The 72,089-nt window shown below is 43.0% G+C and overlaps 2 protein-coding genes across 2 annotated transcripts; one reads left to right on the top strand and one right to left on the bottom strand.

The window, feature by feature from the left end:
• The first annotated feature begins 752 nt into the window (after positions 1–752).
• On the top strand, positions 753–39,126 carry LOC135546544 (Friend leukemia integration 1 transcription factor-like). Its single transcript, XM_064975056.1, is given in 11 exon segments — positions 753–882; positions 3,406–3,494; positions 11,442–11,653; positions 12,012–12,039; positions 12,042–12,168; positions 12,926–13,129; positions 19,552–19,620; positions 32,513–32,572; positions 34,404–34,463; positions 34,611–34,658; positions 36,483–39,126. Coding segments are annotated over 10 exon segments (1,383 nt in total). The 5' UTR covers positions 753–882; positions 3,406–3,449; the 3' UTR covers positions 37,013–39,126.
• A 23,774-nt stretch (positions 39,127–62,900) lies between these two features.
• LOC135545298 (ATP-sensitive inward rectifier potassium channel 1-like) lies at positions 62,901–64,268 on the bottom strand. The gene has a single exon (XM_064972920.1). The coding sequence runs from the start codon at positions 64,260–64,262 to the stop codon at positions 63,162–63,164; it is 1,101 nt and encodes a 366-aa protein (XP_064828992.1). The 5' UTR covers positions 64,263–64,268; the 3' UTR covers positions 62,901–63,161.
• Positions 64,269–72,089: the final 7,821 nt, after the last annotated feature.

Consider the following 72,089-nt stretch of genomic DNA (forward strand, 5'->3'; position numbering starts at 1 on the left):
GGGTCAACTGAACAGGAAAAACAAACTCACAGGAGACACGTGTCTCTGTCAGGAGGCCACGAAGCGCGGATCCTGCTATGACTGCAATTATTCATGCGGGAATTGTCACAAGAATATCTCCATTGTTGGAGGCATTTCAAAGTAAAATAAGAGAAATTTAGATTTTTTTCAAAGGTTTTACATTTAATTCAATTGGTCTGTACTGTTGTAAACACGTAAAAGGAAATATAACTTATTCAATCAGACATTGTTATCACTTTCTGTGTTTGAAAATAACACATTATGTTTAACAAACAGAAACGGTTTCATATGATTGATATTATTAAGATCTCATTTGTGGTTTCAAGGTTGGCATGATATATCCTTTGATAAAGCATTTTGTTTAAGTTTTGTACAAAAGTTCACTCGATGTCCTGTTGTATTCATAACGTAAACATAGCCTACATGGACAGGTGTGTAGAAATGCCTTTTTATTTTGTCATAAAAACACTTGGTGGCCTTCAATATCCCACGAAAGGGCGGCGGAAGGACATTCGGCCCTATTATTTTTCCAATTTAAAAGTACCTCTCACTATTTGCCTTGTTTATGGCGCTGTTCCTATTTCCTATAAGATTTTCCTTATTTCATGGTTCATTTGACTTGCAACTCCGGCTCCCTCTCACACTACACCCAAGGGGAGTTTTTTCACTCACTTCCCATTGGTTGCCGACTGGCGGCTCTCTCATCACAGTAACATTCCCATTCATACACCCCGCGCTCCATACACCTTCTCAAAATAACTTACTGTCATCCATGGTAACGACTTTGAATAGACGGGACAAATTATTTAAATTGGGGAATAATTAAACTGAAATAATAGACGACTGACAACATAACGACAGGTGAGTGAGGAAATTACATTTGTAAGATTGCGAGCCGTAGGCTATTCTAACCAGCCACAAACCTCTGTGTATGCTGTGTGTTTGGTGACCATAAATCAATTCCACTGTTTTTTTACTAATTCTGGATTAATGTAGCCTGCCTTTTCATAAAACTATCTAATTTATCAAGATTCAATGCCAGTCTGGTTTCCATTTAGATTAAACAAATGTTTTGCAGGCTATCATCTGATAAAAATTACATTTAGTTTATTTTTCGTTTACAAGTCATGTGTTTTAGTTTGTCCTAATATAACTTGCTTTCGTGGTTGTTTGATGAGTGAAAACTGGGGTTAGAAAGAAGGGCAAAGATTAGGGGAAATCAGTTCGTTCTCATGTATGATGCAAGCTCTCGTACAAGGTAATATGCTTAAAATGTAACACTAGAGGCTTCCAGTCCACGGGCTGTCTCAGAGGAAAGTCACTGCAGTTATTCAACAGTCCTCCTGAGCCGCGAGTCGGCTAATTGGCTACATATGCGGAATTCTATGCTCTTTTACCATTTAGAAATTGGATGCATTTGGGAAACTTTATGAGGCGAGCCTAAAGTTTGCCTACAGGAGCTGAAAATACGAAACATGTTGGTCCCCTACAATTATAAATCGTGCCACGATCATCAGCCTCTTGGATAATGTATCAGTGGCCGGTGCTGAGGCAGATATTCAATAACCAAAACATTTCAGCCAAACGTGAAAGGATTCTATAAAATATGTGACTGTGGACCTATAAAATATCTGATCAGACACTAGTCAGTCCGTGTGTTTTACATGTATTTATTTGTTTAGAGATTGCTATAACATGCATTCTGGATGTATAGTGGTCCATTTGTTTTCATCGTATTTCGAACATGTGATTATTTTTAGCATAATGACGCTGTGGATTTGGGGGCCCTGCACAATGCATTTTAGGCCTATAGTGACAAGTTATACTTTACCTTTCGGTATTCCCCGTTTTCACAATGACAGTGAATGTCTCCTGTCAGTGGATGTGAGCCGAAATTAATGAGTCTTTGGCCGCAATCTTTGCACTGACAATAAAAAGTTCGTTTTCATTATCCACTCGTTCTGGAGACCAGTGTTTGTCTCAGTGTAATTTGCTTGATGTTAGGAATGTTAAATGCTGCATGTGCCAGCCTTCTTGATAATTGCACACCGAGGGAACCGCTAAAGACACCGTCCTCGAGCTGCCCTTTCACCCTAGACTTTGTAAACTGCACTTATTAAAGCGAAAAGTGTTTCAATATGTGGTAAGCTTTAGGGAGAAACGTGATGGGGGTTGGGGTTGGGGCTCTGCTGCCCTGCTTTCTCCACATGGGTTGTCTATCGAGAAAGTTAAAGTCAGTCAACCATAGTAGTGGTTCTGGTCATCATGAACAGTGGTATCATGCATGATAATATGTGATTGGTTGTTAGATTATCATTGCGCCACCAAATATGTGACGAAGGAAACAACACCGCAAGGAAGGTCACATGTCTGAATGAATCAAGTCTGTGTCCAATAACTTACAGTGGGCCTACGAACCAAATCTGACCTATTCCTTATTTCAGTGGAAGTGGTTGCACGGAATGGAACGCAATTCACAAACCGCAAGGTGCTCGTGCGCGGTCCTGGGATCGCTCTCTAGCTGTGGTGGTTATTGATAATTGTTTCCATAATTTACCCTGATATCACAACAGCATGAACAATAGCAAAAGGCTTCCGAATGCAAAAAGGTTTTCAAATTGTTTATTTAATTGAAACCACAATATGTGGTCTGAGGCTTGGAGACTTGGCTAAAGTCTATATAAATAAAGAATTTTACTTGCGGGCGAATTGAAAAAAGATCTAAACAAAACTCTTTTGAAAACAACCAGAGTGCAGAAAACTGGACTGTTAGCCTGAAGGGAATATTTTCAGGAGATCACAGCCATTGAAAATGCACAAAAGTTTGCATATTTAATTTAACATAAAAAATGAACTAACAAAAGAGTCGAAGAAGAATGAGTTAATTGATGAATGAAGCTTGAATGCTGGCTGTGTGGATGCTAGTCCATTATGATGAGAGGTTGTTGATGGTCGATTGCATTACTGAACGAGTGGTCAGTGGTCAGGAAAGTTTGTTATCCCAGTGTTACGTCAAGCCTACTGTAGCTATTTTACCAATAGGAAGCGGAGTCATTCTTCCACCAATCAGACATAGCTATCACAGCTATTTAGACGTGACATATTGGCATGACATAACATGTATTATTCTCCACACTATAGGCCTTATTTGTCATTACATTGTTATTACATAATGAATTATTCTCATATGCATTGAACCACAATTGATGATCAATATGCACATTATTATAAGTATTGTTATGCAGAATATTAGCATATTATGAATATGTTTTACCAATCTATTTATTTGTGTTATAATTATTTTAATGCATTGTTATTTTAGAATATATTTCACTCTTTCAGTTTTTCCCTTTTTTTGTGTTAATATTCCTCTACTCTCCCCAGGGCCCGTTGAACACTGCTGAACACCTCTCGGCCCTCTCGGTTCTATGAACATGTTTCAGACCGTGCCTGACACTTCGTCTTATGTCAAGGTAAGACAACATCGTCTCTTCGAGCAGGTAATTTTGGTGGACGTTCTGGGTCCTCCCTCATTTTATATTCATGAGGATACTTTGCGAATAATTTGCATCTGGTTGTCATTTTTAAAATCTCTATCGGTATGCCTACCCTACGCATAATATGAGAGGTATATTGAATAGGTATCCTATCAATTAAATATTGGCACAATTGCCTCTCTCTATTCCATTGTTGTTGTCATGTTATAACCGTTCTGCAGAATAGTCCTGTATTCAAACATTGTATGGTAGTCTACTGTAAAATGTGATTCTGTTAATCTGTCTGGACATCAAGATTGATTTAATCTCTTTGCGGGACCGGTATAGCACATTATTATATTTGACATCATGCAGTTTTTGTTCTCTCTCCGCCACAATCTCAAAGAATGTAAACAAAGCAAATAGTGGACATCTGGTTTTCAGGTTTAAAACTCTGTGCATTGAATCACATGGTACAGCTTGTAATTCTTGCAAGCGGACAATGTGTAGGCCTTGGGACGATTTGTTTGAAACGAAATATGCATTCCCATTGTTAATCTTAAATCCTACATTAAACTGCCCAATCCCGGACATGCCATAATCTGACTGTAGAAAACTATCAGGGTACGTGCAGACGTCATGTTTTCTGGGAATGTGTTGTGTGAGTGTATATGCCTTGTCATTGTTCTGCCTGTTGAGTGCTCATCATAACACATAAACATTTCGGCAGGCTATTATGTGAGCCAGGCTGTTATAAAATAATATTGGAGATGTGATGCCATATCTTTCATAGATCATTGGTTGAAGACCAATTGCATATAGGCGGAGCATGTCTGCTTAAGAAAATGAACAATTGTGCTTAGTCAAGCCATTCATAATATCTTTATAATCAAAATATTCCAAGAGTGACTTGTTATGTTTTGGCGACTTATTTCCCTTTGCATATAAGGGCTCTTTTCATACAGTCATAACGTTTGTAGCGCTCTGCAGAAAGACTTAATTTCACTGGCCACATTGCTTGAGTCCTCTGAACAATTCACGATTTGTTTTGGGAGACTTGAACAGCAAGGAATGTTTGAGGAGAAAATGTGTTTTGAAATTATCCTTTTTGCTCCCTAAATAAGACAAAGGGGCAATGACTGGGAAACCAATCCAAGAACCTGTGCGAAGTACTCTTTGGTTAACCACTGAATGCTTAAGATTCCTTAAGCAACCCACATTTCAGACAAAGTAGGTCAGGTCAATGAATATCGCATTGCCGTCGTTTTAATCGAAACGTTCATTTAATTATTTTGCATTTTCGGGCAAGATATTGGTTAGAATGTGAACCAGGCACGCCTCAAGGCAAATTTTAAATAAATATGCTGCTTCATTCAAGCGAATCCATGGTCTAGCATTTGTTTTGTTAGGTTAAGGCCAGGCGAGGCTCGAGCTCTCCAATAAAAATAAATCTCAAATTAATTATGGCCCCGAGCAAGGGACCAGACAGTTAGGTCTTGTATGCTGCAGTCTCTGCTTTTTGCCCTGAGTATTTTACTTGTTTTTCTTTTTGCCGAGAGAGGGAAGGGGCTTACCAGAACTCTGAAGTCTAATGAACAATCTTAAATGGCCGATCCATATCTATGGCTATGTAAGCCTAGTGGTTAAAATAATAGGCCAAAAAGGTTTGTCACATAAATTAATTTATAGAAGTGGAATTTAGTAGGCCTAACGTTTGTTTGGTCTTTTATTGATGAATATTTGTTCACGAATAATATAAACAAAAGCCTCTTTCGGTAGGCTAATCTTGACTAATAATTATGATGAATATTTGTAATAATACTGGCATAATCATCGCCGTTATGATTTACTCTTAGATCATTTGGTTACATTATGGAGATGTTTAGGCCTATATAGGCTATTCTTGCGCACTTGTAAGCAAGTGAAGTGGTGAAGTGCTGTAAATTCACGATGAGCAAAAGGGCAACTATTTAAAAACTGAAACTAGTAGTATCCACCCACTTCTAGTATTGTCCAATGGAGGAGCTATGGCTTCCCACAGCTCGTAGTAAGAAATGTCTGGCTGTCAAGTTTCATCGTCAAGCCAGATGTTATGTGGTTCGCTGTATAAACCAACTTGCATCTGCTTATTGGCCTCCGAAAATGTTTGTTACCACAGTATTCATTATGGCCTTGGCGGAACCCGGGATAGCTTTTCTCTTTGCATAAACCTGCATGTTTCGTGCGTAAAGGCGTGAGTAATTTGATTAGCGATAGCCTAGCTCTTACTTAGTCTTTTGTTTTTTTTGTGTGATTTGCCTCGCTTACTGTGCCTCTATGACCAACTCAATCAATATTGGCAGGTGATTTCAGAGTTTGGTCACATTATTCCTCAAGTAACCTCAGGTGTCAACAAATCACACAAGATTGTGTTAGCGTTCTACGGGTTTTTAGGCATATTGGAAATAGGCCTACTTATATGGCCCAGAAAATGACAGACATTCACTATTAGGCATACTAGTCAATAGGCTATTTAAAATAATAAACATCTATTCTTTTCTAAAAGTTAAGCCATGCTATTGCCCTCTGCTATTGCAAACTGGTTTAAAATGGATGGAATCTATAATGAATATTATACCATGACATCATTCGCCCTACTTTTATTTTGAACTAAAATGAACGAAATCCAATACAAAACCAAAACAATGGAATGTTGAATTAGAAAAAGTTACGGCCACTAAATAGTTAAACAAGGTGTCTCCCTTAATTACACGAAGCTGAACTGGCCTCAGGCAGGAGAAGCCTTGACCCCAAGCAGGATCCAGATGTGGTGGTCTCGAGGGGGCCTCTCCCGCAACAGACCCCCAAGTCGAGGGCAGACAGACCGGCCCGTCTGTCAGTCGCAGCAGCGCAGGCTCGGTTTGGCCGCTCTGTGGCCTTGCCGCTCCCTCAGGCAGAGCCCTATTGGTCTGGTCACGTTCAGAGCTGGCTCCATGTCTAGCATCTGAGCTGAAATTGTGTCTGAATTGATGAGGGCAATTTCCAAAGGTAGAGGAAAAATGGTTGGGGGTGGGGACAGGAGATGTTTGTCCATGGCTCCAGGAACCTAAGTTCAACTACAGCCTAGACCTAAGAATAACATAATAATAATAATAGAAGCCTATAATAATGTAATAACATGTAATAGCAATGTAATAACATATCATGGGAGTAGGTATACTTCATCATTACATGAATGAAAACCACACACATTTATTCATGAACTAAACTCCAAACATATTAAGAGAGGGGGTTCCCCTTTGCAATATTTGGAAATATAAGCCTACAATCCATCATAATTCCCTACTGTGTTGGATAGCAGACGCACACGTGTAGAGCGGACCTTGATCTGGGGCGCTGCGTGCTTGGATGTTATTAATGGTGTTTCAGGAAAACGTCACTGAGGCTTGGAAAGCTATAACAAAGAGCATCAACCCTTGCCACAGGTAGTTCAAGTTCTTGTTCCTCTTGGTTTGATTTACAGTCAATTTCATCAGCACTCTCGAGGAAAACATCTGTCTGCTTTGAAAGTGAAACTCTATTTTATATCTCCATCTCGCAGTGGAAACGCGAATATAAGATGTTAAAAGAGCAGGGGATGAATTAGGCTAAAGTCAAATCAAGGGGGGGGAATGGACGCATTGTATTAAAAGCAATGAGGAGATTATACAACATTATGGAATAACATACCAGTCTATACCAGTTTAAATTATTACTTTTCCATCGGCAAATGAATTTAACGTAATACATGTATATTGATGGAATTGTTGAAACAAACTCATTCGCCAGTGTCTGTGACGTTTGTATAAAAAATGACACAAATATAGCCTACAACAACATGTGCACAACGCTGGCAACCATTCTGTAAATATTTCAGAGTAAAAACATTAACAGCGGGGGAAACACGCAATTGTTTTCCCTGCTTATCTCTTTGGGACAAGTATCCTGCTTTTTGGAGCTGCAATGAAGGCAGGGCTTGCAGTGACACACATAGCTTCCTTCTCAAAAGCGGTGACTTCACTTCCCAAATGTAGAGAAAAAAACCATCCGGTAACTGTCTCTTTCTCTCTGCGACATATCGGGGGCTGGAATTAATTCAGGAGCGTGTCATGTTTGGAATATTGTTGGGGTTCGCTGAAAATTGCGCAAAATGGACGGAACTATTAAGGTAAGGGTGGAAGACTGGGTGTACGAATTTGTGAGAGCTTTGCTTTTCGGAGTTGCGCCTCCTTTTAGCATGAGTTGCTATGTCTGTGAGCAGTAGTCTACAATGTTGGGCAATGAACGTTTTTTTTGCTCCGAAAGCGGTAACCAGATGTCCTTCTTTTTTCCTATTTATCCCGAAGTTTCCTTTTCCGTTAGGAAACTTTGAAAGGGAAAATAAGCTTTGGTTGGATAAGAAACGTTTAGACTCGATATATGCGTTCAATGTTGGAACGAGCGCGTAGATGCACATCTGCAACTAAACAAAGTGCTAATTTTATTCAGTGGAAAGTATGTATTATATAACAAAATGGAGAACAATTATTTGTCTCCAGTTGAAATAGTGTTGGCTAGGGATTACGCAATATGTAGGCGAGATATTGCCGTGCGGTTAAATGAAAGTGCGTTTCTTTGTAAGGTATGGTGTGTCAAAGATGTGGCTGCGCAATTGTGGTGGCACGGTGCCCGGGGATCCTCTCACAGTTCATGGTTCAAAACGTTACTGATGGTGTACAAGGAAGTAGAATCCATGCGTAAAACCATAGCTTTCTAACGCATATTTTCGGTTGTAAAACGAGTGTTGAACACTTGCCATCTTTAATAGCCATATCAATAGCCAGAATGTCATTTGGAAATATCACGGAGTGATTTAGAAGCGAAAACTGCACATCTCCTTCTTGTAATTCATGAATAATAAAAGGCTCATAGTCTTACCTGGGTAGTTATACTTAAATTGAACACAAAAGGGCATTCATAATAGGGAGCGCTCATATTTTAGTCTTGAGGGACGGGTATTCAAGCACGGTCCTCCATGTATTGAAATTCCAGATGCATGGCTATGCAGATGTTTGATGGTTAGGTCACTGCATTTCGCACCACGGAATTGTGTCTTGACTTTGAGTAGACATAGCCGATTGTCAAATATAGTTATTCTGCTCTTATTTCTAACTAACTGGGCTATTATAATACCCATGGAAACGTATTGTTCTGCCAATGTGTTTTCTTTGGATGTTGAAAGAAGCGGGGTTGTGTGGTTGAAGTGGCGGCTGGGTGTGGTGTAAATTTTGGAACGGTATAAGCTTTGACTGCACAGAAAAATTGAATTCATATTAAATAATTTTCACCCGACTGGTTTGTGATTGTTTAATACACAAACATGCACAAATATAAACATTTAGGCCTTGTGTAACGATTGTTAATATTCTGATAAATTGTGATGATGTATAACAATGATGACTATATAACAATAATATAACAGCAATAATGAATATATTATTATGAATGTATCAGGACTGTGCATGTATCCGTGTGTGTATTTGATTGGCTACAAACTGTATTCAGACTTTACTCATCAAAAGGGGGGGGTTATCGAGCCATGAGAGCTTCCTGTTCTCCACAATCTGGTTTCCTGACAGGTTTCCCTTTCCTCCTCAAACAAAGGGCAGGAATGCCTCCTGAATCGCATGCTGATGGGTGTGTGTGGAGGACACAATAGACGTGTGCAGTCTGGATGGAAGTGGTGTACTGGGTACTGGCACTTGGTACTGGCACGCATCGTGAGGCATTTGTGATCCAGGCCGTTTGGCTGTAAGGCATCTGTGGTGGCCCAGGCACGTGGCAGCTTCCACTGTCACAGTTTCCCAAGAAGAGTTTAGGAAGACCTGTTAGTTTATGAATGAGGGTTGTGAACAACATTAACCTATGTTGAGTTCATAATGGCATCATATGGTACCACATAATCATTGAAAAGTACTTTAAATCATTTAGAGAATGCAAGGCTTGGAGTGCCTTTCTGTTTGTTCGCAGTGAATATTATGTTGTGGGCTACTTGAATAGCCTACGTGGGAAGGGATGTTATCACAAGATGTTCAGGAGAGAAGAGTGTAGATCAATGAGTGTAGATAAATGAACTTTATCTCTGTCGCACCCTTATCATTGGCAGTGTGTGTGTTCCACATTGATAAAGAACACACATTTCAAATAGACTCAGACTGGTGTGTTAGATTGTCTGTTTGGAAGTGCATACACTCACATTATTTAAAAAAAACACCTGTCATCTTGATAGGCACATGCTGATATGTCAGTGTAAATGTAACGTGCAACAGCCAAAACAGCAGAGCTGCCCTTATCAGGAGACAGTGAGACATTCCCTCACTACTCTCAACATATCATCCACAGACCAGGCTAGCTTCTGTATAGACTTCTCTGATAGGGCATATGGCTACCAGACTGCTAGTGTGCAGCTATGATGGTTTGACTGATGAAATCACTGGCATGTCTGTCCAACTCTGAGGGCATTATCAGATGCTGTCACAGAGTATCATCCATCCAGCCCTCCCAATGAATGGCCTTAAAAGCTGTCGCCTTGGTCAGTTTAGAACCGGTGGCACATTACAGGCACATACAGTCAGTGTTAGTGAATGTACATTGAAGCATTAGTTTGCTGGAAAGCACTGTACTGTATGTGAATATGCCGTATTATTCTGATTAGCGGTGGAGATAGAAATCCCCATCCCAAGATTAGACTTCTCAGGAGATGAGTACACAGGCTGTAAACAGCAGACTGGCTACTGCATGTATCACTGCAACTCCAGTCCACAGGGCAAACTCTGCTTCCCTTTTTCACTTGTTAGGACTCATTGGCTCCGGTTAAGGGCTTGTAGTAAGCATTTCACCTGTTGAATTCGGCGCATATAACAAATACAATTTGATTAGATTTCTGAAATCTAGCCCTTGTAGCCTTTTTGATCCATGGTTGCTATTTCGTGAACAGTCAGACGTGTTTTGATGCGTACATACAGTACTTTGTTCTTCGACGGGGTAAGAACTGTGCTAATGGCACATCTTTGTCTTGATCTAGGATGTTATCTTTTAAAATATCTATAATCCCTCAAGATTACAGACATCTGTGTAATCTGTGACATCAGATGCTACCAGATCAGATGTGTGTCAGACATGAGCCTAATCCTTGAAACAGCTTAATTGTAATTACTCTAGATCAGTTTGTCTCTGTTGCTGCTGCTTTGTTTCACTAAAATGTGTCATTGACAGAGCTGAGGCAAGGCAGAACTCACCAGCTCCTTCATTCATAGTAAACAGAGGTTTTAAAATGGATTTAGCTAAAAGGCTGCCACAGTCTATACAGGCAGAGCCGTTTACCCGCATGTCTCATAAATACTGTACATCTCTTTGGCTCTGTGTATAGGTTGTTGCATGTCAGATCATTGGAATAGCAAGTATTGTATTCCCATTAGCCCATATACATATCTGGCAATGATAGATCTGATATGTATTCCATGCATCAGTTACCAGACATGAGACAGAACACGTGGACACAGACAGAGGAGATTTCCAGTGGATCCACTGTACTGGGGTCAATGTAGAACTGACCCCCCTGCTGTTCCTGTTGATTCTTCATCTGCTGTTCCTTCTCTGTGGAAGGAAAACGCAGACGAGATCTTGTTGTGCATAGTAGTCATCAGGATTTTAGTCATGTTTGAAGTCATGGTAACATCAACAGGAAGCCGTAGTTGCTACATAGGCCCAATCACTGTATACACAAACCCCTTTGGATGCCAGATTGCGATATGACACATAACTGCACATAATTACTGTAAACAAAATGGATCTACAACAAGTGAGAGATTGAAGTTGTGAGATCACAGGTTCTCTCTGTTGTTCTAGAGGTGCCCCGCTATAACCTGTTCCTCCTCTGGCCTGCAGGAGGCACTGTCAGTGGTGAGTGAAGACCAGTCCTTGTTTGAGCCTCCTTACGCTGCTGCTGCCCCTCTACCCAAGACAGACATGACTGCATCTGGCACACAGGACTACGTCCAGCCCCACAAAATCAACCCATTACCCCCTCAGCAAGAGTGGATTAACCAGCCAGTCCGAGTGAACGTCAAGAGAGAGTATGACCACATCAATGGATCCAGGTATGTTCAGCAGTATGCACAGTCCATCTCACTAGACTCCAGCTCTTATGTCTTGTCGTAGTATGTCTTCGTCTCTGCTGATTTGAGTTGATGTTCCCTAGATTAGTCTAGATTCAAAATGATAGTTGATCATAACAATTGCTTGTGCACAGTTAAATATGATTTTTGTCCACCTTCTGCAGAAAGTGACCTGTTCATCTACCACTAACTCACCTGACACTTACATTTCATTGGGCTAGCTCGAGCTCTGCTCCATTGGCCCTGTGGTTGGTCTATATTGCAAACCATTTTCATCTGCTTAGAGCCAATATAAGGATCTCTTGTCTCTCTCTGACACGGACACTGTGTGTCTGTGCAGCAGGGAGTCCCCAGTGGACTGCAGTGTGGGGGTAAATGCAACAAGCTGGTGGGGGGCAATGACACATCTCAGATGAGTTACGGAAGCTACATGGACGAGAAGAATGCTCCGCCCCCCAACATGACCACCAATGAGAGGAGAGTCATCGTCCCCGCAGGTAACAATGACTTCTATAATATAAACCACATGGTATTTCTTTATAATGAATGAAAATAACAAATTGTTTTTTCTTTATTTCCGATGTTATTAATTGCTCAATACCTAGACCTATAAGTACTATAACTACATTCCAGGCTGTGAGAAACGTTTATTTCTTAGTCATTTTTCTTCCTAGTCAAATGGAGGGCCTATAAACATGCTCTTAATTGGCATACATTTTCTGATGTTGTAGAAATGTTTTTATTAGCCCCGGATGTATTTAGCTATGTCACGGGTGAAGGCTCTTTGATGCTTTTGTTAGTCATGTTTTAGTTTACTCATGGGAGTACGGATAAACACGTACAGGCAACAGAGGTCTGTTCAGTCAAAGAGCTCTTTACATTGGCAAATTGATTCACATATTACAGAGTATTATTTATGAGGGATAAATGCTTTGGGAAACACTCTCTGTCAGTCTTGGAAGCGATTGATGGTACATCAGATATACTGTAGAATAGATGCAGGTGTATGATTTCACTCCATCAAAGTATTTCATAGGCGACACAATCTGGGAAAGGATGGGTCGGATACATTCACTGAAAGATGGATGAATGAATAGCTAGTTAAATAAACAAGTGAAAATAACGAATGGATACATTAGCCATCATTTGGAAATAATTATGAGACCAAATCTTGAAATGCATTCTCAATCACTGTGAAAAGACTAGATTGTCCCGTGCTGTATACACTACCTCTGTCTTCTTGTATTTCTCCAGATCCGTCGCTGTGGTCTCAGGATCATGTCCGCCAGTGGCTAGAGTGGGCCATCAAGGAGTACGGCCTGCTGGAGATGGACACGGCCATGTTCCAGAACACAGACGGCAAGGAACTGTGTAAGATGAGCAAGGACGACTTCCTCCGACTGACCACCATGTACAACGCTGAAGTCCTACTCTCTCATCTCAATTACCTCAGGGAAAGTAAGTTCTGGCAGCCATTTGAATTGATCTATACTGAACAGTAATATAAACACATGTGAAGTGTTGGTCCCATGTTTCAGAAGCTGAAATAAAAGATCAGAGAAATGTTCCATAAGCACAAAAAACGTATTTCTCTCAAATTTTACCTGTTAGCGAGCATTTTTCCTTTTCCAAGATAATCCATCCACTTGACAGGTGTGGCATATCAAGAAGCTGATTAAACAGCATGGTCATCACACAGGTCCACCTTTTGCTGGGGACAATAACAGGTTACTCTAAAATGTGCAGTATTGTCACACAACACGATGCGAGAGCTGTCGCAAGTTTTGAGGGAACGTGCAATTGGCATGCTTTTTGCAAAAATGTCCATCAGAGCTGTTGCCAGATAATTGAATGTTAATTTCTCTACCATAAGCTGTCTTGTTTTAGAGAATTTGGCAGTATGTCCAATCGGCCTCACATTCGCAGACGTTGTGTGGGCGAGCGTTTTGCTGATGTCGTTATGAACAACGTCTACTCCTGAGTGGCTCAGCGGTCTAAGGCACTGCATCTCAGTGCTAGAGGCATCACTACAGACCCTGGTTCAATCCCGGGCTGTTTCACAACCGGCCGTGATCGGGCGGGTTTGGCCGGGGTAGGCCGTCATTGTAAATAAGAATTTGTTCTTAATTTGCCAGTTAAATAAAGTTTATGTATATATATATATATATATGAACAGAGTGCCCCATGGTTGCGGTGAGTGTATGGGTAGGCATAATCTACGGACAATGAACACAATTATTTTTTATCCATGGCAATTTGAACGCACAGAGATATCGTGACGAGATCCTGACGAGGCCCATTGTCATGCCATTCATCTGCTGCCATCGCCTCGTTTTACCATGATAATGCACGGCCTCCTGTATATAATTCCTGAAAGCTTAAAATGTCCCAGTTCTTCCATGGCCTGCATACACACCAGACATGTCATCCATTGAGCATGTTTTGGATGCTCTGGATTGACGTGTATGACAGCATGTTCCATTTCCCACCCATATCCAGCAACTTCGCACAGCCATTGAAGAGGAGTGGGACAACATTCCACAGGCCACAACAACCTGATCAAATCTATGCAATGTGTCGCACTGCACGTGATACTGACTGGTTTTCTGATCCACACCCCTTATTTTTTTAAAGGTATTTACAGTATTTACAGATGCATATCTGTATTCCCATTCATGTGAAATCCATAGGTTCCATTGACTGATTTCCTTATATGAACTGTAACTTCGTAAAATCTTTGAAATTGTTGCATGTTGCGTTCATATATTTTTTCAGTATATGTCAGTGATGGATAGTAGGACGCTAGTTTCTCAATGATCTTTATTCTCAGTGTGGTAACAAACAATGACAGAACAGAAGTTCTCTGTCTCTGCCATTAGCCAGTGTGTACTGCATTCTGGCATTGACATACGTCCAATCTCGTTCACCCGGCCATGTGAGAATGCCAGAAAACGTGGTTTACCCACTTTGAATGTTTTACATTGGTCTTTTGCCTGGATTGGTTTTTCATAAAGTGTAGAGGAGGCTTAAATAGCACGGACATTTCAGTCTCTGTTTATCAGCGCATTGCCCCTGCTTTTGGATGTGAACAGAGTATGCCGAACCAAGGGAAATTAAATGACTCACTGTGTTTTGTCACCGTAGTCATCATGTTACAGTCGCCAGACAATGATACAGCCTTACTGGAAAACTGGACCCCATTTCTCCAAAATGGCCGCCCTGCGGGCCTTGGCACGTACAGCTATTCCAGCCATGAGGACTTAAGAGTTTTTTCCCTGTAGATAACCATCATCTCTGGACTGTAACCCGTTCTCCCTCCACTCAGGATTGCCTTATTCCACATAGACCACAGTAAGATGAAGCCCAGGTGCATTGCCTCAGGAATCACGCGAGTGAGTGAGGTCTGTGTGTTCAGCAGAGCACAGGAAGTGTATCTGTAATATACAATGGAGGCAGCTTTGCTGATTAATTGGAAGGCCTTTTGTACATTACGACCTCACACGTTTTGGCAGCGAGACACGACTATAAAGAAACAAGGTTATGCTGCACCAATATGCAAATGAAATCTATAAGAAAGATACCAGGAGGACAGGCAGCATCTGGCATCTCGTGGAGATGATCTGGAACTGTGTACCGTTCTGTGCTGTAGAGTTCAGGTTTTATAGACATCCACTGCACTTAATGGAGTTGGTGGATGGCCATCACAAAACATACTAAGCCATAATGTTGGAGGCCATCCATAACATCAGTTATTTCAGTAAACCAGTTAATATTTCCCATGGATATCCCACCCTCTATGTATGACAGTTATCCTCTGCTGTTTGCACTGTACTGTATAGCAAGAATAGCAGCTGCAAAACGTCATGACATGGAGCAGGGTGGAGCCCTAATGGCTGACTCATTTTAAAGTTTCTCCTAAAAATTGTGATGGGTCTTGCTGTGATGTAATGGGAACTTTATTCTGTGGGTGTCAACAGTTTTCTCTGTGCTGTGCGTGGCGTCTGGGCCCAGGGAATAGGGATGGCTGCTGTGAGTATAACAGCCCCATTGTGTTACAATGCAGCATGGACTGGAGGCTCTATGTGTTTGAATGACTGCCGCTGGGCCCTCTTACTCTCAGCAGAGCAGTTTTCATTAGGAATGGTTGCCGCGGGACTTAACCTGGCTTAGGCGTCCTGTACTGCAGCTCTACCCCCGCCACCATTCTTTTGATTTAGTTGTTGTGTGTTTTGGAAACAGAAGAGATGCTTCGGAATCCTCGGCTCGGGTATTGAAATTGCTTTGGACTCCTTCCCAAGCCAGGAGACAAATGCTCTCTCTTCGTCCCGTGCCAGGCTGACCAGTGGCAGGCCTTTTGAGAAATGAGCAGCATTAGGGCGTATATTGACGCGGGGCGGTGAGCTCGCGTTGAGGTGGGAGGAACTGTGTTAGTAAAGGCACGACGTCGGAAGAGTGTGGGGACTTTCCAGGGTTTACCCTGACCTCAGGGCCGCAGATTTGAAACTGAAGCCAATCTCTTCCCCCTGCAGCACAAACAAACACAATCACAGACACGGAGCTAGCCCATCCAGAACGCAGACCTCTGGCTTCACTCACGAGGAGAGGTGGAGCGGGGCTAAGCTCTCGGTTCCGACTCAGACACACAGGAGAGGGAGAAGTAGGCCCTGGAAGTTTTTAGTGATTACAGGCCGCCTGATGCCTCACCCTCTCCCATCCTCCGCCTCTCCACTCTCCTCCCAACCCGACGACAGTCTGTCCTCGACGAGCTGGAATAATTTCATACACATCTGTGTACATCATGTGTGTTACTTTGGGGTCTGTTTATTGAAACTCTGATTAACATTCTTCAGTGTCATTAAGCTTATTCACAGTAGGCCCGAGCAGGGCAGGGACATTTCCCCTCCCTGCGGCTATACGCTAAAAGTAACAACACACGCCTGTCTCTTTTGTCTTAGTCATACACAGGGAGGAATATCATATAAAAGCTCATGCCAGCAAGGCATTCTGCACATATCTGAATCTCTGTCTCCAGCTGCGAACAGTAATAAGGGTGGTTGCCTGTGCATTATTTTGGCCACATTGTTGGTCACTTATCCAGATTTTCTACGCGATGGCCTCCCATTCTCCAATGTGCTTTCAATTTGGGGCGCAATTTGAGAATTTGTTCAAATTAGTCTGTCAGGGAGGGACTGCGGACTGTTTGCTTTATTGCACCCATGTAGGTCGGTTTGATACCACATGTGCTGGAACGAACCAAGCACAGCACAGTGAAACCTCCAACAAGGAGAGACTGTATCCTCAGACACAGAGACAGGAGAAAGGGGGAGAGAGAGAAAAAGAGAGAATGAAAGAGTGGGAGTTTTTATTGAAGTGCATTGAAATAGCCTGAAGTGGCTCTGATTGAGTGCCATAGGAGAATAGCTGCATTGCTTTCTTTCCCAGGTGTCCCTGCTATGGTCTGGTCTGCTCTGTGTGGCTGACTGTGGCTGGAAGGATTTACAGAGTGATAAGTCTGGGCTCCCAGCCTCCCGGGCTGCCTCTGCTCCTGATCCTACTGCTGCTGCAGCCCACTCGAGTGTGGGGACATTCTCAAGACCTCAATAGTTTATGCAGACCATAAACATCTGGGCTGAAGGCTGCAGAGGAAAAGGAGATCTGGAGTTCTCTCCTTCGCAGCAAGTTACTCCCAATCTCTCTCTCTCTCTCTCTCTCTCTCTCTCTCTCTCTCTCTCTCTCCTTCTCTTTTTAGGTTTTTATGGAGCTCCTCCTGCATTAGTTATTTCTATTGGCAGATTAGCACTGCAGTGGAGGGGCTCAGAGGCCTGGCTGCCTCTTGTTAGCTGTTAGGTACCATTACACAGCACCTCTGGTTGGTTTGGCATTGGTCAGGGAACTGGGCTAATGTAGTCTAATTACTAGGGTCTCCTAGGCCTCCTTTAAGGGGCAGTGGCCTCACTGCCCAGGTGGGTGCCCTTCAGATTGTTGATGGAGAGAAGGGTATGTACATGTTTGAGGGGTTGTGGGACTTGAGAGGGGTTTGTTGATAGAGAAAAGGGTATACATGTGTGAGGGGATAGTATAGATTTTAGCTTGGTAGGATCAACATCAGGCCAGGGCTCAGCAAAGGTCAATGACGTCTAACCATCTCAGAAGGATGTCTGTCAATATTATGGTGCGTCAAGATGGAGGATGAAGGGGCAGGAAGCGTTTTAGACTCATCATTTAGAGAAAAGAAAGAAAACAAAACACTGCTATTGGAGGTATTATGTAATAGAAGTACAGACTTTTGGCAGATGTGGCTCGGTTGGAGGAGGCTGAACATCAGCCAGTCATTCCACTGCGCAGTCAGATTACTGGGATGTGTTTTCGAGGGGGAAGAGCACGTCCAAATAAATAGGCGGTTTAGCCAAGCCTCCCTCGCCCAAAGTGTCAGTGTTGGCGCTCCCCATTTTCTCTTTCTCCCTCTTTCCCTTGCTCCCTCTCTCTCTCCCGTCCTTATAATAGCGGTCCCAGTGTTCTCTTTTGAATCTGTTTTCTTAGCAGCCCTGCCTGTCTGGGGCGGCCCCCATGTGGAACCCAGTAGGGCAGTAGTTAACCCTAACCCCGTCTCTCTCTCTCTAATACGTTTTACTATTCTCTCTCTCACCCTGGAGATGGGTTGGTGGCATGCCTGCCCCGTGCGCTTACACTGAGAGTGTGGAATCATTTTTGTATGGGGAGCTGCGTTTGATTGCTGTGCAGGGACCCTGCCTCACACAATGCTTCCCCTGTTCACCAGCCCCAGGTCCAAAACAGGGCCAGAGCCTTGGGGGTGGCGTGGGCTGTGGTGTGGTGTTGCGGGGTGGGGTGGGGGTTAGAATATGTGTGTAGAGCCTCCGCCTCCTGCCTCCCTCCGCCAACCCGCCAAGAAACAGACCCCAGGTCTGCATTGCTGTGGGCCCCCCCATTCCCCCCACCCTCCAAAATGAGCAAAGGCATCCTGCATTCCCAAGCTGTAGCCTATACTGTTATTCATCTCTCCGTCTCCTGCCCATTCAGAAAAGCTCATAGAGTTCCTTCCTAACCAGCAACTCCCAATAGTAGTAGTCTTTGTCTTAAATTTTACACTCCCCATAGTAGTACTAGTACTGGTATTTTCCCAGCACATTTTTGGTCTGTTTTTCCACTCTGATTTATGCGTCGGGGCAGCGAAAGTTAAGAGAGCATTTTGGTGCCGCCCAGGGTGCCTGTGTAAGCAGAGGAATGCAGAGCACAGTTCTGCTCCATAAGGTAAAATGAAAAGCTAGCCATTATGCTATTATAAATAGTCTTGGTTTCTGGACTTTAATAGTCAGGAGGTTTGTGGTGGAATTGTTGACTCAGCACAGCATTCTGAGTTTAAAGGATTACATATAAAAAATATTGCTAGGTCGATTCTTTATTGGATAGAATGGATTGTTTGTATACAATGTACCATGGGTAGTTTTAAGTATACTTTTAAGAGGCATCTCAAATTAAAGGAAATTGAGATCTACTTACACTAATCAAGGATCTTCTTACTGCCACCTACTGGGTATTGGCCAGAGTTTCTACTCACAGCTAATATCATTGTACACTGCATACCAAACATTAGAAACATCTTCCTAATATTGAGTTGACTCCAATGCTTCCCCTAGTTGTGTAAAGTTGGCTGGATATGCTTTGCGTGGTGGACCATTCTTGATATACCTTTATTGGAAATTATTGAGCGTGAAAAACCCTGCAGTGTTGCAGTTCTTGATGCATTTCTATACCATATAACCTATTAGCCAGTATATTTTATGAATATTGTCCTATGCACAGATAACTGTAAACTTTGAGATCATACAGCTCTGACGTTGTGCCCATCTGGCGTGTTGCAGGTAGCTCATCATTATCCTACAACACTCCATCTCACACGGACCAGTCTCCACGCCTGGCTGCCAAAGAAGGTAGGACAGCATTATTTTCCAAAACCTTACTGCTAATGTTAAATATGGGCAACAGTTTTCGATTTCAGAGGTGTTTTTATAGGGGTCTATGCTTCCTTTTTTGAAGATAGCCAGGTATATGCTGAAAGAGTGAGAGAGAGAGAGAGAGAGAGAGAGAGAGCGAAAGAGAGAGAATGTGAGAGAGGACAAGAAAGAGTGTTCTCATTTAGCATGATCATTTAGCCAAAACAATAGAGCCGCAGCACGCTCCACTCTGTCTGCCAGCCCCTCAGCGCACGGCGGTCTCAGTGTGAGTGCCAGCTCCCTCTCTGCTGCCACAGAGGAGAACAGGCCCAGGTCCTGGCAGCACCAAGCAGAGACACAGCTATTGACAGGTGAATGTTTTGTACAGGGGAATAATACCAGGCAGCACTACCCCAGTCTGTGCTATTCATGGCCTACCTGCACATGGAGGAAAGCGAGGGCCACCTTACAATGGAAGGGAATTAGCAAAACAAAAGGCATGCCGTGGCTAACCTCACCATCCACCTGGGGAGATATAGGAGGATAGGGTGGGGGGGCTCAGTGAGATAGCATGTCTAAATAAGGTCATTTTTGTGGAGCGGTGTACTTAAAGGACAGGTGGTTCAGCCACAATGTAAACAGAGACGGAAAGGAGACAGAAAGGGAGATGAGTTGTTTTTGTTGTCACAACTTTGACTCATTCTAAGAGGGAACACGTGGTGGTAGGGAGGAAAGGTTTTTTGGCGGTTGATGTGTGTATTTGTGCAGGTTTTGGAGGGCAACTGTTACACCGAGCATTGTAGGGCACTGTTCATTGTTTTAACATGTAGATTAGCGTTCTGTGTTGTTTGATGTTGATGAGACATGTTCATTCTCTCCGATCAGATACACTGATCAGTCTGGAAGCCATGTTTTTTTGCAGACAGCTAAAATGTGACTTTATGGTCCATAAATAACTCTGAATGTTTTTTATTTAACTAGGCAAGTCAGTTAAGATCAAATTCTTATTTACAATGACGACCTACCCCAGCCAAATCCTAACCCAGACGACGCTGGGCCAATTGTGCACCACCCTATGCGACTCCCCATCACGTCCGGTTGTGATACAGTTTGGAATCGAACCAGGGTCTGTAGTGACGCCTCTAGCACTGAGATGCAGTGCCTTAGACTGCTGTGCCACTCTGAGGAGACACTTTGTCAAATGCGCATTTGCACTGACATTTATCAAATCACATTTTATTTGTCACATGCTTCGTAAAGGACAGGTTTACCAATGCATTCCCAACAATGCAGAGGGAAAGGAAATGGAGAAATAATAGAAAAGAAAAACACAGAATAATAATAAAAGTAATAATAGACACACAATGAGTAATCATAACTTGGCTATATACAAGGGGTACCATTACCGAGTCAATGTGCAGGGTTATGACGTAAGTGAGGTAGATATGTACATGTACAGTGCATTTGGAAAGTATTCAGACCCCTTTACTTTTTCAACATTTTATTACGTTACAGCCTTATTATAAAATGGATTAAATAAAAACATAATGACAAAGCAAAAACAGGTTTTTAGAAACTTTTGCAAATTTATTGCAAATAAAAACAGAAATACCTTATTTACACAAGTTTTCAGACCCTTTGCTATGAGACTTGAAATTGAGCACAGGTGCATCCAGTTTCAATTGATAATCCTTGAGATGTTTCTACAACTTGGAGTCCACCTGTGGTAAATTGATTGGGCATGATTTGGAAAGGCACACACCTGTCTATATAAGATCCCACAGTTGACAGTGCATGTCAGAGCAACAACCAAGCTGTGAGGTCTTAAATGAAAGAAGTTTGGAATCACCAATACTCTTCCTAGAGCTGTCCGTCTGGCCAAACTAAGCAATCAGGTGAGAAGGGCCTTGGTCAGGGAGGTGACCAAGAACTCAATGGTCCCTCTGTCAGAGCTCCAGAGTTCCTCTGTGGAGATGGGAGAACCTTCCAGAAGGACAACCATCTCTGCAGCTCTACACCAATCAGGCCTTTATGGTAGAATGGCCAGATGGAAGCCACTCCTCAGTAAAAGGCACACGACAGCTTGGAGTTTGCCAAAAGGCACCTAAAGAACTCTCAAACCATGAGAATCAAGATGCACTGGTCTGCTGAAACCAAGATTGAACTCTTTGTGGTGGTGGCAGCATCATGCTGTGGGGATGTTTTTCAGCGGCAGGGACTGGGATAAAAGTCAGGATCGAGGGAAAGATGAAAGGAGCAAAGTACAGAGAGATCCTTGATGAAAACCTACTCCAGAGTGCTCAGGCCCTCAGACTGGGGCAAAGGTTCACCTTTCAACAGGACAACGGCCCTAAGCACACAGCCAAGACAGCCAAGACAACTTGGTGGCTTCTATAAAAGTCTCAGAATGTTCTTGAGTGGCCCAGCCAGAGCCCAGACTTGTGCCTGATCAAACATCTCTGGAGAGGCCTGAAAATAGCTGTGCAGCAACGCTCCCCATCCAACCTGACAGAGCTTGAGAGAATCTGCAGAGAAGAATGGGAGAAACTCCCCAAATACAGTTGTGCCAAGCTTGTAGCATCATACCCAAAAAGACTTGAAGCTGTAATTGCTGCCAATGGTGCTTCAACAAAGTACTGAGTAAAAGGTTGAATACTTATGTAAATGTTATATTTCAGTTTTTTAATTTTAATACATTTGCAAAAATGTAAAAAAAACTGTTTTTGCTTTGTCATTTTGGGGGTAGATTGATGAAGAGAAAAAAAACGATTTAATCAGTTTTAGAATAAGGCTGTAACATAACAAAATGTGGAAGAAGTCAAGGGGTCTGAATAGTTTCCTAATGCACTGCAATAAGGAATAAAGTGACAGATAGTGAACAGTAGCAGCAGCGTATGTTATGAGTCAAAAAAGTAATTGCAAAAAGGACCACTGCAGAGGTTGCTATTTGGTTAACTATTTAACTACATTTTTTTGCAGTCTTATGGCTTGGGGTAGAAGCTGTTCAGGATCTTATTGGTTCCAGACTTGGTGTGTCAGACCCGCCTAAGCATGTGTTAGTGTCTCTGAAATGAAGTACATATCCTTTACATGTGGACTGTGAAGTCACCACCATATACAGTACAGTACATGAGAACAGGTTGCAATAACACTGATAGCCTGGCTCACAGGAAAAGGGCATATCTAGATGGGAAGAGAGGAAGAGACTAGGCTGAGTTACACTGTTCTCACCCTGGTTCATATCATGGGCGTGCAAAATGAGATACTTTATGTTTCTGTACGATTTTATTCCGTTTTTTTTTTTAGACAATAGACATAGACAAAATACATGAGCGCTAAGATTCTGCAGTGTCACCTCTGACCCCTTCTTCCTGGTTCTCAGTGGCAGGTATTTGGACTGGCAGATCCAGCAGGTCAACTCCCCTCAACACCATTTCCCCAACACAGAGAAGTGGCTACCATAATAGTGCTCCTTCTTCTCCTAATACAAACTCAGTCACAGCCCAAATTCCATAAAAGCCTTTTTCTTCAAGAAATGCCAGTATTGAGACTTTTATCAACTTTCTATCGCCAGATGTTCACAGTCATATTGTCTGTAGAAAAGGGTCACATACCATCTCAGCTCTGTCAGGGTATAGTAAGCACCGTTATTCAGCAGGAGACCTCCAAATCTTTTCCAGACTGTCTGATGTAAAAAGCAATGTTATGAATAAAAGTGAGCATATAAAACATGGAATGCAGCAGCCATGAAAAGTGTGTGTGCATGTGTTCATGTGCTTGCTTGCCTGTGTGTTGAGCTAAAGGGTACAGGGAGATAGTTTGGAGATTCAGTGATTTACCACATGGCTCCTCAGTGGTCACAGAGAGGGAAGCTTTAGCGATTGATGGGCTATTCTTTGTCTTTTATCTTTCCCTCTATGGCCTCCCAAGTGGAGAACTGCTGATTTACATTGGTTGTATAGCCAAGCATACATACAGTACTCTATCCATTGTATGTACATTGTGTCTGCTAAAGCTTGGCAGCTGCCTCTGCCAAGCTCATATAGTCAGCTCTTTTCCTTTCTCACACAGATGGCTTTTAATGCACCTGCATACAGTATAAAAAGCCCTGCTCTGTCTGAGTCTGTCTTTGGCTTAGACTGTGGGTTAAAAGCGGTCCATGACTATGCTTCTCTCTCGTTGGTGCTCAGCCCTTGTTTTGAATAGCTGGTCTGCAGTCAGGTCTCCCAGGAGGTGCAAGCATTGCACCACACCCCAGCCCAGAGTGGAAACTGGCTCTACTCAGAGGGCCTGGAAAAACAGGGAGAGAGAGGCTCCATACTTCTGGGGTGTCTGTTGAGTTTGCATGGCTGACTGTATTCCTGACCTGGTGTGCTCATCTGGACTCTGGTCGTCCTTCCCAGTCTGTCTGCCTGGCTTCCCCCTTTCCTATCATCTCTTCTCGTTTCCTCTCTACTCCTTTCGTGCCCTCTCCTCCCCTCTCCTCTCCTCTCCTCTCCTCTCCTCTCCTCTCCTCTCCTCTCCTCTCCTCTCCTCTCCTCTCCTCCTCTTCTGCCCTTGAGCAAGGCAGTTAACCCCCACAACTGCTCCCCGGTTGCCGATGAAGTGGATGTCGATTAAGGCGCCCCCCCGCAACTCTCTTATTCAGAGGGGTTGGGTTAAATGTGGAAGACACATTTAGTTTGAAATCATCCAGTTGACTAAGTATTCCCCTTTCCCTTCCTTCCCTTCTTCTTCCCTTCTCATCTCCTCACCTCCCGTCTCCTCTCGTCTACTCTGCTGAATGGTGCTCCACATAGGTCTCATGTCCACCCCTGCCCTTCTGGTCTGACTCAGACCCTAATTGAATCAGGAATAGGAACTTCCCCACTGTCTATAGCGGTGAACCCTTAATATGAGGATATTGCAGGGATGTGACCCTCTCTCATGTCGAAAGGCTACATAGTGGAGCCGAGTGTAGTCTATCCAACCACCTCCTCTGCTCTTCATCAGACAGTAGCGGGATTCAACGCCATTGTTTTCTTTTCAGATTCCAACGTTGTGTTTCGTCTGTCTGGGTCTCTTGAGTTTCTCACTCTCTCTCTCTGTCTCTCTCTCTCTCTCTGTGTATCTGTCTCTCGCACTCTCTCTCTCTCTCTCTCCCCCTTCTGTTTGTGACCCTTCTCTTGGAAGGAGGTAGCCCCTGTGTGTTTTTTCGCAGAGGAGGGGGAGCGGGAGAGGGGAAAAAAGGGCTAGTAAAACAAAGAGAGGTTGTCTGCAGGCAAGGCAGGCAGGAAACGCAACTCTCCGAGGACTCTCCCCCAGTCGTTGCTACTTGGCTATTCCACCAGCCCACTGCAGATTGGACCTGACAGCCTCTGCTGAGCGACGGCCGCCCGACTGTTATTCCTCTCTCACTCTGTCACTCTGTCTCTCTCTCTCACTCTCTCTCTCTGACTTCTCTCTTCTCCCTCCCCCTCTTTCTCTACCACTCCCCCATCTCCCTCCATCCTACCCCAGGCCCACCTGACACTGAGAGAAAAGAGAGACCCACTCTTTGTTTAGTTCTTCCAGGTTCAGGCCCATTGAGTCAACTCTGGGGTTAATAGTTTAAAAAGCATAAAGAGTGAGATGTTCATGAGATCTCTTTTTAGGGAAATGTTTCTGCTGAAGGACGGTTTTATAAAGCACAAACACACATGAGCAAAAGGAAATAACTTGAAATAACATCCTGTGAAAGTGTGATTAAATACACTGTTTGTAATTATTATAATTTATAATTATAATAATTTTATTGTAGATAAGTAATTTGTTAGATAAGAAAACAAGTTCTATTGACATTGCTTCTTAGAAAGCCTGATTTTTTATTACAGCTTTAAATCAAGTTTGTGGTTGAGAAGTACTCAACACTAAAGTAGATGTGCATTTTGATTTATTCAATGTTGGTTGAAGTAAACCAGTCGAAGGTCTGCATTTTTCCAAATGTTTGTTTTATAGGAAATGACATGTTTCTGACCACGAGAGGGCAGTGTTGGATAATGTTTTGAGAAGCCATGACATGGCTCTCAACCAGTTGTAGATGCGGAGGTCACTGATGAGTCAGAGGGAGCTAGTTGTGGCAAAACCTCCTGTAATAGGTGGGTGTCTGCATCACCACGGTGAAGCATGTTAAGTTCTAGCTGTCCCATTGGCTGTATATGTAGCGTGACACACATGAGCCTTAAGTCTTCACGTTAGACACCTGCGGTGTCTCATAACCGCATGTTGAGCTCAGCAGGGGCTTATATGAGCACCACTTATGTGACCAAACATAAAAACAGGGGTGACATCATGAGATTTGAATCATTAAAAATATTATTGTAGTCATTATAACACGATGGAAGACTAGTAGGACATTACATCAGCTATATGTAATATTAGTAGGACATTACATCAGCTATATGTAATATTAGTAAGACATTACATCAGCTATATGTAATATTAGTAAGACATTATATCTGGTATGTGTAATATTAGTAAGACATTACATCAGCTATATGTAATATTAGTAGGACATTACATCAGCTATATGTAATATTAGTAGGACATTACATCAGCTATATGTAATATTAGTAGGACATTACATCAGCTATATGTAATATTAGTAGGACATTACATCAGCTATATGTAATATTAGTAAGACATTATATCTGGTATATGTAATATTAGTAAGACATTATATCTGGTATATGTAATATTAGTAGGACATTACAACAGCTATATGTACTATTAGTAGGACATTTGTCACGGTTTTCATATGGTGAAGGAGAGTCGGACCAAACTGCAGCGTGTCTATTGTGATCCATGTTTAATAAAACAAATCTAACACGAATCAATACAAATAAACGAAAATGAAAACCGAAACAGCCTAAACTGGTGTCAACACAGCACAAGGACAACAAGACACCAAGGACAATCACCCACAACAAACTCAAAGAATATGGCTGCCTAAATATGGTTCCCAATCAGAGACAACGATAAGCACCTGCCTCTGATTGAGAACCACTCCAGACAGCCATAGACTTTGCTAGATAACCCCACTAGCTACAATCCCAAATACATAAACACCAAAACCCCAAGACAAAACACACCACAATACAAAAACTCCATGCCACACCCTGGCCTGACCGAATACATGAAGAAAAACACAAAATACTTAGACCAGGGCGTGACAGAACCACCCCCCCCCTAAGGTGCGGACTCCCGAATGCACCTCAAAACAATAGGGAGGGTCCGGGTGGGCGTCTGTCCATGGTGGCGGCTCTGGCGCGGGACGTGGAACCCACTCAGTCAATGTCTTAGTCCCCTCTCCTCGCGTCCCTGGATAGACCACCCTCGCCGCCGACCATGGCCCAGTAGTCCTCACCCAGAACCCCACTGGACTGAGGAGCAGATCGGGACTGAAGGACAGCTCGGGAGTGAGAGAAAGCTCGGGAGTGAGAGAAAGCTCGGGAGTGAGAGAAAGCTCTGGAGTGAGAAAAAGCTCGGGCAGGTTGATGGATCTACCAGATCCTGGCTTGCTGGTGGTTCCGGCATATCCTGGCTGACTGGCGGATCCTGGCTGACTAGCAGATCTGGCAGATCCTGGCTGACTGGCGGATCCTGGCTGACTGGCGGATCTGGAAGAGTCTGGTTGACTGGCAGATCTGGAAGGGTCTGGTTGACTGGCAGATCTGGAAGAGTCTGGCTGACTGGCAGATCTGGAAGGGTCTGGTTGACTGGCAGATCTGGAAGGGTCTGGTTGACTGGCAGATCTGGAAGGGTCTGGTTGACTGGCAGATCTGGAAGGGTCTGGCTGACCTGGAAGGGTCTGGCTGACTGGCAGATCTGGAAGAGTCTGGCAGATCTGGAAGAGTCTGGCTGACTGGCAGATCTGGAAGAGTCTGGCTGACTGGCAGATCTGGAAGAGTCTGGCTGACTGGCAGATCTGGAAGAGTCTGGCTGACTGGCGGCGCTGGGCAGACTGGCGACGCTGGGCAGACTGGCAGCTCCGTGCAGACTGGCAGCTCCGTGCAGACTGGCAGCTCCGTGCAGACTGGCAGCTCCGTGCAGACTGGCAGCTCCGTGCAGACTGGCAGCTCCTTGCAGACTGGCAGCTCCTTGCAGACTGGCAGCTCCATGCAGACTGGCAGCTCCATGCAGACTGGCAGCTCCATGCAGACTGGCAGCTCCATGCAGACTGGCAGCTCCATGCAGACTGGCAGCTCTGGCTGCTCCAGGCAGACTGGCAGCTCTGGCTGCTCCAGGCAGACTGGCAGCTCTGGCTGCTCCAGGCAGACTGGCAGCTCTGGCTGCTCCATGCAGACTGGCTGCTCCATGCAGACTGGCAGCTCTGGCTGCTCCATGCAGACTGGCAGCTCTGGCTGCTCCATGCAGACTGGCAGCTCTGGCTGCTCCAAACAGGCAGAAGGCTCCGGCAGCGCTGGAGAGGAGAAAAGCTCCGACAGGGCAGGAGAGGCGAGGCGCACCGTAGGCCTGATGCGTGGTGCTGGCACTGGTGGTATTGGGCCGAGGACACGCACAGGAAGCCTGGTGCGGGGAGCTGCTACCGGAGGGCTGGGGTGTGGAGGTGGTACTGGATAGACCGGACCGTGCAGGCCCACTGGAGCTCTTGAGCACCGAGCCTGCCCAACCTTACCTGGTTGAATACTCTCGGTTGCCCTGCCAGTGCTGCGAGGTGGAATAGCCCGCACTGGGCTATGTAGGCGAACCGGAGACACCGAGCGCAAGGCTGGTGCCATGTAAGCCGGCCCAAGTAGACGCACTGGGGACCAGATGCGTAGAGCCGGCTTCATGGCATTTGGCTCGACGCTCAATCTAGCCCGGCCGATACGCGGAGCTGAAATATACCGCACCGGGCTATGCACCCGCACTGGGGACACCGTGCGCACCACTGCATAACACGGTGCCTGCCCGGTCTCTCTAGCCCCCCGGTAAGCACAGGGAGTTTGCGCAGGTCTCCTACCTGGCGTAGCCATACTCCCTGATAGCCCCCCCAAGACATTTTTGGGGCTGATTCCCGGGCTTCCATCCACGTCGCCGTGCTGCCTCCTCATACCAGCGCCTCTCCGCTTTAGCCGCCTCTAGTTCCTCCTTGGGGCGGCGATATTCACCAGGCTGAGCCCAGGGTCCTTTTCCGTCCAGTTCTTCCTCCCATGTCCAGAAATCCTTAATACGCAGCTCCTCTTTGGGCTGCTCCTGTTTCCTCTTCTCCTGCTGCACCTTTGGGCGGCTACACTCCCCTGGTTTAGCCCAGGGTCCTCTCCCGTCAAGGATTTCCTACCATGTCCAGAAATCCTTAATACGCAGCTCCTCTTTGGGCTGCTCCTGCCTGTTGACACGCTGCTTGGTCCGTTTATGGTGGGTGATTCTGTCACGGTTTTCATATGTTGAAGGAGAGTCGGACCAAACTGCAGCATGTCTATTGTGATCCATGTTTAATAAAACAAACGTAACACGAATCAATACAAAACAAATAAATGAAAACCGAAACAGCCTAAACTGGTGTCAACTAACACAGCACAAGGACATCAAGACACTAAGGACAATCACCCACGACAAACTCAAAGAATATGGCTGCCTAAATATGGTTCCCAATCAGAGACAACGATAAGCACCTGCCTCTGATTGAGAACCACTCCAGACAGCCATAGACTTTGCTAGATAACCCCACTAGCTACAATCCCAAATACATACACACCAAAACCCCAAGACAAAACACACCACAATACAAAAACTCCATGCCACACCCTGGCCTGACCCAATACATGAATAAAAACACAAAATACTTAGACCAGTGTGTGACAACATTACATCAGCTATATGTAATATTAGTAGGACATTACATCAGCTATGTGTAATATTAGTAGGACATTACATCAGCTATATGTAATATTAGTAGGACATTTCATCAGCTATATGTAATATTAGTAAGACATTATATCAGCTATATGTAATATTAGTAGGACATTATATCAGCTATATGTAATATTAGTAAGACATTACATCAGCTATATGTAATATTAGTAGGACATTACATCAGCTATATGTAATATTAGTAAGACATTACATCAGCTATATGTAATATTAGTAGGACATTATATCAGCTATATGTAATATTAGTAAGATATTATATCAGCTATATGTAATATTAGTAAGATATTATATCAGCTGTATGTTATATTAGGATATTATATCAGGAAAATGTAATATTAGTTGGACATTATATCAGCTCTATGTAATATTAGTAGGACATTACATCAGCTATATGTAATATTAGTAAGACATTATATCAGCTATATGTAATATTAGTAGGACATTATATCAGCAATATGTAATATTAGTAAGACATATCAGCAATATGTAATATTAGTAGGACATTACATCAGCTATATGTAATATTAGTAAGACATATCAGCAATATGTAATATTAGTAGGACATTACATCAGCTATATGTAATATTAATAAGATATTATATCAGCTGTATGTTATATTAGGATATTATATCAGGAAAATGTAATATTAGTTGGACAGTATATCAGCTCTATGTAATTTTAGTAGGACATTACATCAGCTATATGTAATATTAGTAAGACATTATATCAGCTGTATGTAATATTAGTAAGACATTAAATCAGCTATATGTTATATTAGTTGGACATTATATCAGCTATATGTAATATTAGTAAAACATATCAGCAATTTATGTAATATTAGTAAGACATTAAATCAGCTATATGTAATATTAGTAAGACATTAAATCAGCTATATGTAATATTAGTAAGATATTATATCAGCTGTATGTTATATTAGGATATTATATCAGGAAAATGTAATATTAGTTGGACATTATATCAGCTCTATGTAATATTAGTAGGACATTACATCAGCTATATGTAATATTAGTAAGACATTATATCAGCTATATGTAATATTAGTAGGACATTATATCAGCAATATGTAATATTAGTAAGACATATCAGCAATATGTAATATTAGTAGGACATTACATCAGCTATATGTAATATTAGTAAGACATATCAGCAATATGTAATATTAGTAGGACATTACATCAGCTATATGTAATATTAATAAGATATTATATCAGCTGTATGTTATATTAGGATATTATATCAGGAAAATGTAATATTAGTTGGACATTATATCAGCTCTATGTAATTTTAGTAGGACATTACATCAGCTATATGTAATATTAGTAAGACATTATATCAGCTGTATGTAATATTAGTAAGACATTAAATCAGCTATATGTTATATTAGTTGGACATTATATCAGCTATATGTAATATTAGTAAAACATATCAGCAATTTATGTAATATTAGTAAGACATTAAATCAGCTATATGTAATATTAGTAAGACATTAAATCAGCTATATGTTATATTAGTTGGATATTATTTCAGCTATATGTAATATTAGTAAGACATTATATCAGCTATATGTAATATTAGTAGGAAATTACATCTGTTAGATGTGTGTCTTGCTTCACTGGCTGTTATATGTCCTCCTGTCTCTTTGCATGTGGTACAGTCTTAGCCGATAACAAAGCTAAATGTCAGGGTTGCTTTAGTCGTTGCCAGCCAAATGAAGGTGAAATTTCATCTACTTTCAATTTAGATGGGAATGTGCAGTACTGTTTTTGATGCCTAGATGGAGAAAATATGCATCTTGTTTTATCTGCACGTCAAGGAGATTGATTACAACTGGTAGCAATTCAGGTACCCAGACAGCATTCAATCAGTTGGGAACCTCACAAACGTAAGGCAATTCTTTCCAGTTGCAGCATCTTACAATCATAAACTACTAGAATGTCTATCTGTCTGTTTGTGTGTCAGTTTGTGTGTATTTTCCCCTCCCGTTTGTGGTCGCCATGGTGCAACCTGCTCATGAAACTGTCATTTCATCGAAGACATCTTGTTGGTTCCTCTAGATTTGAGACATAGTTGTATGCCAGATAAACCCACATAATCGTGGCCAGATATCCTGCTGCACAGGGTTTCTTGGACAGGGCTTGGATAGGCAGGCAAACCTTTTTATAGCCAGCTCTTGGCATCACTACTCTGCCTTATTTCCGTGACAATCTCGTTGCTTGTTTAAAGCCAAGTTGTGTTCCTGAGATGGGTTCGCTTGCAGGTGGGGAGGTAGAGAGCACAGCCTAGAACATACACAGCCACAAACCAAAAAGAGACACTACCACATTTTAATTCAGGACTAGTGTATATTATGAGATGAAGTGGAGGGTTCATCTTCTCGAGCGAGAATCAGTTCATTTCCCACTCGTGTATAGGCTGCTTGGTTGTTTAGCAACAAAACCGACTTGTGCGCAACCATGAGGCAAAAAAGATTGGGTTGGCCTAGATTGTTGACAACATGTAAACTATATTCAGTCTGCAAGGTTTGGGGGTGGGGCGGGAGGGGTGTCGAGGGAGCGGTTGTTGTTTTATTCGGGGGGGGGGGGTTGAATGGTTAAGGGGCAGCTCTCACGTAACTGTAGGGGGATCTTGGATGGTTGATGGCCTGGCGGTTGGGAGCTTAGGCCGGTGACCGATAGGTCGCTGGTTCGGCTCCTTGTTTTTGAAAATTAAAAATTAAACAAGATACACTGAGTTAAAATGAGCCACCTACGATTCCCCACATGGCAGCTTCTTGTAATTGTTGCTATCAGACCATTCAGAGTCATAACACCCCACAGCCCTCTGCCTCATCGATGCGTGGGCATCATTTTCCTATACGATGTCAGCCAACCCATCTATAGGATAAATAAATGCAATACTCCGATATTAAATGTTAGGAAGTGCAGTTAAGTGTTTAATGTTGACAAATCTCTCTTTGTCGCTCTCCACTTCTCAGACCCTTCATATGATGCTGTACGGCGGACTGGATGGTCGAACAACATGCACAGTGGAAAAGGTAAGCAAGCGCTTTGCTTTACTGAGTCGCAGAAAGACTTGTAGCCTAACCACACAAGGAATTAGGATATGGTCCAACCCATCATGCATCATCACATACAGTGCATTCGGAAAGTTTTCAGACCCCTTGACTTTTTCCACATTGTGTTACGTTACAGCCGTATTGGATGAAATAAAACAATTTCCTCAGCAATCAACACGCAATACCCCATATTGACAAAGGAAAAATAGCTTTTTAGAAACTTTCAAATGCTTAAAAACAAAAAACAGAAAAACTTTATTAACACAAGTATTCAGACCCTTTGCTATGTGACTCGAAATGTAGCTCAGGTACACCCTGTTTCCATTGATCATCCCTGAGATGTTTCCACAACTTGATTGGATTCCACCTGTAGTAAATTCAATGGATCGGACATGATTTGGAAAGGCACAACCCTGTCTATAAGTTGACATCACATGTCAGAGCAAAAGTCAAGCCATGAGATCAAAGGAATTGTCCGTAGAGCTCGAGACAGGATTATGTTGAGGCACAGATCTGGAGAAGGGTACCATTTCTACAGCATTGAAATTCCCCAAGAACACAGTGGGCTCCATCATCTTTAAATGGAAGATGTTTGGAACCACCAAGACTTCCTAGAGCTGGCCGCCCGGCCAAACTAAGCAATCGGGTGAGAAGGGCTTTGGTCAGGGAGGTGACCAAGAACCCGATGGTCACTCTGATAGAGCTCTAAAGTTCCTCTGTGGAGATGGGAGAACCTTCCAGAAGGACAACCATCTCTGCAGCACTACACCAATTAGGCCTTTATGGTAGAGTGGCCAGACGAAGCCACTTCTCAGTAAAAAGCACATGACAGCCTGCATGGAGTTTGCTAAAAAGCACCTAAAGACTCTCAGACCATAAGCAACAAGATTCTCTGGTCTGATGAAACCAAGATTTAACTCTTTGGCCTGAATGCCAAGCTTCACGTCTGGCGGAGACTTGGCACCCTCCCTACAGTGAAGCATGGTGGTGGCAGCATCATGCTGTGGGGATGGGTTTTTTAGCGACAGGGACTGGGAGACTAGTCAGGATTGAAGCAAAGATTAATGGAATAAAGTACAGAGAGATCCTTGACAAACCTGCTCCAGAGCACTCAGGACCTCAGACTGGGGCAAAGGTTCACTTTCCAACAGGACAATGACCCTAAGCACACAGCCAATTCAACACAGGAGTGGCTTCGGGAAAAGTCTCAATGTCCTTGAGTGGCCCAGCCAAAGCCCGGACTTGAACCCGATCAAACATCTCTGGAGAGAACGGAAAATGGCTGTGCAGCAATGCTCCCCATCAAACCTGACAGAGCTTTAGAGGGCCTGCAGAGAATAATGGGAGAAACTCCCCAAATACAGTTGTGCCAAGCTTGTATTTTATAAATTAGCAAACATTTCAAAACACTTGTTTTTGCCTTGTCATTATGGGGTATTGTGTGTAGATTGATGAGGAACAAAACAATGTAATCCATTTTAGAATAAGTCTGTAACCTAACGGAATGTGGAAAACGTCAAGGGGTCTGAATATTTTCCTAATGCACTTTACATTCTTCCCTAGCTCATAGAGAGACGTGTGAGAGCCCACTCAACCCAAGCACGCTAGGCAAACCACCAATGATTAAATCCTCAGTCGTCAACCCTGAAATCTGTGAACTTTAAGCACTTACCCCAGCCACCAGTTACTGCCTGTTTTCTTTGGAACGGGGCTGACATGCCATTAAGATGTGTACTGTGGTTTATCCATGACCGCCCAACTGGCTTTCTTCCCTCCTGTTTCTTTCCCCTCCTAAACTCTCCCTCTTCAGGCTCGCCGGTGGTCACGCAGAATGTGTCCAAGTCCACTGAACAGCCCAGACCTCAGCCAGGTAATGTATTTCACCCTGCTCATTCCTACCAACATGTGTGTGTGCTCCACTTAAGACAGCCGCAGTTGGTTACACCCATCTCACAAGGATGAGGATCAGCCTAATGTATAGTGATACATACAGACTAACAGACCTCTCTCTCCACAGATCCTTACCAGATCCTGGGGCCCACCAGCAGTCGACTGGCCAACCCAGGTAGGTACAGGTGGATGTATGAGACCAATCATATATCAGATGTAAACTAAATTTCCCAACATACATTGCTTCATTATGGCCTTGGTGGATTTCTCTGAAAAAAAATCATTCTGCTGAGAATTGTGCACATTTGCATTCTACTTTATTGCAGTATTCAGTAAGTACAGTCATGGCCAAAAGTTTTGAGAATGACACAAATATTAATTTTCACAAAGTCTTCTGCTTCAGTTTGTATGATGGAAATTTGCATATACTCCAGAATGTTATGAAGAGTGATCAGATGAATTGCAATTAATTGCAAAGTCCCTCTTTGCCATGCAAATGAACTGAATACCCCCGAAACATTTCCACTGCATTTCAGCCCTGCCACAAAAGGACCAGCTGACATCATGTCAGTAATTCTCTCGTTAACACAGGTGTGAGTGTTGACGAGGACAAGGCTGGAGATCACTCTGTCATGCTGATTGAGTTCGAATAACAGACTGGAAGCTTCAAAAGGAGGGTGGTGCTTGGAATCATTGTTTTTCCTCTGTCAGCCATGGTTACCTGCAAGGAAACACATGGCGTCATCATTGCTTTGCACAAAAAGGGCTTCACAGGCAAGGATATTGCTGCCAGTAAGATTGCACCTAAATCAACCATTTATCGGATCATCAAGAACTTCAAGGAGAGCAGTTCAATTGTTGTGAATAAGGCTTCAGGGCGCCCAAGAAAGTCCAGCAAGCGCCAGGACCGTCTCTTAAAGTTGATTCAGCTGCGGGATTTGGGGCACTACCAGTACAGAGCTTGCTCAGGATTGGCAGCAGGCAGGTGTGAGTGCATCTGCACGCACAGTGAGGTGAAGAATTTTGGAGGATGGCCTGGTGTCAAAAAGGGTAGCAAAGAAGCCACTTCTCTCCAGGAAAAGCATCAGACTGTTATTCTGCAAAAGGTACAGGGATTGGACTGCTGAGGATTGCGGAAAAGTCATTTTCTCTGAATCCCCTTTCCGATTGTTTGGGGCATCCGTAAAAAAGCTTGTCCGGAGAAGACAAGGTGAGCGCTACCATCAGTCCCGTGTCATGCTAACAGTAAAGCATCCTGAGACCATTCATGTGTGGGGTTGCTTCTCAGCCAAGGGAGTGGGCTCACTCACAACTTTGCCTAAGAACACAGCCATGAATAAAGAATGGTACCAACACATCCCTGAGAGCAACTTCTCCCAACCATCCAGGAACAGTTTGGTGACGAACAATGCATTTTCCAGCATGATGAAGCACCTTGCCATAAGGCAAAAGTGATAACTAAGTGGCTCGGGGAACAAAACATCGATATTTTGGGTCTATGGCCAGGACACTCCCCAGACCTTAATCCCATTGAGAACTTGTGGTCAATCCTCAAGAGGCAGGTGGACAAACAAAAACCCACAATTTCTGACAAACTGCAAGCATTGATTATGCAAGAATTGGCTGCCATCAGTCAGGATGTGGCCCAGAAGTTAATTGACCGTATGCTTGGGCTGATTGCAGAGGTCTTGAAAAAGAAGGGTCAACACTGCAAATATTGACTCTTTGCATCAACTTCATGTAATTGTCAATAAAAGCCTTTGACACTAATGAAATGCTTGTAATTATGCTTTAGTATTCCATAGTAACATCTGACAAAAATATCTAAAGACACTCAAGCAGCAAACTTTATGAAAATTAATATTTGTGTCATTCTCAAAACTTTTGGCCACGACTGTACATAATGAGTTATGGGTCTTTGATCAATCGGCTGTTAGGTGTTCAGGGATAGAAAGCTGTTGATTTGACCTATTTTTGTGTGTGTGTGTTTCCTGGTTAGGTTCAGGACAGATCCAGCTGTGGCAGTTCCTGCTGGAGCTCCTGTCAGACAGCACCAATGCTGGCTGCATCACCTGGGAGGGCACCAATGGAGAGTTCAAGATGACTGACCCAGACGAGGTGGCGAGGCGCTGGGGCGAGAGGAAGAGCAAGCCCAACATGAACTACGACAAGCTGAGCCGCGCCCTGCGCTACTACTACGACAAGAACATCATGACCAAGGTGCACGGCAAGCGCTACGCCTACAAGTTTGACTTCCACGGTATCGCTCAGGCCCTTCAGCCCCACCCTACCGAGTCCTCCATGTACAAGTACCCCTCGGACCTTGCATACGTGCCCTCCTACCATGCCCACCAGCAGAAGGTCAACTTTGTGTCCCCACATCCCCCCTCCATGCCCGTCACCTCTTCTAATTTCTTTGGACCCACTGCTCCGTACTGGAGCTCCCCCACAGGGGGCATCTACCCCAACCACAGCGTCCCCCGCCACCCCAACTCCCACGTGCCCTCCCACCTAGGCAGTTACTACTAAACCCCACTGCACCATGACGTCTTCCCCAACCTTCTCTCCCCCCAACCAAACCCACCAGTGCTGATCTGAAACCACAATGAAACCAAACCAACTAAGACCGAGAGAAAGGGCGATTCTCCGCCTGGACCCAAAGTCTGCTCTTAACTGGCAAGATGAAGAAAGCTAACGGAAGAAAGCTAACTGAAGAAAGCTAATTGAAGAAAGCTAACGGAAGAAAGCTAATGGAAGAAAGCTAACTGAAGAAAGCTAACGGAAGAAAGCTAACTGAAGAGATCTAACTGAAGGAATGTTTGAAGGATAAAAAAACTGGATGTTCCAAATGGAGTACTACTTATTTACAAGACAAGAGACTGTTTCCATGTTTGTTTTGTTCAGTTTTTCAGTTTGTCTGTGTTTTTTATGCCATGTGTCCCTTGAAAACAGCACCCATGGGCCAGTTCAGAGTGCCCCCAGAATCTAGACACGTTACCCACACAGACGCAGCCTAATCGAGAGACCATAGAGGCTCTCATACCTACTTTGTGCCTGATCACAGACATGGACCCATTCTCTATGTGTCTCAATCTACATTTCCCTCATATGATAAAGCTCCTGCCTTGTTCCTCGTTCCAGTCCTGTATGGGGTCTCAGATCAACATCATGTCCGTCTGTCTCATGTTCTGTTATCAGTCCGTCCATCTGCATCCGGTGTAGGTAGGGCTTTAAAGAAAAGGACTTCTCAGCACTGAATGAAAATGAAATGCTGGCAACTGGAATACGCCATTGATTCACACTTATCTTATCCTCCAAACTGGAAGTAGGTGAATTGGAGTCCAGAGTTGGAATTGAAGCGCTGTAGCTATGTTTTCAGGGGGCCACACACCGGTTGGCTGTTGTTATAGGAACTATGCTGTTTGTCCTCTTCAGCCATTGGTTCATTCCATTTCCAGATGTTTTGTTGGACCAAGTCATTATTAATGTGAATGCCCTCTGGTCCATGGAACACATCCTCAATTTGACAATCACAGTTGTTTGTCTGTCCAGGCCAGTCAAGTGTCTCTGTGCATTCATACTGCACTGCCATTTCAAAAACGTGCATTTTCAGATGTTTAAAGTTTGTTGTATGAAAGAAATAATTGTATTTAAACAGCTGAATATGGACTTGTTTCACTACTTCTTGAAAATAAATGGTTTACTAAATAAAGAACAAAACCAATAAAGTAAGAAAGGATGAAAACGTAGAAATCCTCAGATTCGCGAATGCTGTGCGTTCGTCAGACCTATTTTCTATTATTTTGTAAACATTGGTCAACTAGGCATTAAAGCAACTTACTGTATAAATTATGCAGAGTTATTTTCATATGTGACACAGTTTAAAAAGTCAAGAGAATTAATACGAGTTGACCTCGGTCAAAAATGCAAACATTGTTAAGTCCGTTACTGATATATAAGTATGTTCAACATTTTTAAACGTTTTATATCTGTACATTTGGGCAGTCCATTTTTACATGATTTTTATTTTATTTTATGAAATTCAATTTGTAATGTCCTCAGTGCCTTGGAGTGAACACAAGATTTGTTCTAGCTAGTTATTACCAAAAACCACAAATGCCTGCTTGAATCATAATCCTATACTTATAGTCAATCTGTTATTCTGTATATACCATGCTTATGGTTGCTTTCAATTCTAAAATAGGCCAACAATACTTGTCATGTCTCATATCATTAAGCCAACCACCCAGAAATTGCCAGCTTTTGTCTGTGCCTTTAAATTGGCCTGGTATATTATGCAAAAGAGCACAGACACCCCTTATATTCACAGCAAGCATCTCTTTTAAGCTCGATTGCTTTAGATGTGTGAATTAAAGGGAATTTGTTAGATGTAGCATGAAGGTAGTAATCTAAAATGTACCCTTTACATCCACCTCTCATAAACAGTAATGTTCAATGAAAGGGGAGCTGTGCTACTTCGTATATGCAATGTATTTTGGATATTAAATATATAAATGTAATTTTGCAATTAACCATTTTATTATTATTGTAATTCCTGCCATGTATTAAGAACTAACTTTTGAAAAAGGGCTTTTGTATAGGAAAGAAATTTGACAAAATAAAAGTTTTTACTTCTGAACATATTTACTTCTGTTGGTCCATTGTCTGCCAGAAAGTAGGATACTGATCTTTAGCTACTAGGCAAAGTTACAACATAATTTGTATATTTTTCCTCTTATCTGCATCACTATAAGAAATCTAGTTATTGTGTAGCTCTGTTTCAAACAATACGTAATCATCATTACTAGCAATATTATCCAGACTATAACACAATTTCATTCATTTTTATAATTTCAGTGTTATACAAAATTATTTGATTAGAAAATACATTTCCTGTGGAGAAGAGATTGTAACAGGAAATACTTTATTGGTTTCTCTGATGTTTCTTATATACTGTATAATGACAACACACATCGACCCAAGTACCAATACCTGTGCTAACAATATCAGATGACTGCTGGGGTTGTTGGGGTGTTATGTAAGTGCCTCAGAAGAGTATGTTGTGATTTCTTCTCAACTTGAGAGGTACATGGATGGGAGGAGAGACCTTTGTCCCCTTGTTATCATAGAGGATGTCAAGTGTGTGTTTATGACAACTGGGTTATTTACAGTAATGTATTCAGTGTACCCCATCAGCCTACGTACAATTGAGTCGTACACAATGACAACGCCTGCATGTGTGTGTGAGAGAGAGAAAGAAAGGAGAGAAACACTTTCCTATCCTATACTGTCATACTCATTTATCCATGTATCATGTCAGTCGGTCAAGCAATGCAGCTCTCATCAGGCTATACGTTTCCATATCAAGTTTGTTATGTGATGTCCATTGAAAGCCTTGATTATTTGCATTATTTAAACAGCTGTGAAATATTCTGTGAATGATAAAACATTTATTGTATTCCATTAATAAACAGAGAAGGCAACATCCATCACATCCATCCCATACCACCTTTAAAATCGACAATTGCAGTCATGCACATCACCACGAGCAAAAACACTTCACTGTCGCCACCATGTGGCTAGTACAGGCTAATGCAATTGACGAAGCAATTCACTGTGTAAATCAGCCTCGAGTCTTTTTTTTCACATCTTGTCTTATCACCTAGTGAATGATAATGTCAGGGAGAAGTAATTAAAATTTTTAAGTGAATAGATTTGGTCGATAGTTTTTCATTATTTCCAAGACCTGTTCTCGTGGGTGCTTTTTCAAAGCCTATGTCAGAGACTCCAGTGAGTGTAATGAGCTCAATATTAGGACTTGAGAAATAAAGTTAACCTCATTAGAAAGAATATGTTCCCCTCTTATCTACTGTAGGAAATTTAATATAAACATACACAAAATCCCTTTTTTAATATATATACAGTACCAGTCAAAACTTTGGACGCACCTACTAATTCCATGGTTTTTCTTTATTTTTACTCTTTTCTACATTGTAGAATAATAGACTTCAAAACTATGAAATAACAAATATGGAATCATGTAGTAACCAAAAAAGTGTTAAACAAATCAAAATAAATTGTATATTTAGCCAGATTTTGCCTTGATAACAGCTTTGCACACACTTGGCATTCTCTCAACTAGCTTCACGAGGTAGTCACTTGGAATGCATTTCAATTAACAGGTGTGCCTTGTTAAAAGATAAGCCCAATTTATTTTCTTCTTATTGCGTTTGAGCCAATCAGTTGTGTTGTGACAAGGTACGGGTGGTATATAGAACATAGCTGTAACAGATTTCCTCTTCTGAGGAGGAGTAGGAGAGATCGGACTAATGCGCAGCGTGGTACGTATCCATAATGTATTTTAATGAGAATTAATAAAACATACAAAAACAAGAATAAGAGGATCAAAATGAAAACCGAAACAGTCCCAAATGATTGAGAACCATACCAGGCCAAACACATAAACACAACCTAGAAAAACGAACATAGACTGCCCACCCCATCTCACTCCCTGACCATACTAACAAAGACAAAATAAAGGAACTAAGGTCAGAACGTGACAATATTTGGTAAGATATCAAGTCCATATTGTATCAAGAAGAGTTAAAATAAGCAAAAAGAAACAACAGTCCGTCATTATGAAGATTGACTGACATGAAGGTCAGTCAATCTGTAAAATTTCAAGAACTTTGAATGTTTCTTACATTTACATTTACATTTAAGTCATTTAGCAGACGCTCTTATCCAGAGCGACTTACAAATTGGTGAATTCACCTTCTGACATCCAGTGGAACAGCCACTTTACAATAGTGCATCTAAATCATTTAAGGGGGGGGGGGTGAGAAGGATTACTTATCCTATCCTAGGTATTCCTTGAAGAGGTGGGGTTTCAGGTGTCTCCGGAAGGTGGTGATTGACTCCGCTGTCCTGGCGTCATGAGGGAGTTTGTTCCACCATTGGGGGGCCAGAGCAGCGAACAGTTTCTTCAAGCGTAGTCGCAAAAACCATCAAGCGCTATGATGAAACTGGCTCTCATGAGGACCACCACAGGAAAGGAAGACTCAGAGTTACCTCAGTTGCAGAGGATAAGTTCATTAGAGTTAACTGCACCTCAAATTGCAGCCAAAATAAATGCTTCACAGAGTTCAAGTAACAGACACTCTCAACATCAACTGTTCAGAGGAGACTGTGTGAATCAGGATTTCATGGTCGAATTGCTGCAAAGAGACCATTACTAAAGGACACAAATAAAAAGAAGATACTTGCTTGGGCCAAGAAACACGAGCACTGGACATCAGACCGGTGGAAAGCTGCCCTTTTGTCTGACGACTCCAAATGTGCGATTTTCGGTTCCAAACACTGTGTCTTTGTGAGACGCAGAGTAGGTGAATGTTTGATCTTCACATGTGTGGTTCCCACCGTGAAGCATGGATGAGGAGGTGTGATAGTGTGGGGGTGCTTTGCTGGTGACACTGTCTGTGATTTATTTAGAATTCAAGACACACTTAACCAGCTTTGCTACCACAGCATTCTGTAGCAATCTGGTTTGCGCTTAGTGGGACTAATCCCATCTGGTTTGCGCTTAGTGGGACTATCATTTGTTTTTCAACAGGACAAGGACCCAAAAAACACCTCCAGGCTGTGTAAGGGTTTTTGACCAAGGATAGTGATGGAGTGCTGCATCAGATGACCTGGGCTCCACAAGCACACAACCTCAACCCAATTGAGAGGGTTTGGGATGAGTTGGACCGCAGAGTGAAGGAAAGTAGCCAGGATATGTGGGAACTCCTTCAATACTGTTGGAAAAGCATTCCAAAATGGCGTAGCAGTGCAGACGTGTTATGTTTGTCCTCTAGTCTACATTTTAATTTTTCGTCCTTTTTTTGTATATATGTAAATTTTATTTTTAATCTCCTTTCCATTTCAAATCAATTATACCTTCCGGTAACCTGCCTCACCCAATGTGATAGGGAACCACAATTTTTTTTTATGACCTTGCAGCCAGAACCACCTAGCCATCAAAGCTAACCAGCTAATTAGCTACTAGCTATTAGTCATTGTTAGCCACTGCTAGCGGCCTTTACCTTCTGCACAGATACCAGCCCTTTCTTTTGTAGCCTGGAAAATACTTGCCAGCCTACCAGTATCGGACTGTTTCTCCACAACAACGCTGGACTCCTGCCTTAAACCCTACTCCTGATCTTTACAGCTAGATAGCTGCCACCGAGTGACCCAGTACCGAAGCTAGCCCTGAACCAGGCCCACCTCCCGGGCCTACTCAGTTGTTCACCCGGACTCCACCCAAACACAGCTAGAATCCACTTCCGGATCCTTGCCGTAAACTCTGGACCTTGGCTCCAGATCACCGCTGCTATCGAGTGGCTATAGTGGCTTAAGCCCCTGCCCCGAAGCTAGCACCAGTTAGCCATGAGCCAGGTGCATCTCCCGGCGAGCAAAGTAAATTACTACAACACCTCTTTCGCCATCTGGCTTCGATCCTTTGTCGACACGGCGCCCCGCTGCACCACCACGACTGGTCTGCCGATGAATACTCCAGCCACTGTGCTTTCAACCGGCCTCTGACGGACGTCAGAGCAGACGCTTCTACTAGCCCTGTGCTGCTAACTTTAAACGCTGTGTCGCCCGCGTGCTACCATATTAGCGATTACTCCGCGGCTTCCCTGTTCCATCTATTTTTATTTTTATTTATTTTTTACCTTTATTTAACTAGGCAAGTCAGTTAAAAATAAATTCTTATTTTCAATGATGGCCTAGGAACAGTGGGTTAACTGCCTGTTCAGGGGCAGAATGACAGATTTGTCCTTTGTCAGCTCTGGGATTTGAACTTGCAACCTTTCGGTTACTAGTCCAATGCTGTAAACACTAGGCTACCCTGTCACCCCCTATTGCTGTCCCCTGGACCCTATGATCACTTGGCTACATAGCTGATGCCTGCTGGACTGTACATTAATCATGGTACTCCATTCTGTTTATTTTTGTTTATCTGTCGGCCCCAGCCCACGAACTCAGGCTCTATGTGTAGATAACCGACCCTCTCTGCCTATTCATTGCCATTTTACCTATTGTTTTTGTCTTAGCTGATTAGCTGTTGTTGTCTTACCCATTGTTGTCTTAGCTAGCTTTCCCAATCAACACCTGTGATTGCTTTATGACTCGCTTTATGTCTCTCTCAAATGTCAATATGCCTTGTGTACTGTTGTTTAGGTTAGTTATCATTGTTTTAGTTTACAATGGAACCCCTAGTTCCACTCATCATACCTCTGATACCTATTTTGTCCCACCTCCCACACATGCGGTGACCTCACCCAGTATAACCAGCATGTCCAGAGATGCAACCTCTCTTATCATCACTTAGTGCCTGGGCCTACCTCCTCTGTACCCGCACCCCACCATACCCTTGTCTGCACATTATACCCTGAATCTATTCTACCATGCCCAGAAATCTGCTCCTTTTATTCTTTGTCCCCAACGCTCTAAAACGACCTTGACGACCAGTTTTGATAGCCTTTAGCTGTACCCTCATCCTACTCCTCCTCTGTTCCTCGGGTGATGTGGAGGTAAACCCAGGCCCTGCGTGTCCCCAGGCAACCCCATTTGTTGACTTCGTTGATCTATCTACTGCAGAGATAGCCTGCAAAGTTCTGCCATACTTTCCAGGTCAATGCCCAAACAGTTCAAACTTCTAATTTAAAAAATGAATCTCTCCAGAAATAAGTCTCTCACTGTTGCCGCCTGTTATTGACCCCCCTCCGCTCCCAGCTGTGCCCTGGACATCATGTGTGAATTGATCGCCCCCCATCTAGCTTCAGAGTTTGTTCTGTTAGGTGACCTAAACTGGGATATGCTTAACACCCCGGCAGTCCTACAATCTAAGCTAGATGCCCTCAATCTCACACAAATTATCAAAGAAACCCTAAATCTGTAAACATGGGAACCCTCATAGACATTATCCTGACCAACTTGCCCCCCAAATACACCTCTGCTATTTTCAATCAGGATCTCAGCGATCGCGGCCTCATTGCCTGTATCGGATATGGGTCCGTGGTCAAACGACCACCCCTCATCACTGTCAAACGCTCTCTAAAGCACTCCTGGGAGCAGGCCTTTCTAATTGACCTGGCCCGGGTATCCTGGAAGGATATTGACCCATCCCATCAGTCGAGGATGACTGGTAGTTCTTTAAAAGTAATTTCCTCACCATCTTAGATAAGCATGCCCCTTTCCAAAAATGCAGAACTAAGAACAGATATAGCCCTTGGTTTACTCCAGACCTGACTGTCCTTGACGAGCATAAAAACATCTTGTGGCAGACTGCAATAGCATTGAATAGTCCCTGCGATATGCAACTCTTCAGGGAAGTCAGGAACCAATACACACTGTCAGTCAGGAAAGCAAAGGCTAGCTTTTTCAAGCAGAAATTTGCATCCTGTAGCTCTAACTCCAAAACGTTTTTGGACACTGTAAAGTCCATGGAAAACAAGAGCACCTCCTCCCAGCTGCCCACTGCACTGATGCTAGGTAACATGGTCACCACCGATAAATCCATGATAATCGAAAATTTCAATAAGCATTTCTCTACGGCTGGCCATGACCTCCTCCTGGCTACTCCAACACCGACCAATAGCTCCGCCCACACTGCAGCTACTCACCCGAGCCTCCCCAGCTTCTCCTTCACCCAAATCCAGATAGCAGATGTTCTGAAAGAGCTGCAAAACCTGGTCCCGTACAAATCAGCTCCGCCGCCATCGTTGCAACCCCTATTACCAGCCTGTACAACCTCTCTTTTGTATTGTCCGAGATCCCTAAAGATTGGAAAGCTGCCGCAGTCATCCCCTCTTCAAATGGGGTGAAACTCTAGACCAAAACTGCTATAGACCTATATCTATCCTGCCCTGCCTCTCTAAAGTCTACGAAAGCCAAGTTAATAAACAGATCACTGACCATTTCGAATTCCACCGTACCTTCTCCGCTGTGCAATCCGGTTTCCGAACCGGTCACGGGTGCACCTCAGCCATGCTCAAGGTGCTAAACGATATCATAACCGCCATCGATAAAAGACAGTACTGTGCAGTCATCTTCATCGACCTGGCCAAGGCTTTCGACTCTGTCAATCACCGTATTCTTATCTGCAGACTCAATAGCCTTGGTTCCTCTAATGACTGCCTTGCCTGGTTCACCAACTACTTTGCAGACAGAGTTCAGGGTGTCAAATCGGAGGGCCTGTTGTCCGGACCTCTGGCAGTCTCTATGGGGGTACCACAGGGTTCAATTCTTGGGCAGACTCTTTTCTCTGTATATATCAATGATGTCGCTCTTGCTGCTGGTGATTCCCTGATCCACTTCTACGCAGATGACACCATTCTGTATACTTCTGGCCCTTGTTTGGACATTGTGCTAACTAACCTCCAAAACAAACTTCAATGCCATACAACACTTCTTCCGTGGCTTCCAACGGCTCTTAAACACTAGTAAAACCAAATACATGCTTTTCAACCGTTCGCTGCTCGCACCCGCCCGCCTGACTAGCATCACCACCCTGGACGGTTCTGACTTGAATATGTGGACAACTATAAATACCTAACTCTCCTTCCAGACTCATATCAAACATCTCCAATCCAAAATCAAATCTAGAATCGGCTTCTTATTTCGCAACAAAGCCTCCTTCACTCACGCTGCCAGACTTACCCTAGTAAAACTGACTATCCTACCAATCCTCGACTTCGGCGATGTCATCTACAAAATAACTTCCAATACTTTACTCAGCAAACTGGATGCAATCTATCACAGTGCTATCCGTTTTGTTACCAAATCCCCAAAGCCAACACCTCACTCTGCCGCCTTTCCTTCCAGTTCTCTGCTGCCAGTGACTGGAACGAATTGCAAAAATCAGACCTATATTTCCCTCACCAACTTTAAACATCAGCTATCTGAGCAGCTAACTGATCACTGCAGCTGTACATAATCCATCAGTAAATAGCCCACCCGATCTACCTCATCCCCATACTGTTTCTTTTACTTTTCTGCTCTTTTTCACACCAGTATCTCTACTTGCACATCATCATCTGCTCATTTATCAATCCAGTGTTAATCTGCTAAATTGTAATTCTTCGCTACTATGGCCTATTTATTGCTTACCTCCTCATGCCTTTTGCACACAATGTATTAAGACTTTATTTTTTTCTGCTGTGTCATTGACTTGTTTATTGTGTTATTGGCTTGTTTATTGTTTATTCCATGTTATTCCATGTGTAATTCTGTGTTGTTGTCTGTGTCACACTGCTTTGCTTTATCTTGGCCAGGTCGCAGTTGTAAATGAGAACTTGTTCTCAACTAGCCTACCTGGATAAATAAAGGTGAAATAAAAATTTAAAAAATAAAAAATTCCCCATTAAGCTTTTTGAGAGAATGACAAAAGCTGTCATCATGACTTTGAAGAATCTAAAATCTATAATATATTTTGATTTGTTTAATACTTCTTTGGTTACTACATGATTCCATGTGTTTTTTCAAAATGTTGATGTCTTCACTATTATTCTACAATGTAGAAAATAGTAAAATAAATAAAAACCCTTGAATGAGTAGGTGTGTCCAAACTTTTGACTGATACTGTAAATATATTTTTGTGGACCTACTGCAGTACCTCCCGGTTGAATAACCCTGCCCTATATTTGTTTTCTCAGTGAATAACCCTGCCCTATATTTGTTTTCTCAGTGAATAACCCTGCCCTATATTTGTTTTCTCAGTGAATAACCCTGCCCTATATTTGTTTTCTCAGTGAATAACCCTGCCCTATATTTGTTTTCTCAGTGAATAACCCTGCCCTATATTTGTTTTCTCAGTAGTCACAAAAACATTTATTTTCGCGATAAAGTGCACATAGTTGGGAAAAAAATACTATTTAGCAATGTCAGTGTTATCCGAGATCCCTGGAACATCCCTACCCTAAACCCTAACCCTAAACTCTAACCTAAACCTTACCCTTACCCTAACCCTTCCCTAACCCTAACCCTAACCCTTACATGAACCATTTTAAATTTCAGCTTCGATGCGGTAGGGACGTCCCAAGGATTTTGAATTGCATGGAGTGTTTAGCAATGGACAGCTCTGTCTTCAAGTTCAGTAGCCAATTTGGCATGAAAGCACATTCAATTATTTTGTTATTAAAACGCTATCACTGCGTTGACAATTCAGGTTGGTTGAAAAAGTATTTTGTTGTTCTAAAATGAAAGCACAGTTTGCTATTCCGTAGCCAATACAAAGGTGTGATATTGTTCAGAGAGAGATGTTCTTCACCTGGTTTCCATCATAATGTAAAGATAATGCTAATGATAGCTGACTAATCTCCATTCCATGGTGAAGGAAGTTTATGATGAACTCCACCAACGAAGTGGAGCAGAGACCAGGCTTTATGTAATTCAGCTCTGATTACATCGATTCGCCCGAGGTCAATTAAAAAAAAAAATGAAAATGATGAAATGCTTGCCTTGTACCTATGATTGTCCTCTGTAGGTGCCTTTTTTTGTTTGCTGAAATCATTACTTTTTCAATAAATGTTAATCAAATACCACCACCAGCTGATGCTGTCATTAGTCCTATAGACTATCAAAGAACCTTCCAATGAAAATAGGATATTTAAAAAAAGGCCTACTTACAATGCAGTTTCAGTGACGGTCAACATTCTCGGTCAACACTTTCCACAATTATATGATGTTTAATGCAAGAGATATATTTAATAACACACATACAGTAGGATCATGTGCATGTATCAGCCTTCACTCAGTACCCAGCTAGCACATAATGTTCTGGGGACCATATGTTTCTTAGAGCTTGGTGAGAGTGTGATTCTGCATACAACATTCCCATAACATTTCCTACAGGTTTCCTTCAAGGTTCAATTTAAAGTAATGTTCGGGGCCATCTTGCAGCTCAAGATGGCGCCGATTGACATGATCGCCGTGTTCATAGCTGCTAAGCAACTCTGCAGTATTTTTTGGGTGTGCGAGTTATTTCTCACCTTATTAGCTCAGAATGTCCTTAGTACAGCTGGAAATAACTTTTGGATATTAATATGGCGGGTAACTCACCAACATTTTGACCAGAAGTACGACTTTCCTGAATTGGATCCTTTGTTCGTAGATATCAGGGACTATAACATACTCTGTTTCATGGCCATGTTTTTCACCTGTTTTTTTTTCACCCTTTCTTACAGACCAGGTTCCCAGAACGCTAAGGCAGACGCACTGTCCCGGCTGTATGACACAGAGGAGCGGCTCATGGATCCCACCCCCATACTCCTGGCTTCCTGCCTGGTGGCTCCGGAAGTGTGGGAGCTGGATGCGGACATTGAGCAGGCGTTACGAGCAAAACCTACTCCCCTCCAGTGTCCTGCTGCTGTCCGTGATCGGTTTATCTATTGGGCCCACACGTCACCCTCCTCTGGTCATCCAGGCATCGGTCGGACGGTGCGCTGTCTGAGTGGGAAGCCCTGGTGGCCCACTTTAGCTAAGGACGTGAGGGTTCATGTTTCCTCCTGCTCGTGTGCGCCCAGTGTAAGGCTCCTAGGCACTTGCCCAGAGGTAAGCTACACCCCTTACCTGTTTCACAACGGCCTTGGTCGCACCTGTTGTTGGATTTCCTTACCGATCTTCCTCCCTCACAGGGTAACACCACGATCCTGGTCGTTGTGGACCATTTTTCTAAGTCCTGCCGACTCCTCCCTCTGCACGGTCTCCTTACGGCCCTACAGACTGCGGAGGACTTGTTTATACCCGTCTTCCGGCACTACGGGGTGCCTGAGGACATAGTGTCTAATTGGGGTCCCCAGTTCACTTCGAGTGTCTGGAGGGCGTTCATGGAACGTCTGGCGGTCTCGATCAGCCTTACCTCGGGCTTCCACCCCGAGAGTAACGGGCAGGTGGAGAGAGTTAACCAGGATGTGGGTAGGTTTTATAGGTCTTATTGCCAGGACCGGCCGGGGGAGTGGGCAGCGTTCATGCCCTGGGCAGAGATGGCCCAGAGCCGGTTCTGGCCCAAGGAGCCGGTTCTGGCTCCTTGGCATCAGAGTCAAACAGAGGCTCCTGCGGTGGACGACTGGTTCAGGCGCGGGGAGGAGACATGGGACGCCATATTCACCTTCAGCGCGCCGTGCTGCGCCAGAAAGCCAGTGCAGACCGTCACCGCAGTGAGGCCCCGGTGTTCTCCTCAGGCCCCGTATTCTCTGTAATACTATAAGCCAGCTAGCAATTTATTATAGTTCCCAATCTCCCAACCTCAGCTACCAAGAATCCATTTCAGGCTGTCAATCGAGTTGGAGAAGGTCAAATCTAATTTTATTTGTCACCAAATACAAGTGTAGACTTAACAATGAAATGCTTGCTTAGGAGCCTTCCCAAAAACACAGATTTAAAAAATAATAATACAAAGAAAAATTGTAACACAAGAGGAATAAAATACACAATATTTGTTTCTATATACAGGGAGTATCAGTACCAGATCAATGTGCAGGGGTATGAGGTATTTGAGGAGGATATGTACAAGAAGGCAGGGTAAAGTGATGAGGATAAATAATAAGAAGAGTAAAATAAGGAACAAAGTAGAAGCGGCATATGATGAGTGTAAAAGTGTGTGTGTCTGTGTATGTGTTTGCGTTTTGTTTGTACGTGTGTGTGTGTATGTGAATGTATGTGTGTGTATTTGTATTAGTATGCAGTGAAAGTGTGTGTGTCAGTGTAGTGTGTGAGTGTGTATATAGTGTCTATATATATATATATATATATATTATATATATATCTTCTTTAGTCTGCATAGAGTCAGTGCAAGATAGGCTCAGTGCAGATAGTCCGGGTAACCATTAATTAACCATTTTGGTTAAGGTTGTTGTGGTGACCGTATTTTGCTGTTTTGCTATTTGCTATTTAAGTGCATAGATGACATGTATTTTTCTAGCTGCCCCTGTTTTGAGACCAGTGCATGATATTGGTCCATTCTAAATCCCAAAAGAATTCACACATATATTATTTAGTACATATGTAAGGCAAGATTAAATCAAGAAGAGTCTGATGGGTGACAATATTAGCCTATCACTTGTGAATGATATATTACCACTTGTGAATGATATATTACCACTTGTGAATGATATATTACCACTTGTGAATGATATATTACCACTTGTGAATGATATATTACCACTTGTGAATGATATATTACCACTTGTGAATGATATATTGCCACTTGTGAATGACGCCCAGCAGAAGAAACAATGTGTCACGACTTCGGCCGAAGTTGGTCCGTCTCCTTGTTCGGGTGGCTTTCTAGTCACCACCGATCCATGTTTCATTTTCATTTGTTTTGTCTTAATTATACACACCTGGTTTCTATTCCATGAATTAATGTTCCTTATTTAACCCTCAGGCTTCCCTCTCTGTTTTGTGCGTTATTGTTTGCCATGTGGGTTCGTGTTTTGTTCTCTGGGATATTATGTTTTTCCTAATTGGAACATTACTTCTATTTTTGAGTAAATTATCAGATTATTACTCATATCTGTGTCCTGCGCCTAACTCCGCATTTTTCCATTCACCAACACCCTCACACAATGCCCTTTTTAAATACTTTTTCTAATCCCAGTCGCACACCTCATTTTGCCTAGCCCATAGGCCTCTATGTTTTGCTAAGGTTTGTATCACAACTAAAGTAGCCAAATAACTTTAGGCACATTTAGGCACATTAATCCGCTTTACAATGGCCATAGAGCCTAACTGGCAGACAAAAGCAGCACATGAGTTTCAAGTTTGGGGAAGATCATTTTCACCATAAAAATACTACTTTATAATGAAAGCATGACATGCATAATTGCATTTGCGGTCACTTTTGATAATGGTGTTTTTCTGCTAATGGAACATTTGTGCTTATAGCCTAATGTTTATTGCTGCGCATATAATGTGACATCGCCTGATATAGAGGTCCTGTATGGCAGGGAGCTCAGCCCCAGTGATGTACTGGGCTGTCCACACCACACTCTGTAGCTCTTTGCAGTGTTAAGTTCTAGCTTGAAATCTACTGATTCATGTTGCTATACTAGAACTCGTGAATTACTTGACATGTATATGGAATGTATGTGTTGGGGTCAATGACGGGTAGATGTGGAACTAAGAAACTTAATCTTCTGTTCCATGTTTCTGATGAGGGAGGTGAAAGGCAATTGTTAGTCTCTGATAAGGCAGACTGGCTGCGGGACGTAGGGAGGAGTGAGGAATGTGTCTCGAGGTCAAATCAACAGATGAAGTGAGAAGAAACCTCTGGGAGGGGGGCCAGAGAGGCCCACCACAACGACTCTCCTACTGCAGTACTATTTTTTAACATTTTTATTTTACCTTTATTTAACCAGGTAGGCCAGTTGAGAACAAGTTCTCATTTACAACTGTGACCTGGCCCAGATAAAGCAAAGCAGTGCGACAAAAACAACAACACAGAGTTACATATGGGATAAACAAATGTACAGTCATTAACACATTAGAAAAATCTGTATACAGTGTGTGCAAATGAAGTAAGGAGGTAAGGCAATAAATAAGTAATTAGTTATTGCGAAGTAATTACAAGTGGCGAAGTAATTACAATTTAGCTCTTCACACTGGAGTGATATATGTGCAGATGAGGATAAGCAAGTAGAAATACTGGTGTGCAAACGAGCAGAAAAACAAAAACATATGGGGATGAGGTAGGTAGTTGATTGGATGGGCTATTTACAGATGGGCTGTGTACACCTGCAGTGATCGTTAAGCTACTCTGACAGCTGATGCTTAAAGTTAGTGAGGGAGATGTAAGTCTCCAACTTCAGTGATTTTTGCAATTCGTTTCAGTCATTGGCAGTAGAGAACTGGAAGGAAAGGCGGCCAAAGTAGATGTTGGCTTTGAGGATGACCAGTGAAATATACCTGCTAGAGCGCGTGCTACAAGTGGGTATTGCTATGTTGACTAGTGAGCTGAGATAAGGCGGAGCTTTACCTAGCAAAGACTTATATATGACCTGGAGTCAGTGGGCTTGGGAACGAATAAGTAACGAGGACCAGCCAACGAGAGCATACAGATCGCAGTGGTGGGTAGTATATGGGGATTTGGTGACAAAACAGATGGCACTATGATACACTTCCACACTCAGGGCTGTGAAAAAAAGTTATCATGTTTTGTGTTGTCTGTAATTAAAACCTTTTTGTTGCTGATTAGGATTTGGCAAAGTAAAAACTAACGAAATATACATATTCTCTTTTAGAAGAGGATGGGGTGTCCATATCTCTCCCTTTGAAATGTTTCCCGAGGATGTTGCTTTGGGAGAGCAGTTAGTAAAATTCTGCAGTTCTATTAAGTATAAATGTACCCAGCTCCCAATCAAGTAAGGCCTGGCCATTTGTTTGTTTTTGCCCTATGTGTTACCACACACAACCCACCTGTTATGAATATTTGTTAGTTATGTTAACCTCTCTAGGGTAGGGGACAGTATTCGGAATTTTGGATGAAAAGCATGCCCAAATTAAACGGCATGCTACTCGGGCCCAGAAGATATGATATGCATATAACTGGTAGATTTGGAAATCTTTCCAAAACTGTAAAAATTGTGTCTGTGAGTATAACAGAACTGATTTAGCAGGCGAAAACATGAGAAAAATCCATTCAGGAAGTAGTTTTTTTGTTGTTTTCTAGTTTTCTATTCAATGCCATTACAGTATCCATTAACTTAGGACTCCATTTGCAGTTTCTATGCCTTCCACTAGATGTCAACAGTCTTTAGAAATCGTTTCAGGCTTGTATTCTTATAAATGAGGGAGTAAGATCAGTCTGAAAGAGTGGAGCCTAACATGACGCAGAGTTTTTTCAGGCCCATGTGCATGTCTTGTTTACCTTTTTTATTGACGACGTTATTGTCAGGTTGAAATATGTAGATCATTTAGGCTAAAAAACAACCTGAGGATTGAATATAAACATCGTTTGACATGTTTCTATGAACTTTACAGATACAATTTGGATTTTTTGTCTGATTGTTTTGACTGAGTTTGAGCCTGTGGATTACTGAAGAAAACGCGCTAACAAAATTGAGGTTTTTGGATATAAAGAGACTTCATCAAACAAAAGGAACATTTATTAAGTAAATTAATGTCTTCTGATTGCCACCATATGAAGATCATCAAAGGTAAGGGATTAATTTTTATCTCTATTTCTGAGTTTTTTTAACGCTTCTGCTTGGCTGGTTACTGTTTGTAATAATTTGTCAACTGGGCTATGTTCTGGGCTAGGTATGTTCTGGGCTAGGTATGCTTTTGCCGAAAAGCATTTTATAAATATGACACTGTGGTTGGTTTAACAAGAAGTTAATCTTTAAACCTATGTAAAATATGTTTTGTTTTCTGAATTTTTATAATGAGCATTTCTGTAATTGAATTTGGCGCTCTGCAACCTCACTAGATGTTGGTCAGATGGGACGCTATCGTCCCATATACCCTAGAGAGTTTAATACTGTTTCTGATTTATTTGGTATTAGTGGGTTCTTCACAGACAGGATGTACACCAATGGAATTTTCTGAGGTATCTATTGTCCGAATTTTGGTTGCACACATACATTCTCTTGATAAGAAATGTGCTGAAAATCCCAATGTAAACCTGGTGCACAGAATGTTTGAAATGTCTTTAAATAATGAGTCTGAAGTACAGGGAAAGAAAAGGGAAAGAACACTCTAGTGGTGTTGAATTACCTTTGCACCATAATTTGCAAATAAATTCATTAAAAATCCTACAATGTGATTTTCTGTTTTTTTTTTCATTTTGTCTGTCATAGTTGAAGTGTACCTATGATGAAAATTACAGGCCTCTCTCATCTTTTTAAGTGGGAGAACTTGCACAATTGGTGGCTGACTAAATACTTTTTTTGCCCCTCTGTACCAATAGGTCTAATTATGATTTGAAAAGGCGAGAAGGAGAGACAGCGGTCCCTAAACTGTGAGGAGAGCACAAAGTGAAGGGAGGGTGCACTGCTTATCCTGCAGGCGGTTTTTGAAACTAATTAAGTATTTGTGGAAATCCATTGAGTCTAGGGAGGTTATCAGAAAATCGACTAGATTGTAGCATGGGCTATCCATAATTGGGATGATAGAGGCTTTGTGGTCCTTGCCCCAATCTCATTCTTAACAAGGTTGGTGTGAAACTGTTATAACATGTGTTCTCTCTCTTCCCTGTGAAAGTCAATAAGGTTTCTAGGTTGTGTGAAATGATCATTGTTCCAAATGAGGGAAATGGACTTGAGCACTATTTTTGTATGTTTATAACAATATAAGTGGCCAAGCAGTAGTAATTATTGGGTTAGATGGAATGATTTATGTGCAAATGTATTTGTGGCCGGCAGCAGCCTGTCTCTGAATCTAATTGACTGAGGCCACCTTCTACCTGACAGGGAAGACTGGGGGAAAGCAGGAGGAAGTTTTTAGGGCATTCATTTTTGTGTACCCCAGCAGAACAGTGTCCCAAAGGTTAAGGAAGGTGGGAATCGTCATGTTATCAAACTTCGGTTTTTGCTATATATGAATATGCATAGCTTAATGCATTACTACCTGCCATATTTTGTGTTTCCTTTTGCTTTTCAAGTCTTTTGCTATCACTCTCGTAGGAACCCGAAGGAGGGAAGAGAAAGTCACAAGCTCCGGCTGAAATGTCAGAGGGGTGTTGGCTTGTGAAAGGATGCATACAGCCGTGATGATTACGGATGAGAACTCTCTTGGTAGATAAAAGTGTCTGCAGCTTACTATGAGGTATTTTATATCAGGTGAGCAAAAGCTTGAGATTTCCTTCACACTGGAAGCAACGTTCATGAAGAGACTCACCCCTCCCCCTTTGGACTTACTCTAGGCCACCTTTGTCCGATTGTGCCACTGCATGGAGAAACCATGGTGTGCATGGAGTTCTATGTACAGAGTCATCCAGCCATGTCTCTGCAGGGCATATTATATTGCAGCTTTTTAGGTCTCTCCAACGAAGGACATTTAAGTCATTTAGCAGACGCTCTTATCCAGAGCGACTTACAAATTGGTGAATTCACCTTCTGACATCAGTGGAACAGCCACTTTACAATAGTGCATCTAAATCGTTTAAGGGGGGGGTGAGAAGGATTACTTTATCCTATCCTAGGTATTCCTTGAAGAGGTGGGGTTTCAGGTGTCTCCGGAAGGTGGTGATTGACTCCGCTGTCCTGGCGTCGTGAGGGAGTTTGTTCCACCATTGGGGGGCCAGAGCAGCGAACAGTTTTGACTGGGCTGAGCGGGAACTGTACTTCCTCAGTGGTAGGGAGGCGAGCAGGCCAGAGGTGGATGAACGCAGTGCCCTTGTTTGGGTGTAGGGCCTGATCAGAGCCTGGAGGTACTGCGGTGCCGTTCCCCTCACAGCTCCGTAGGCAAGCACCATGGTCTTGTAGCGGATGCGAGCTTCAACTGGAAGCCAGTGGATGGAGCGGAGGAGCGGGGTGACGTGAGAGAACTTGGGAAGGTTGAACACCAGACGGGCTGCGGCGTTCTGGATGAGTTGTAGGGGTTTAATGGCACAGGCAGGGAGCCCAGCCAACAGCGAGTTGCAGTAATCCAGACGGGAGATGACAAGTGCCTGGATTAGGACCTGCGCCGCTTCCTGTGTGAGGCAGGGTCGTACTCTGCGGATGTTGTAGAGCATGAACCTACAGGAACGGGCCACCGCCTTGATGTTAGTTGAGAACGACAGGGTGTTGTCCAGGATCACGCCAAGGTTCTTAGCGCTCTGGGAGGAGGACACAATGTAGTTGTCAATCGTGATGGCGAGATCATGGAACGGGCAGTCCTTCCCCGGGAGGAAGAGCAGCTCCGTCTTGCCGAGGTTCAGCTTGAGGTGGTGATCCGTCATCCACACTGATATGTCTGCCAGACATGCAGAGATGCGATTCGCCACCTGGTCATCAGAAGGGGAAAGGAGAAGATTAATTGTGTGTCGTCTGCATAGCAATGATAGGAGAGACCATGTGAGGTTATGACAGAGCCAAGTGACTTGGTGTATAGCGAGAATAGGAGAGGGCCTAGAACAGAGCCCTGGGGGACACCAGTGGTGAGAGCGCGTGGCGAGGAGACAGATTCTCGCCACGCCACCTGGTAGGAGCGACCTGTCAGGTAGGACGCAATCCAAGCGTGGGCCGCGCCGGAGATGCCCAACTCGGAGAGGGTGGAGAGGAGGATCTGATGGTTCACAGTATCGAAGGCAGCCGATAGGTCTAGAAGGATGAGAGCAGAGGAGAGAGAGTTAGCTTTAGCAGTGCTAAGCGCCTCCGTGATACAGAGAAGAGCAGTCTCAGTTGAATGACTAGTCTTGAAACCTGACTGATTTGGATCAAGAAGGTCATTCTGAGAGAGATAGCGGGAGAGCTGGCCAAGGACGGCACGTTCAAGAGTTTTGGAGAGAAAAGAAAGAAGGGATACTGGTCTGTAGTTGTTGACATCGGAGGGATCGAGTGTAGGTTTTTTCAGAAGGCGTGCAACTCTCGCTCTCTTGAAGACGGAAGGGACGTAGCCAGCGGTCAGGGATGAGTTGATGAGCGAGGTGAGGTAAGGGAGAAGGTCTCCGGAAATGGTCTGGAGAAGAGAGGAGGGGATAGGGTCAAGCGGGCAGGTTGTTGGGCGGCCGGCCGTCACAAGAAGCGAGATTTCATCTGGAGAGAGAGGGGAGAAAGAGGTCAGAGCACAGGGTAGGGCAGTGTGAGCAGAACCAGCGGTGTCGTTTGACTTAGCAAACGAGGATCGGATGTCGTCGACCTTCTTTTCAAAATGGTTGACGAAGTCATCTGCAGAGAGGGAGGAGGGGGGGGGGAGGATTCAGGAGGGAGGAGAAGGTGGCAAAGAGCTTCCTAGGGTTAGAGGCAGATGTTTGGAATTTAGAGTGGTAGAAAGTGGCTTTAGCAGCAGAGACAGAGGAGGAAAATGTAGAGAGGAGGGAGTGAAAGGATGCCAGGTCCGCAGGGAGGCGAGTTTTCCTCCATTTCCGCTCGGCTGCCCGGAGCACTGTTCTGTGAGCTCGCAGTGAGTCGTCGAGCCACGGAGCGGGAGGGGAGGACCGAGCCGGCCTGGAGGATAGGGGACATAGAGAGTCAAAGGATGCAGAAAGGGAAGAGAGGAGGGTTGAGGAGGCAGAATCAGGAGATAGGTTGGAGAAGGTATGAGCAGAGGGAAGAGATGATAGGATGGAAGAGGAGAGAGTAGCGGGGGGAGAGAGAGCGAAGGTTGGGACGGCGCGATACCATCCGAGTAGGGGCAGTGTGGGAAGTGTTGGATGAGAGCGAGAGGGAAAAGGATACAAGGTAGTGGTCGGAGACTTGGAGGGGAGTTGCAATGAGGTTAGTGGAAGAACAGCATCTAGTAAAGATGAGGTCGAGCGTATTGCCTGCCTTGTGAGTAGGGGGAAGGTGAGAGGGTGAGGTCAAAAGAGGAGAGGAGTGGAAAGAAGGAGGCAGAGAGGAATGAGTCAAAGGTAGACGTGGGGAGGTTAAAGTCGCCCAGGACTGTGAGAGGTGAGCCGTCCTCAGGAAAGGAGCTTATCAAGGCATCAAGCTCATTGATGAACTCTCCGAGGGAACCTGGAGGGCGATAAATGATAAGGATGTTAAGCTTGAAAGGGCTGGTAACTGTGACAGCATGGAATTCAAAGGAGGCGATAGACAGATGGGTAAGGGGAGAAAGAGAGAATGACCACTTGGGAGAGATGAGGATCCCGGTGCCACCACCCCGCTGACCAGAAGCTCTCGGGGTGTGCGAGAACATGTGGGCGGACGAAGAGAGAGCAGTAGGAGTAGCAGTGTTATCTGTGGTGATCCATGTTTCCGTCAGTGCCAAGAAGTCGAGGGACTGGGGGAGGCATAGGCTGAGATGAACTCTGCCTTGTTGGCCGCAGATCGGCAGTTCCAGAGGCTACCGGAGACCTGGAACTCCACGTGGGTCGTGCGCGCTGGGACCACCAGATTAGGGTGGCCGCGGCCACGCGGTGTGGAGCGTTTGTATGGTCTGTGCAGAGAGGAGAGAACAGGGATAGATAGACACATAGTTGACAGGCTACAGAAGAGGCTACGCTAATGCAAAGGAGATTGGAATGACAAGTGGACTACACGTCTCGAATGTTCAGAAAGTTAAGCTTACGTAGCAAGAATCTTATTGACTAAAATGATTGAAATGATACAGTACTGCTGGAGTAGGCTAGCTGGCAGTGGCTGCGTTGTTGACTTTGTAGGCTAGCTGGCAGTGGCTGCGTTGTTGACACTACACTAATCAGGAGAGGGTCAGAGGGTCAAAGATGGTAATGGTGAGAGGTTAGCAAGTCTTGGGGGTATGATCTTTGATCCTCTGTAAAGTTCTCACTCATCATTGTTCACGATTCATTCAGGATTATCCATAATCATGGTAGCGTCCACATTAATGTACAGTAGAAGTGTTTGGAAACATAATCTATTGTTATTTACCATTAACGTCACTCCAAAATGACACAAGCCACTATTTACTATTCATTTTGATTGGGCTCAAAATATTCGCTTACACACCAAAACAATCTGCAAATGCATCCAACAAGTCTGTAGAGTCACAAGCTTCATGTAGTCATTGCATGCTAGGAATTGGGACCAAATAAAAATCTTATTGGTAACTTATTGAGAAAATATATATTGTTTGTTAAACTGAATCTCTTTCTCTGAGCAGTTGTGGAAATGCATTTATTTTTATTTATTTATTTATTTATTTATTTATAGGGGACAATGCACATTAATCAACATCAATATTACAATAATGAAAAACATCCATGTAAATGTGCCGGGTTTAGTCAAAAGCTCATTTTGCACCCGTAGTCCCTGGACATGTAAGGGTCTTTACACAGCCACTATACAAATACTCACTAAAGTAATACAAAATACAAATACATTACATCCAATAATATATAATTCTAACAACAACAACAACACTATCATCAATTGTCGTCTTACGTACGAGGAACCACAGATAACTCATGTGTACAGGTTTGGATAGATTTGAGCCATGTTTTAAATTAAATGTTAAAAATACAATAATCATTGCGGCTTCTCATGTCCATGGGCATTTCATTCCAGTATACTGTAGCTATTACAGAGACGGCTGATTGACCGATTTTACTGTGTTGAAAAGAGACAATGGAATCCCCTCTAGTTACTGCCCTTGTTATCCCGAGGTGCTTTCTTTGAGCATGATATGCTGGCATAGGGTTTTTCCCCCCAAAAAGTTGGATACAATATAGCACAGTTTTTTTTAGTTATTTTATACATTCAATATTGCTCATCTTTATCAACGGTATCTTTAATATTGTACCCTACTGTATGTACAGTGGGGAGAACAAGTATTTGATACACTGCTGATTTTGCAGGTTTTCCTACTTACAAAGCATGTAGAGGTCTGTAATTTTATCATAGGTACACTTCAACTGTGAGAGACGGAATCTAAAACAAAAATACAGAAAATCACATTGTATAATTTTTAAGTAAATAATTTGCATTTTATTGCATGACATAAGTATTGGATCACCTACCAACCAGTAAGAATTCAGGCTCTCACAGGCCAGGTTAGTTTTTCTTTGAAGTCCTCCTGTTCTCCACTCATTACCTGTATTAACTGCACCTGTTTGAACTCGTTACCTGTATAAAAGACACCTGTCCACACACTCAACCTCTCCACAATGGCCAAGACCAGAGAGCTAGTAAGGACATCAGGGATAAAATTGTAGACCTGCACAAAGCTGGGATGGGCTATAGGACAATAGGCAAGCAGCTTGGTGAGAAGGCAACAACTGTTGGCGCAATTATTAGAAAATGGAAGAAGTTCAAGATGATGGTCAATCACCCTCGGTCTGGGGCTCCATGCAAGATCTCACCTCATGGGGCTTCAATGATCATGAGGAAGGTGAGGAATCAGCCCAGAACTACACGGCAGGACCTGGGCAATGACCTGAAGAGAGCTGGGACCACAGTCTTAAAGAAGACCATTAGTAACACATTATGCCGTCATGGATTAAAATCCTGCAGCGCACGCAAGGTCCCCCTGCGCAAGCCAGCGCATGTCCAGGCTCGTCTGAAGTTTGCCAATGACCATCTGGATGATCCAGAGGAGGAATGGGAGAAGGTCATGTGGTCTGATGAGACAAAAATAGAGCTTTTTGGTCTAAACTCCACTCGCTGTGTTTGGAGGAAGAAGAAGGATGAGTACAACCCCAAGAACACCATGCCAACTGTGAAGCATGGAGGTGGAAACATCATTCTTTGGGTATGCTTTACTGCAAAGGGGACAGGACGACTGCACCGTATTGAGGGGAGGATGGATGGGGCCATGTATAGCGAAATCTTGGCCAACAACCTCCTTCCCTCAGTAAGAGCATTGAAGATGGGTCGTGGCTGGGTCTTCCAGCAATGACCCGAAACACACAGTCAGGGAAACTAAGGAGTGGCTCCGTAAGAAGCATCTCAAGGTCCTGGAGTGGCCTAGCCAGGCTCCAAACCTGAACACAATAGAAAATCTTTGGAAAGAGCTGAAATTCCGTATTGCCCAGCGACAGCCCCGAAACCTGAAGGATCTGGAGAAGGTCTATATGGAGGAGTGGGCCAAAATCCCTGCTGCAGTGTGTGCAAACCTGGTCAAGAACTACAGGAAACCTATGATCTCTGTAATTGCAAACAAAGGTTTCTGTACCAAATATTAAGTTCTGCTTTTCTGATGTATCAAATACTTATGTCATGCAATAAAATGCTAATTAATTACTTAAAAATCATACAATGTGATTTTCTGGATTTTTGTTTTAGATTCCGTCTCTCATAGTTGAAGTGTACCTATGATAAAAAGTACAGACCTCTACATGCTTTGTAAGTAGGAAAACCTCCAAACTCAGCAGTGTATCAAATACTTGTTCTCCCCACTGTATATATACAGTTGAAGTCGGAAGTTTACATACACCTTAGTCAAATACATTTAAACTCAGATTTTCACAATTCCTGACATTTAATCATAGTAAACATTCCCTGTCTTAGGTCAGTTAGGATCACCACTTTATTTTAAGAATGTGAAATGTCAGAATAATAGTAGAGAGAATGATTTATTTCAGCTTTTATTTCTTTCATCACATTCCCAGTGGGTCAGAAGTTTACATACTGTACACTCAATTAGTATTTGGTAGCATTGTCTTTAAATTGTTTAACTTGGGTCAAACGTTTCGGGTAGCCTTCCTCAAGCTTCCCACAATAAGTTGGGTGAATTTTGGCCCATTCCTCCTGACAGAGCTGGTGTAACTGAGTCAGGTTTGTAGACCTCCTTGCTCGCACACGCTTTTTCAGTTCTGCCCACACATTTTCAATAGGATTGTGGTCAGGGCTTGTGATGGCCACTCTAACAACTTAACTTCTTTGTCTTTGACCCATTTTAGCTCAACTTTGGAAGTATGCTTGGAGTAATTGTCCATTTGGAAGACCCATTTGCGACCAAGCTTTATTAACTTCCTGACTGATGTCTTGAGGTGTTGCTTCAATATATCCACATAATTTTCCTGCCTCGTGATGCCATCTATTTTGTGAAGTGCAACTGTCAATCCCGCAGCAAAGCACCCCCACAACATGATGCTGCCGCACTGTGCTTCACGGTTGGGATGTTGTTCTTTGGCTTGCAAGCCTCCCCCTTTTTCCTCCAAACATAATGATGGTCATTATGGCCAAACAGTTCTATTTTTGTTTCATCAGACCAGAGGACATTTCTCCAAAAAGTATGATTTTTTTTTCTCCATGTGCGGTTGCAAACCATAGTCTGGCTTTTTCATGACGGTATTGGAGCAGTGGCTTCTTCCTGCCTGAGCGGCCTTTCAGTTTATGTCGATATAGGACTTGTTTTACTGTGGATATAGATACTTTTGTACCTGTTTCCTCCAGCATCTTCACAAGGTCCTTTGCTGTTGTTCTGGGATTGATTTGCACTTTTCGGCACCAAGTACGTTCATCTCTAGGAGACACAACATGTCTCCTTCCTGAGCGGTATGACGGCTGAGTGGTCCCATGGTGTTCATACTTGCGTACTATTGTTTGTACAGATGAACGTGGTACCTTCAGGCATTTGGAAATTGCTCCCAAGGATTAACCAGACTTGTGGAGGTCTACAATTTTTTTCTGAGGTCTTGGCTGATTAATTTTGATTTTCCCATGATGTCAAGCGAAGAGGCACTGAGTTTGAAGGTAGGCCTTAAAATACATCCACAGGTACACCTCCACTTGCCTTGAATGATGTCAATTAGCCTATCAGAAGCCATTACATAATTTTCTGGAACTTTCCGAGCTGTTTAAAGCCACCGTCAACTTAGTGTATGTGTACTTCTGACCCACTGGAATTATGAAATAATTGAAATAATCTGTCTGTAATTAATTTTTGGAAAAATTACTTGTGTCATGCACAAAGTAGATGTCCTAACCGACTTGCCAAAACTATTGTTTGTTAATTAACAAGAAATTTGTGGAGTGGTTCAAAAACTATTTTAAATGACTCCAACCTAAGTGTATGTAAACCTCCCACATCAACTGTACATATTATACATTTTTCCTCCAAAAGTTCACAACTTGGTCATATTAAGTTATTCTAGGATACCAATCACTCCAAATCCACCGTTGTCGATTCCATTAATGGAGGGGATGTGTTGTCCTACTATGTTGTGGAAGCAGTAGGCACAGTGTGCAGTGGTCACCGCCACCACCTTGGAGAAGTTGGAGAAGTCCACTCTGTACTTGCCTTCTTTACTGCGGGAGATGATGGGCAGGAAGTTGTAACCCCACATGATCTCCTGAGGGATGAAGGAAGTCCTGACCTGGCAGGCTGAGCTGGTGGTCTCGGCTGTGCCGTCCAGAAAGACCACCAGCTCAAACTCCTGTTTATGGAAGGTGTCCTCTGCCATGTCAAAGAAAGGGCTAGCCTTGTCAATCACATGGTAGAGTGTGAGAGGGCACACAAAGAAGAGGTTGTCCTTCCCAGCGTCCATCAGGAACTCAATGTTCACCTGGTCCATAATGATTGTCTCCCCATCGGGTTTGACGGTTGTCCTCAACAGCTTGCCGTAGATTTGGCTCCCGATCATCAGGGTCTTGCGTAAGTTGGCCACTCTTATCATAAGGCAAAGGAAGTCCTTCTTAGGACAGATGACAGCCATCTCACTGAATGTGATGGTCTTGGCCCTTTTCTTAGGGAGGGATATCTTGGACACGATGACTCCACATATGAAGCAGTGTATGAGGGCCCCTATGAGAGTCTGGATAATGATGAGGGCTACAGCAACAGGACAGTGAGGGGTAATGGCGCGTACACCATACCCGATGGTGGTCTGGGTCTCCAGGGAGAAGAGGAAGGCTGTAGTGAGACCGACGACGTTCCACACACAGGGGGTGTGATCGTTTGAGGGGTTCTGCCACTTCAGATCCCCGTTGTTCCGGGCAATCCAGAACCACAGCAGGCTGAAGATGAACCAGCTCAGGGTGAAGGAGGTGATGAAGAAGAAGAGGACAAAGCGCCAGCGGAATTCCACAAAGGTCGTCCAGAAGTCCACGAGGAAAGCAAAGTGGTTGCCGTATTTGACGTTGCCAAATTCAATGTTGCAGCGGCCATCTTTGGTCACCAGCCGAGTTCTGCGGATTCTTCGCTCCACCAGGTGGTCCTGGATGAGCTTCTGGATACCAAACACCATTTTCTAGCTCCTGTCGTCTGTTAGAGAGGACAATGTGTTAATTTAAATTTAGTACACACCCAGAAAAATAAATCAAATATCCTTATCATCCCACAAACTGTTAGATGTATACAGACTAAATACTATTAATACAGAATAATGGGGGTTTTCATTAATATGTTTAATCGTCCAAGATTAACCTGCATCCCACCCTGTAACCAATCCCTCCCTCTATGCCAGTTGTTTAAGGTTCTTGGATGCTTTGAATTGAATGGAACAAGTATTATGAACCAGAATTCAATAATTAATAATGTCCTTATCCTTTGAAATCATTGTTTTTCAGATGAAATAGCTGCCCTTCACAACTTTCTAAATGCGATAATGACAAACCAAGCATTGGTCTATAAGAGGCTGTAAGAGAGAATGGAGTTGTTTAACATTCACTCTTGGATTCAGACTTGTGAAAAAGTTAATGTTTTACCTTCTTTAATTCTTAATTTCACACATTGTTATTAAACTAATTAGGTAAAACACAAGGTAATAGTCCCACTGACCTTAAATCTCATCAAAATATCATTATTTGAAACAACTTAGTAGCACAAACGCCTCAGCCAGTCTATGATCAATGAAATGATTTCACCTGCTCCAACCCTCAGTCTTATTACTTAACTTTAAAGTGTTGCTCTAGTTACTAGCAGTTGCTATGCATCACTTGCACATTTTAATCCACACTTAAATCCTGTAATCCTGGGCACATGGCATAGTTAAGACCCCAAGTCATTACAGAAAGAAAGTTATTGTTGAAATATATCACTCCACTGACCCAAATCAGTCAGATCCGCATAACCTCCCTAAAACCATTATCATCTAGCCTACTACAACCATATATAGTTGAAGTCGGAAGTTTACATACACTTGTTGGAGTCATTAAAAATTGTTTTTCAACCACTCCACAAATTTCCTGTTAACAAACTATAGTTTTGGCAAGTCAGTTAGGACATCTACCTTGTGCATGGCACAAGTAATTTTTCCAACAATTGTTTACAGACAGATTATTTCACTTATAATTCACTGTATCACAATTCCAGTGGGTCAGAAGTACACTAAGTTGACTGTTCCTTTAAACAGCTTGGACAATTCCAGAACATGATGTAATGGCTTTAGAAGCTTCTGATAGGCTAATTGACATCATTCGAGTCAAGTGGAGGTGTACCTGTGGATGTATTTCAAGGCCTACCTTCAAACTCAGTGCCTCTTCGCTTGACATCATGGGAAAATCAAAATTAATCAACCAAGACCTCAGAAAAAAATTGTAGACCTCCACAAGTCTGGTTCATCCTTGGGAGCAATTTCCAAACGCCTGAAGGTACCACGTTCATCTGTACAAACAATAGTACGCAAGTATAAACACCATGGGACCACTCAGCCGCCATACCGCTCAGGAAGGAGACGCGTTCTGTCTCCTAGAGATGAACGTACTTCGGTGCAAAAAGTGCAAATCAATCCCAGAACAACAGCAAAGGACCTTGTGAAGATGCTGGAGGAAACGGGTACAAAAGTATCTATATCCACAGTAAAAACGAGTCCTATATCGACATAACCTGTAAGGCCGCTCAGCAAGGAAGAAGCCACTGCTCCAAAACCGCCATGAAATTGCCAGACTATGGTTTGCAACTGCACATGGGGACAAAGATCATACTTTTTGGAGAAATATCCTCTGGTCTAATGAAACAAAAATAGAACTGTTTGGCCATAATGACCACCGTTATGTTTGGAGGCTTGCAAGGGGGAGGCTTGCAAGCCAAAGAACAACATCCCAACCGTGAAGCACGGGGTTGGCAGTATCATGTTGTGGGGGTGCTTTGCTGCAGGAGAGACTGGTGCACTTCACAAAATAGATTGCATCATGAGGCAGAAAATGTATGTGGATATATTGAAGCAACATCTCAAGACATCAGTCAGGAGGTGAAAGCTTGGTCGCAAATGGGTCTTCCAAATGGACAATGACTCCAAGCATACTTCCAAAGTTGTGGCAAAATGGCTTAAGGACAACAAAGTCAAGCTATTGGAGTGGCCATTACAAGCCCTGACCACAATCCTATAGAATATGTGTGGGCAGAATTGAAAAAGCGTGTGCGAGCAGGGAGGCCTACAAACCTGTTTAAGTTACACCAGCTCTGTCAGGAGGAATGGGCCAAAATTCATCCAACTTGTTGTGGGAAGCTTGAGGTAGGCTACCCGAAACGTTTGACCCAAGTTAAACAACTTAAAAACAATGCTACCAAATACTATTTGACTGTATGTAAACTTCTGACCCACTGGGAATGTGATGAAAGAAATAAAAGCTGAAATAAATCATTCTCTCTACTATTATTCTGACATTTCACATTCTTAAAATAAAGTGGGGATCTTAACTGACCCAAGACCCAAGGGATTTTTACTATGATTAAATGCGAGGAATTGTGGAAAACTCAGTTTAAATGTATTTGGCTAAGGTGTATGTAAACTTCCGACTTCAGCTGTAGCTGCATATAAACTGGCACTTTCATAGTGATCAATGGTAGGGTATAGCACATAAATATTTGATGGATGACCTCTGGCGATATGAAAGGCATAGGAGTTTTCTGAATAAATTTGTCTTGTCCTGCTGCCAAGTTATGCCAAATACTGATTTGGGTGGTGGTGCGCTTGTTAGGGAGTGGTGTGTACAATATGACCAGTGCCGTAAGCTTGTGCCGTACGCGCAAAGCTTTGAAACGTCCTCTATTGTATTTCACAAACAAAAACCCGATAATCACACACCATGCTTTGTTGTGAAGCTTTTCTTGTTTGGGTCTCACAAAGCAATTTACTAATCATTATTTCTTCCCCATTGTTACTGTATCGTGATGTAATGAATGCTGAGCTCATTTTAGGTTACTTTGATACGATGCTTGGCTGATGCTTTTCAGTAATATACTTTTGAAATAGTGATACTTTTATTAGTATTGTATGGTTCACTTGTCAATGTCAGTAATAACTCTTCAACAATGAATGGTTTCCTCAAGGAAATCTTATAATAATTAATTTACGCGTATTACACACTGCTCTGCAACCAATGCCAAGGTAATAGGGACCATTTCCACCCTTGTAATCATCAGTTTGTGATTAATTGCGATGTTTTTACTACACTTATTCAGATTTTATTGTTTGAGCCAATGAGATACTTCACTCAATATTTACACTGATAAATGTAAACACATGTTGTATACTTTGCTTCTGCAATGAGAGGTCAGAAAGTCCGCAAATTATTTAACCTTTTGTGAGAAAGGTAATAGCAATAACAATAAAAAATATATAAAAATATATATATTTATTTTCCCAAGACCATTTCCTTTTAATGTTAAAATCCTCAACAATTTACAAGACGACAAACTAGCCTATACAAGTACCTGCACACAAAGTTAGGAGTGGAGTCATATCAGTCATACTACATACAATATGCTTACTGGCAGACATGCCGCTTTCACTCATAGTGTTTTGGGAAGCAGCGCTTCTTTTAAGGAAGAAGAACATTAGCGGAATGCCGATTTAAAAATATATGCATCACATGTTTGTAGGAGAGAGTAGCTCTAACACAACAAGCTCACCCTAGGCTCAAAGTGGGTGCATTTAAACATGATAGATATTATCATTACACTGTTGTTATAACAGGAGAATACAAAGTACTCACTGGATGATAATGGTCCAACTACAGAAGATGAGCTCCTCACTCAAACTGAGTTTTCCTGTGAGTGTGGAAACTGTGTTGCACCCTGGATCACCTCTGTCTCTGTCTCTGTCTCTCTCTCTCAGCCAGTCTCTGATGGTGTGCCCTCTGAACTGTAGTGTCTCAGTGCTACAGCTGTGTGTGCTTTTATAAAGCCTTGTACTGATGGGATTGGAATCACTTCAGGTGATGTTTACACACACACAAACATGAAGTAGGCTACCCATACAGCCCTCGAGCAGGGCTGTTGAGTGGGCATGTGTTTACCCCACACTGTGCTCGTACCCAGGTCCAGCCTGACTACCCCCTGCTACACCACCCGTGTCTGGGGCAGGGCTCTCAATGTTCAGATCAAGAGGAAGCTGTGTGCCACTGTTTACTGTACACACACATACACAATCACACACAATGGGAAAAATAAAGATCTTGAATCGAGGGACAGATTTTCTGATAAGACGTGTGACATAGGATTTGAGTTGTATCTGCTATTGAATTGTCAACCTGAGTCAAACAGTGATGCTGCATTTATGATGCACAGTCGCACAGTCACACAGTCCCACAGTCCCAATTCCCCTGATCTACCCGTAGCTCACAGCTCCTGAAGTGCTGTGACTTGCACTTTCTCCTTTTCTTATTCACAGATTACTATAATACGTCTAAGGCCAGGTGAGCTCATCCCCATTGTGAATGAAAGGTAAACCTAGCAACATGCATAGGTTAGACTAACACAGAGAAAGAAGATGAAAGAAAGAGACCATGTCCTAGATCAGATAGAAGATAGCTCTCTTGGGTAAGACTGGTATTATCTTTGTTCATGATCGTGGAGGATATGTGTGAATGCGTGGGGTAGGGGGTAGACGTGGTGTGAATTGCTGTTTGTGTCGTCTTTCACCTCGTATTGTTTTCATGAAAATGTGGAAAGTCTACATGTCTGTTGACACACAAGAAGGGATCATGGCTGACAAAAATTATTACTTCATCTTCCTTGGTATAATGGTTTCCACTAGCTACCACAGCCAAAAAGTTCAAATTGGCTATATCGTAAAAATCATAAAAATGAATTAAAACAAATATTAGATTTTTGGTCTTCATTTCTGGTTAGGGTTAGGGATAAGGTTAGTGGTGGGGTTAAGGTTAGGTTTAGGTTCAAAATCACATTTTAATAAGAGAAATGAAGAGAAATTGAAGAAATAGGCAAGGTTTATGACTTTGTGGCTGGGGTAACTAGGGACGACCAGGTAGTTTTTTTAGTTTTGTTTATTAAACAACTAACAACTAAAACTTGAAAAAGCCATACATGCACATTAGTAAAATCATTGAGGATAACACACAATAAAATCTTGGACTTATTTACATTGTGGTCTTCTTAAGACAAGATCAAACACAGTTGCACACAGAATGACCTTGAAATAATAAAACATAAAAACAAAGAAGAAAAACATCTATCTCATCACTGCAGTTACATCATAGGGCACATTCACTTGGCCACAGAATACATCAAACAGTTTAGTACTTTATTTTTAAAGCTGCCCAGAGAGGAAGTTGTTTTTATGGGCAGAGGCAACTCATTCCACTCTGAGGCTCCAGTACACAAGAAAGTACCTTTCCCAGCATTACTCCTGAACCTGTATAAGCTATAATGCTTTATTACCTGTTAAAAGCATGTATGAGCCAGCATTACCTTAATATAAGGTTAATAATACACTACATGACCAAAAGTATGTGGGCACCTGCTCGTCGAACATCTCGTTCCAAAATCATGGGCATTAATAGGGAGTTGGTCCCCCCTTTGCTGCTATAACAGCCTCCACTTTTCTGGAAAGGCTTTCCACTATATGTTGGAACATTGCTTTGGGGACCACAAGAGCATTAGTGAGGTCAGGCACTGATGTTGGGGCGATTAGGCCTGACTCGCAGTCAGCGTTCCAATTCATCCCAAAAGTGTTCGACGGGGTTGAGGTCAGGGCTCTGTGCAGGACAGTCAAGGTCTTCCACACTGATCTCGACAAACCACTTCTGTATGGACCTGGCATTGTGCACTGGGGCATTGTCATGCTGAAACAGGAAAGGGCCTTCCCCAAACTATTGGCAAAACGTTGGAAGCACAGACTCGTTGAGAATGTCATTGTATGCTGTAGCGTTAATATTTCCCTTCACTGGAACTAAGGGGCCTAGCCCAAACCATGAAAAACAGCCCCAGACCATTATTCCTCCACCACCAAACTTTACAGTTGGCACTATGCATTCGGGCAGGGAGCGTTCTCCTGGCATCCAACAAACCAAGATTCATCTGTCGGACAGCCAGATGGTGAAGCGTGATTCTTCACTCCAGAGAACGCGTTTCCACTGCTCCAAAGTCCAATGGCGGTGAGCTTTACACCACTCCAGCCGGCACTTGGCGTTGCGCATAGGGAATCTTAGGCTGGTGTGCAGCTGTTCGGCTATGGAAACCCATTTCATGATGCTCCCGAAGTATAGTTATTGTGCTGATGTTGCTTACAGAGACAGTTTGAAACTTGGTAGTGAGTGTTGCAACCGAGGATTTTTATGCGCTATGCGATTTAACACTGTCTGCAAAGTAGTTGGTGAACCAGGCAAGCCAGAGTTCAGTGTGTCAAATCGGAGGGCATGCTGTCCGGTCCTCTGGCAGTCTCTATGGAGGTGCCACAGGGTTCAATTGTCGGGCCGACTCTTTTCTCTGTATATATCAATGATGTTGCTCTTGCTGCGGGCGATTCCCTGATCCACCTCTACGCAGACGACACCATTCTGTATACTTCCGGCCCGTCCTTGGACACTGTGCTATCTAACCTCCAAACGAGCTTCAATGCCATACAACACTCCTTCCGTGGCCTCCAACTGCTCTTAAACGCTAGTAAAACCAAATGCATGCTTTTCAACCGTTCGCTGCCTGCACCCGCACGCCCGACTCGCATCACCACCCTGGATGGTTCCGACCTAGAATATGTGGACTTCTATAATTACCTAGGTGTCTGGCTAGACTATAAACTCTCCTTCCAGACTCATATCAAACATCTCCAATCTAAAATCAAATCTAGAGTCGGCTTTCTATTCCGCAACAAAGCCTCCTTCACTCACGCCACCAAACTTACCCTAGTAAAACTGACTATCCTACCGATCCTCGACTTTGGCGATTTCATCTACAAAATAGCTTCCAACACTCTACTCAGCAAACTGGATGCAGTTTATCACCGTGCCATCCGTTTTGTTACTAAAGCACCTTATACCACCCACCACTGCGACCTGTATGCTCTTGTCGGCTGGCCCTCGCTACATATTCTTTGCTAGACCCACTGGCTCCAGGTCATCTACAAGTCCATGCTAGGTAAAGCTCCGCCTTATCTCAGTTCACTGGTCACGATGGCAACACCCACCCGTAGCACGCGCTCCAGCAGGTGTATCTCACTGATCATCCCTAAAGCCAACACCTCATTTGGCCACCTTTCGTTCCAGTTCTCTGCTGCCTGTGACTGGAACGAATTGCAAAAATCGCTGAAGTTGGAGACTTATATCTCCCTCACCAACTTCAAACATCTGCTATCTGAGCAGCTAACCGATCGCTGCAGCTGTACATAGTCTATCGGTAAATAGCCCACTCAATTTTACCTACCTCATCCCCATACTGTTTTTATTTATTTACTTTTCTGCTCTTTTGCCAACAATATCTCTACCTGTATCACCTTTATACCTTTATCACTCCAGTGTTAATCAGCAAAATTGTAAATATTCGCCTACCTCCTCATGCCTTTTGCAGACAATGTATATAGACTCTCTTTTTTTCTACTGTGTTATTGACTTGTTAATTGTTTACTCCATGTGTAACTCTGTGTTGTCTGTTCACACTGCTATGCTTTATCTTGGCCAGGTTGCAGTTGCAAATGAGAACTTGTTCTTAACTAGCCTACCTGGTTAAATAAAGGTGAAATAAAAAAATAAAAAAAACACTTGGCTGTCCCATTATCCCTCAATCAATTAGATTTTCAGCTCTTTTTCATGGAATGTTTATAAGTTTTGGTCGAACAAATCAGGTCAGAGGAAGTCCACAAAGACGTTCAATTAATTCAAGTTGGAGGATAATT

The sequence above is a fragment of the Oncorhynchus masou genome, chromosome 9 (assembly GCF_036934945.1).
Source record: "Oncorhynchus masou masou isolate Uvic2021 chromosome 9, UVic_Omas_1.1, whole genome shotgun sequence".
In the NCBI taxonomy this organism is placed as follows: Eukaryota; Metazoa; Chordata; class Actinopteri; order Salmoniformes; family Salmonidae; genus Oncorhynchus; species Oncorhynchus masou.

Bases quoted from the DNA above. Each gene is read 5' to 3' on its own strand.
- LOC135545298 (XM_064972920.1), bottom strand. From the start codon at position 64,262: ATGGTGTTTGGTATCCAGAAGCTCATCCAGGACCACCTGGTGGAGCGA.